Genomic DNA, 72,089 nt, shown 5'->3' on the forward strand with positions numbered 1-72,089 from the left:
AATATCAGATATGCAGCAGCCACAAAAAGATGATTTAATACCCACTGTTATTTTATGGGAAATATTATATACACATCAATCTTTCCAAAGGACACATGATAACCAGTTAACCAAACTGGAAATCAGTTGCATATCATGTATGGGAGTAACTAAAAAGCAGTGATAGGAAAGAGGAAAGATAATAATTGCTAGAAGAAGTTTCCTTTTCAGTTGTTCAGCTACTGCTCATTATAAGCCATTAGGATTTCTAATTAAGCATTGAAGATAGAAAATATGCCTGCAAATTTTTATCCCAATGATGTAATCAGGGAGTAAGACTTCACAGCAGTATGTATGACAAACTGGCACCATCCTGTGATCTTACCCGGCCACTGCTTCCATTTAGTCTAATGCAGGGATATTTTTAATGTTCATATTACATATAGTCTATAAGAAGAATATTAATATAATTAAATTTTATATGTAAACATCCAAAGCAAGCAGATTCTACCACAGGACAACCAAGTATAGAGCCCTTTTGTGACAAGAATTATAGATTACACATAGATGTGTTACACATAGATTATAATATTGTAGTTTGCAATAGTGCTATATATTTTTACTCAGTCAAATAGCCATTATTAATGGAAAGATTTTCCTAGTGGCACTATTAATCATAACTTGCATACAGTCCATTTATTTCTGTCCCCATGCTGGTTTTGTGCCTTTATTGGTCAATACTGATCATTATAATAGGAACCTAGCATGGGCTTCAATGATAACCAGTGCCTTATTTGGCCCTAACTAAGATTTTCTTTCCTTTTAAATGTTCATGTTTTATGTGGCTTAACTTTTACTTTTAACATTCCCTGAACACACTTTTGTATGTTTAGTTTCCTCTTTTTTAATTATGGTACCCTGGCAGCAACATCATTTTGCAATCATCTTGACATTTGTAATGTCAACTCTGCAGACTTGTGTTAACCTCATTTTGCCATCATCTTAATGTATTAACCTCTGTATAGACCTGCACAGAAATAATTTAGCATTCATCCTGGCATGTGCAATAATGTCTCATTAGACTTGAACTAACAGAATTTTCTCATCATAATTTGCCATCATAATAACCAGGTCTTCACAGATTTAATGTGACAATCTCTTGCCACTGTAACTAACACTTTCAACAATTGTCTTCCAGAGGGAGTTTAAGGGAAGACAGTGTAATTAAAAGAGAGGTCCTCAAACAATCCAGTACTCAAAGTGGTTTCAATTGCATATCTTAAATAATAATTAATCATGCCACTATGCAGCACTTATATATATTCCCTTTTTCCATAGATCTCAAAACACTGTACAAAAGTAGGTAAGCATTATTACCCCTATTTTCAAGTTGGGAGAACAAAGCCCAGGGTTCACATGGTGGGTCATTGCCAGTATTTGGAACAGAATCTGCATCTCCTGATTCCTAATGTGTTACTCTACCTATTGGACAGCACTGCCTCCACCGTACAATTAACTGTGTTAAAGATGGATGGACATGTACCGTATGTTAACCTGTCAATCATTCATATTTGACATAGAGTAGAATAAAGTGAAGAGTGAAGGGGCCTCAATCCGGATTGGGCATCTGAAACACTACCATAATTTAATAATAATCACAAAATACAGGCCCAATCTCTTTAAAGACAGACAGCTGGATTTAAGTTGACACCACCAGCTAGGACACTTAACATGCAAAATGACCCTACATGAGAACTGAATTTAAGGAGCATAAGCTCACAGCTTAGATGATGTTAATAATAATGGGACAAATCTGCCCCTGTTTCAGGGATCATAATGTGTCCCCTGTTGAAGGAACTGATGCGGGTTTGCCTCTGGAGATAGGATTTGGGGCAGTTCTGTCTGTTGTAGTGCAGAGGGTTTTGGGGGCTAGGCCAGAGGATCCATACTGGCTGGATCCTCTGGCTCTGTGCCTCATGTGAGGGGTGTGCAAAGGGCACACAGAGCTGTTTGAATAAATAGGCTGACCCAGCTGAAGAAGCTCCACAGCCTCCCTGTAGCCTCGGAAGGAGGCAGGGCAGGTAGAGAAATATTCTCCTGCATCTGCCCAGTGCCTAGCCCAGCTGCTGAGGCTGGCAAGGTGCTGACATAAGGATTTTGGCCTAAAAGCTTTTTTTTTTCTTCTTCTTCACTGCATGAAGCACAGACCAAATTGGGGTGCTGGAATATAAAAATCAGCGCTCTGTGCCAATATTGCAATTTCTACAGTGTATTTCTTTTTTAATATAAAAATATACAAGTTTGGGAAACTAAGGAAACATACTGTTCTGCTTTTGTGGTTCCATGCTCAGAATGGTTTTGTTAGTCTTGTAATAAAATGAAAAGATCCCTTATTTACTTTTGCTGCAATAAGGATATGGAAAAACTGTTGTTCTTCTGTTGCTAAAACACAGCTAAGTCTGTCATAACAAGAAGTGAAAAATAGAAAGAATATGAGCTAGCTAATATAAAACCAAAGCAAATGAGAGCTCACATGCTCCACATTAGTGCTTCAAAGATTCACATCCCAGTTTTCCTCTTTTCACTTTGGTGCCGTGATCCTAGAACTCTAACCAACTCTTCCCACACAGATCGATACGATAGATTTGCAAATATTAACAAGAACACTGAAAGGGCTTGTTTATGAGCCTGATAGTTGAATGGAGCAACAGACTTGGATTCCCAATATTTTTCATTCATCGTTGACAACTTTTTAATACAGATTGAATAGTTTTCTGAAGTTATAATCCAAACATCATATGTATTAGGCTTATACTATCATCATTTTGCCTTGTGATGACATTTATTGTCAAGCAAATGGGTCACTGGTGTTATAAGAAGTCACAAAGGGTTTTAAATCAGTTCCACTTTGTAGGCTACCTATTAATTATTTTTTGAGGCATTTATTAACCGGACAAGTGATACTGCTTGTATTACTTTACTTCAAGTCTGAATTATGTGCTTTTTTTTACTTTGAATATTATAGTAAATTACAATGTCTGAGAAGATCACTGCTCTGTGCTGATTACTACTACACAGTTGGTACTACGTAGAATATTGTTTCTTTATTTGGGGACCTGCCCTGTCATAGAAATTATTCCGTCTGGCCCTTGATTTTTTTCCACTCAAAACCATATTTTTCCACCAAAGTACAACTTCTTGATTAAAAAAAGCCTGCATTTCAAAGCAGCCCAGAGGCTCAGTGTCTGAAAGGGAAATCATAATTAAAGTAATTGTTTGCCAGGAAGTTAGATTTAGGGCTGGTCTACACTACCACTTAAGTCGATGTAACTTACAGCACTTGGGTTGTGAAAACGACACCTCCCTCAGTGGCGTAAGTTCCATCAACTTAAAGTGCTGTCCACACCATGCTATGTCAGCGGGAGAGCATCTCCCGCTGACATAGCTTCCGCCTCTCACGAAGGTAGAGTAATTATGCCGATTGGAGAATGCTCTACCGTCAGCATAGCACGTCTTCACCAGACGCACTACAGTGGTGCAGATGCATCCATGTAGCTCATTAGTGTAGACATGCCCTTTGTTACTGGTAAAGGCATGTTATCAAGTGAAAACTTTTTTAACATTTTAAAGGAGACGTTTTGCATAAAAAAGCAATTCCTTGATTTACGGCTCTAGTTTCCTCAACCTTCTTCCCTGCCAAATCCTCAAATTGCTGCTGCTGTCAGGCTGTCACTGGTGCTCTGCTTCAGATTATTTTCAACATCAGTTCATGACTTTTGGTTCCTGTGAGTTGCAAATTAATCCTTTGGAGTCTGTTTACATGTCCTGTACATCCAGGCTCTTCTGGGCATTCATGTAGCTATCAGAGCAGAAAATGCCAGTTGTTGTAAAGGTTGGATGTGTCTTAGTTTTGAAAACAAAGTTTCTTAAGGATTTATTATCTTCTTTGTCTATGTGTAACTTTGGATTGATAATCCAGAAATTTATTCATGCTTTTGTATTCATCATAACTTCAGACTCCAGTCTTCAGCTTAAACTAAATCAAACAATAAAATACCTATTGCATTTTTTCCAGAATAGATTCTAAAAAATAAACTCTGAAACAAAAGCAGAAAATGACCAAGTTCCTGTGAATGGATTTACAATGGAATTCATGACCTGTTAATGCTGTTCTGTGAGTTACGGTCCATATAATTTCCTGTTTGTGGCCTTTATGGGTCATATTTTGGTTGTGTATAACAGGAGACCGAGTGGCATTTGGCTTTTTATTTTTATGCATAGGAAGGTTACATGCAAACTCTGAGAATTCTTTAAAAAACAAATAGTTTCTACATAAAACCACAATTTCTGCTCAAATTGATGCAATCACAATTCAAAAACACTTATGAAAACACCTTTTGTAGGAGACCTTAAAGTACCCCAAATATAAGCTGAATATGAGATTAGACACCGATAAACCAGAATCTCTAATCATCCCCCAAATAGAGAGGAAAATTATGTAACCTACAAAACCTTCCAATCTGGTGTGTGTTTATTGCTGAAACAAAATCTATTCTACAGGGCATGTATTGTAGTTGAATGGAGAGCAGGACTGTATCCACTGTACTGCACTGCTGTGGATGTTACTTGGAAAGCTGTTAGACATCATTTATATCCATTACACTTGCCATCCTAGAAGCAGAGCCTTATATGTAGAGTTCATACGCTGCCCTATTATGGGAAACCAACTTGTTTTGAGGGAAGCATAGTTATTTGCTTCTGCGCAGGTCCTGGAATTTGAAACATCTCGGGGCCTCCACAGAACTCTGGCATTAGTTACTATGTCGGCTCACTGGAAGTCAGGATCGCTCATTTTCCCCCTTACAGGCTCCAGATCTTAGAAGCAGTTATTTTTACACCAAAACTAAAGAGTATACTGAAGAGGTGGTTTTTTGTTTTTTTTTAAGTTGGTGTGGCTTCTTGGGACATAATCATCATTATCCAGACACAAGCAAAACTCTGCAAAAATTATTGGAGCAGTAAAGTTGAAACATACTTTGCCAAGAAATATTTTGTTGTTTTGCCTTGAGATTTCATTTCTGCTCACATGCTTTGGTATGAGGAAGTGGAAGATTGTTGTAAGTATGAACAGACTGAAATACTTTTTCACTATACTCACTTTGACGTAATCTGATAATACTGCACAGCCTGCTAACAGCATGCATTTTTCAATGTTTACTTTCCAACTATGAAAAAGCAGACTAATGGGAAAAAAGGAGTAGTGTCTTGTCAGTTTAACCTTTTTGTCAAAAAAAAAAAAAAAATACAAACCCTTTATATTTAAAGACGTATTCCATAAATTCAGTACCGCTCTCATGGAAATAAAGAAAATACATTTCTTTCCAGAGTTTCACTACTTAATAAGCTTTTTTGAAGGAAACCGACCAGTATCAGAAAAAAAAGAAGCTTTTTCATTATTGTTTTAATAATCTGGCACCACATCAAAGAATTAATCAGTTGCTTTGAACTTTAATGGCATAAGCTGTTTCACTGCCCTAAATTAACATATGCAGTGTGAGATCCCCTCTCATTATTATTAAAGTAGCTGGTAACAACTAAATGAGGGGGTGGAGGTGCCAGCTTTACTCAAAGTGAGCAGCAGCTGAGCTCCACTCTGCTTTTTTCCAGTGGGAGCAGAGAACCAGCACATTTTCTGTTGGGTTTGTTTATTCCTTTAAAGGCTGTCCTTTCACTTGAACAAAAAGAGGAAATTAAAAAGGATGATGAGTAAAAGAATGAAAGGTGGTTTAAAGGGGGAAAAAACGGAATGTAAAAGAAATAAATGAAGTGCCATGGTTAGAAATCTGGTCAGACCTATTCTGCAGTTCTGACTCCTACTTTGTGGGATACCTTCTGAGCCCTGCACTCATCTCAGACCCACGCTTGAACCATTACCAGAGCGCTCCTGCTTTTGTCTTGCCAGTTTGAACTGATTCCAGAGAAATACATGCTGATGGGTTTTTTTCCATTGCATATGCTGAACCATACAGTTGTTTCTCACTTAAGTCTGATGAAGTTTCTCAAATATAGTGTTAGGCTTTTATCATGTTTGACAGGAAAGATAGCTTAAAACTCAATTCCATTTTTGACATTTATGACAAGTGAGGGTTTTTTGGTGTGCGCTGCTTTTGTTTAAGGCTAAGTCTGGTTCTGCTTCTTGTGCAATAAATAACATTCTTGGCTTTAAATAGATAGCTGTGTCTTTTGAGACGCTTGGACAAGGGTAGGTCCAGTATTACATTTAGTGCTGTAGGGAAAATCCTGCACTGGCAGGGGCTGGACTGGATTGTAAGGTCCTGAGGACAGAAACTTTGTTTCCTCTATTTATGTGTAAAGCACCTAAATGCATTCAGGGAACTCGATCAGAAATAAAATAATAATTACCTTTGCCAATGTCTGTACATCAGATATGGGGCAGATTGCTCCTCCATGAAACAACATATAGAATGGTATTCTTGGGGGGGTATCTCTGTGGGGAACCCCTTGTGGAGTTCACCCCCAATTATCCCATCAAGGTGGCAGGGCTGCATGGAGACAGCTGTGTGGAAGAGATAATACAACTCCACACAGTGTTATTTTTTCTGTTTAAGCTCTGTTGGGGAGGAACAGGGACAATGTACATCCCCTCCCCCCCCCCCCCCCGTATCCCATGCACTCCCCTCCCCAGGCTGCTGAGTTTCTATCAACTCCACAATACGGACCCACTGCTTAGCAGGAGAGGGAGATCTGTGTGGCTGGTCTCCTCTCTGTGGATATGGGGGTACAATTCCAGCCCGAAAATGCAGTAAATTAAAGAGACACAAATCTGGAGGTTGTGCCACTTTTGAGCAAATATGAATAAGAGATTGGAGTTTTTTTATCAGGTGGCGCATTCATGGCCGAGGCCATTTAAAAAGTCATATGCTTACTTGTGCCACATAGCTGCCCAGGTATCTTCTCTTCTATGTACAAGGATAAACTGGTAGCCTCAGACACACTGCTGTGTGATATCTGCTGAGAACTGGAGACATTTAAAGTACCATGTCTCTGTGGTCCTGTCACTTTGTATTTGCTCCTTTAACAGGGCTAGCCTTTTTTCTTAACTTTGTCTTCTTTTTAGGATTTTGTTGAGGCTCTTTTTTTGTTATATTCAAGTAAAAAGAAAGGACGTCCACAGTATATTACAGTTGTTACAAAGTGTGTCCAACATAATGTTCCTAAATTTGTTATCCTCTTCCATTGCTCTGAACAGATCATTCATGTCTTTGAATCCCTTCACTGGTGTCCCCTCTCTTTCTACATCAGGTAGCAAGCTTTTTGTCCTCACTCTCAGTGCTGTAACAAACTTGCACATAGCTTTGCTCTCTTCTTTCTATTTTCCCTCTCTCCTTTCTCTTTTTAAAAAGCTCCTCCCTTATCCCACCTTTCTTACTCTTCTATTTTCTCCTCTTTCCATTTGGAGCTCTCTCTCCCTTCTCCTGCACCAGATGGCTTCTTTCTTCCTCCTGAGATCCCTCCTTTAGGCACCCTTCTATGAAATCTTTCAAGAGTGACCTTTGCAAAGTCTCCAGTATTCCTTCCCCACCTTGAGCTTGTTACTGTCACCTTGGGTATTCTTTGTCTGGTTGTTTTGTCTGTGTTTGAACTATATTGAAACCTCCTTGGGACAGGGACTGTCTCTCCTTATATATCTGTACAGTGTTAAGCACTCTGTCAGTGATCTATAAATAATAACAAAGTGATGGAAAAAATCAGGTATAACAGACTTCATTTAAAAAAAATAAGCTTAGATTACTCTAACCTTCATCTTAGATTCCTCTGTCTCTCAGGGACATTAATATCAACCACTATATATCTTTCTATACCAGAACAGACCCAATTCTTTTCTCAGTTATACACATGCAATCACATTGAAAGCAGTGGGGCCAGTTTTTGTCTACAGTTACATCCATGAAACTTTCTTCGCTTCATGGATTTGGACAAGTATAACCGAACATAGAATTCATTACAATATTAGATTCAGTACAATATTTGATCTTGTACACGTGTAATAAGGAGCAAATCCTGCCCTTTCCTTTATGGTCACAAGGGGCTACCCTTGCAGAGGAATTAGTGTACAAAAGGGGATTTGGTGTGGTAGGCGGCAGGTCAGAGCAGGGTATATTGGGCTTGAGGAAAGAACAGAGGATCCCCTCTCTCTCTCATTCACTCACTCCTCTGCCCATTCTCCTCACCCATGCAGCTGTGCAGGCACTCCACAGCCTGTGGGGAAGGATGCCTCCCCAGTTGTCCTGTACATCTGCCGATCACCTGAGCCAGAAACTCAGATTTTGGGCCAGGCTCAGGATTTTGCCCTAAACGAATAATAGTTCCCCGATTCTTAAGATGCCCTGGTTTCTATGTAAATTGGAGAAAGGTAGGGGCTACTCTAATTTATAACAGCCTGTGGTTCCTTAAGGACCATTAGCCTGCTGAGGATTACTGTAGGTGAGTGGAGCTCAGGCAGCACAAAAGTGAATGAAACTGATGGGGCTGAAAATCTGGCCCATTATTTTTGGTGTCAAGATCTGATTACATTACTGATTGAGTCAAATATGTAGGATTATTTCATGAGGAAGAATTGTAAAGGTACAATATTTATAAAGGAGATTAACACTAGGCTAACAGCATTAATATCAAGAGTGAAATCGTTTGAGATTCGAAATTATCCAAAGAGACTACGCATTTATAAATGGTTGTCACTGGGAGCAGGATTAGGTTTGTACATTTGTTATCAATGATTACCAGATAAACAAACTCAGCTTGAATTCTACCAATAAATGAATTGCAAACCAAGGCTGACTGGTTGCGTTTTTTTTTTACAGTGCTTTTTCAATTAAATGGCACCCCAAAGCCTAATCATCATTTAGAAGGATAACCGCTGTGCTGTGTTTTAGTTAACCACTGAAAAAGACTTCTCAGTAAATTTAGCATAACTTCATATCATCATATTAAGAAGAATCCACTTGTGGTAATGCTGTATCAATGTTAGAGTAAGCAGAACAGTACCAAGAATTTTAAGCAACCTTACCTTACTGAAGAGTGTGCTTAGTGGAGAGGAAAAAGAAAAGGTTAGCAGACTGTGGTGTTTAATAACTGCTTGCCAGCTGGGCTATATTAGAGAACATATTCATTAACCTTCGAGGAAAAACACATGGAACAGAGGAGATGGGGAAATACTTATGGTTTTCATTCTGTCTTCAAGTATTAGTTTCAAGTCCTTTAAAGCCCAGTGTTCCAAGTTACTTGCCACATGTGTAACAAATAACAAAGTTCTTAACCACATGTTTGGAAGGAAAATGCTGGCGTTGGAGGAGTTAATCATAATCTCTCTTGAATCATAGAAGCATAGAATATCAGGGTTGGAAGGGACCTCAGGAGGTCATCTAGTCCAACCCCCTGCTCAAAGCAGGACCAATTCCCAACTAAATCATCCCAGCCAGGGCTTTGTCAAGCCGGGCCTTAAAAACCTCCAAGGAAAGAGATTCCACCACCTCCCTAGGTAAAGCATTCCAGTGCTTCACCACCCTCCTAGTGAAATAGTGTTTCCTAATATCCAACCTAGAACTCCCCCACTGCAACTTGAGACCATTGCTCCTTGTTCTGTCATCTGCCACCACTGAGAACAGCCGAGCTCCATCCTCTTTGGAACCCCCCCTCAGGTAGTTGAAAGCAGCTATCAAATCCCCCCTCATTCTTCTCTTCTGGTGACTAAACAATCCCAGTTCCCTCAGCCTCTCCTCATAAGTCATGTGCTCCAGACCCCTAATCATTTTTGTTGCCCTCCGCTGGACTCTTTCCAATATTTCCACATCCTTCTTGTAGTGTGGGGCCCAAAACTGGACACAGTACTCCAGATGAGGCCTCACCAATGTCGCATAAAGGGGAACGATCACATCCCTCGAGCTGCTTGCAATGCCCCTACTTATACAGCCCAAAATGCCATTAGCCTTCTTGGCAACAAGAGCACACTGTTGACTCATATCCAGCTTCTCGTCCACTGTGACACCTAGGTCCTTTTCTGCAGAACTGCTACCTAGCCATTCAGTCCCTAGTCTGTAGCAGTGCATAGGATTCTTCCGTCCTAAGTGCAGGACTCTGCACTTGTCCTTGTTGAACCTCATCAGGTTTCTTTTGGCCCAATCCTCCAATTTGTCTAGGTCCCTCTGTATGTGATCCCTACCCTCCAGCGTATCTACCACGCCTCCCAGTTTAGTGTCATCTGCAAACTTGCTGAGAGTGCAGTCCACGCCATCCTCCAGATCATTAATAAAGATATTAAACAAAACCGACCCCTGGGGCACTCCGCTTGAAACCGGCTGCCAGCTAGACATGGAGCCATTGATCACTACCCGTTGAGCCCGACGATCTAGCCAGCTTTCTATCCACCTTACAGTCCATTCATCCAGCCCATACTTCTTTAACTTGGCGGCAAGAATACTGTGGGAGACGGTATCAAAAGCTTTGCTAAAGTCAAGGAATAACACATCCACTGCTTTCCCCTCATCCACAGACCCAGTTATCTCCTCATAGAAGGCAATTAGGTTAGTCAGGCACGACTTCCCCTTGGTGAATCCATGCTGACTGTTCCTGATCACTTTCCTCTCCTCTAAGTGTTTCATAATTGATTCCTTGAGGACCTGCTCCATGATTTTTCCAGGGACTGAGGTGAGGCTGACTGGCCTGTAGTTCCCCGGATCCTCCTTCTTCCCTTTTTTAAAGATGGGCACTACATTAGCCTTTTTCCAGTCATCCGGGACCTCCCCCGATCGCCATGAGTTTTCAAAGATGATTTCCAATGGCTCCGCAATCACATCCGCCAACTCCTTTAGCACCCTCGGATGCAGCGCATCCGGCCCCATGGATTTGTGCTAATCCAGTTTTTCTAAATAGTCCCGAACCACTTCTTTCTCCACGGAGGGCTGGTCACCTCCTCCCCATACTCTGCTGCCCAGTCCAGCAGTCTGGGAGCTGACCTTGTTCGTGAAGACAGAGGCAAAAAAAGCATTGAGTACATTAGCTTTTTCCACATCCTCTGTCACTAGGTTGCCTTCCTCATTCAGTAAGGGGCCCACACTTTCCTTGACTTTCTTCTTGTTGCTAACATACCTGAAGAAACCCTTCTTGTTACTCTTAACATCTCTTGCTAGCTGCAACTCCAAGTGCGATTTGGCCTTCCTGATTTCACTCTTGCATGCCTGAGCGATATTTTTATACTGCTCCCTGGTCATTTGTCCAATCTTCCACTTCTTGTAAGCTTCTTTTTTGCGTTTAAGATCAGCAAGGATTTCACTGTTAAGCCAAGCTGGTTGCCTGCCATATTTACTATTCTTTCTACACATTGGGATGGTTTGTTCCTGCAACCTCAATAAGGATTCTTTTAAAATACAGCCAGATCTCCTGGACCCCTTTGCCCTTCATGTTATTCTCCCAGGGGATCCTGCCCATCTGTTCCCTGAGGGAGTCAAAGTCTGCTTTTCTGAAGTCCAGGGTCCGTATTCTGCTGCTCTCCTTTCTTCCTTGTGTCAGGATCCTGAACTCGACCATCTCATGGTCACTGCCTCCCAGGTTCCCATCCACTTTTGCTTCCCCTACTAATTCTTCCCTGTTTGTGAGCAGCAGGTCAAGAAAAGCTCTGCCCCTAGTTGGTTCCTCCAGCACTTGCACCAGGAAATTGTCCCCTACACTTTCCAAAAACTTCCTGGATTTTCTGTGCATCGCTGTATTGCTCTCCCAGCACATATCAGGGTGATTAAAGTCTCCCATGAGAACCAGGGCCTGCGATCTAGCAACTTCTGTTAGTTGCTGGAAGAACGCCTCGTCCATCTCATCCCCCTGGTCTGGTGGTCTATAGCAGACTCCGACCACGACATCACCCTTGTTGCTCACACTTCTCAACTTTATCCAGAGATTCTCAGGTTTTTCTGCAGTTTCATACCGGAGCTCTGAGCAGTCATACTCCTCTCTTACATACAATGCAACTCCCCCACCTTTTCTGCCCTGCCTGTCCTTCCTGAACAGTTTATATCCATCCATGACAATACTCCAGTCATGTGAGTTATCCCACCAAGTCTCTGTTATTCCAATCACATCATAGTTCCCTGACTGTGCCAGGACTTCCAGTTCTCCCTGCTTGTTTCCCAGGCTTCTTGCATTTGTGTATAGGCACTTAAGATAACTCATCGATCGTCCCTCTTTCTCAGTATGAGAAAGGAGTCCTCCCCTCTTGCGCTCTCCTGCTCTTGCTTCCTCCCAGGATCCCATTTCCCCACTTACCTCAGGGCTTTGGTCTCCTTCCCCCGGTGAACCTAGTTTAAAGCCCTCCTCACTAGGTTAGCCAGCCTGCTTGCGAAGATGCTCTTCCCTCTCTTCGTTAGGTGGAGCCCGTCTCTGCCTAGCACTCTTTCTTGGAACACCATCCCATGGTCGAAGAATCCAAAGCCTTCTCTCCGACACCACCCGCGTAGCCATTCGTTGACTTCCACGATTCGACGGTCTCTACCCAGGCCTTTTCCTTGCACAGGGACGATGGACGAGAACACCACTTGCGCCTCAAACTCCTTTATCCTTCTTCCCAGAGCCACGTAGTCTGCAGTGATCCGCTCAAGGTCATTCTTGGCAGTATCATTGGTTCCCACGTGGAGAAGCAGGAAGGGGTAGCGATCTGACGGCTTGATGAGTCTCGGCAGTCTCTCCGTCACATCGTGTATCCTAGCTCCTGGCAAGCAGCAGACCTCTCGGTTTTCCCGGTCGGGGCGGCAGATAGATGACTCAGTCCCCCTGAGGAGGGAGTCCCCGACCACCACCACCCTCCTCCTCCTCTTGGGAGTGGTGGTTGTGGAACCCTCATCCCTAGGACAGTGCATCTTTTGCCTTCCAATCGGTGGAGTCTCCTTCTGCTCCTTCCTTCAGATGTGTCATCTAGTCCACTCTCCGCATTAGTACCTGTAGAGAGAACATGGAAACGATTGCTCACCTGTATCTCCATTGCTGGTACATGGACGCTCCTCTTTCTCCTTCTGGAGGTCACATGCTGCCAAACTTCTTCACCATCCTTCTGTCCCTGCTGCGCCTGCTCTGAATCTTCAGAACATTGTGGCCATAGAAGCATCTCCTGACGTCTGTCCAGGAAATCTTCATTTTCCCTTATGCAACGCAGAGTCGATACTCGTTTCTCCAGACCTCGAACCTTCTCTTCCAATATGGAGAACAGCTTGCACTTTGTACAGACAAAGTCGCTTCTGTCCTGTGGAAGAAAGACAAACATGGCACAACCTGTGCAGGTTACAACAGCTGATCGCTCACCTTCCATATCACCTTCCTCTTAAGAGCTTCCTCAGCTGTTGCAGTAACTAGTCAGAGAAACCCACAGATGAAAGCCTCAGTGCACTCTCCCCAGGCGAACTCCCAGGCAAACTTCCTCTGTTAGCTTTGATAGAAGAGCCATTTTAATATATTGAATAACTTTTAGAGCATTATGATTACAAAATTTGGGATATTTTTCAGTCCCTTCTATTTCTGATTATTTGCTACAGAAGTAGTAAGTCTCTCTACAGCTCATATATATCACTTGTGTCCAGCCATTTCTGCCTGAGGGAAGAACATATTATTTCAAATAGTAATGCATGATGCTACATATGTGTATCTATTGTTGTAGGAAAAAATGGATATTATTTGATAAACAGTATATGTTTCTGAATCATATAATGCAAATGCACAAGAAGACAGAATTAAGGTTGGACATGCAAGCTTAACTTTGATTGCTTAAATGAACCTTTTTTAGTTTTTGCTTTTAAAGGGTCTCATCCTCAACTGATGTAAATCAGCCTAATTTCATTGACAGCAGAGGATATGGCTATATAACTTTCATGGCAGAACATGTTACAAAAAATATGCAAGCTGAACAGTTTTACTGTAAGGTTGTGGGGTGGGGGGGGTGGAGAGGGGTTGTGCTAGTTTGTGTTTGATTTTGATTTTTTTTTTTAAATCAAAATGGGGGGGGGGAGAAAAAAATAACTCCATGCTTATATATTTCAAAGCTCTGGTGTACATAAAAAGAGTCCACCTTGTTCTTGATACATGAAGTCTTGCCCACCCTGCTTTTGTTGAAAGGCTGTATGGATGACTGGAGAACTAATGGGACAATGAACCACATGAAACAAAAAGATTGCATGAGTGAGATGAGAAGGCAATTCAAAACTTTGTATGTTTGTCTGTCTTAGCTGTTTTACTCCAAGTTCTGACAAACAATTGGGAGAAAAGATCCCTTTACCAATAAGTAAAACACTGTACTCTTCCAACTGAGAGATGAGAAAGATCTCATTCCAATCCTCTAGCCCTCCAATAGTAATCTACAAAAAACAGCAAAGACAATACTTGATATTCTTAATATAAAAACCTAAAAAGAAGAGAGGGGGGGGGGGAAAAGAAAACCTTTGCCTTTAAATAAGCAGAGATGTTATGTCATCCCTCCCCCCAGATTGGTTTGTCAGGCTTTAGTTTACTAAATGTAAAAAATATTATTATTTGTGGGGGGAAAAACAATGACTGATTTCACATTTGACCTTGAATACACAGTAAACCACTCAGGTGCCTCACTGTCTGGTTGCATAGTTATGTGCCAAATTCTAAGATAGTTGTTTTGGTGTGTGTTTGGGAGTTTAAAGACATTATCCATGTAAGAGACTCTTCAGCTTTCAGACAGTTTAGGTAATTGAAAGAATTTAAGGGTTATTGGAATTTTGACATTTCGGCCTTTTATTCTGAAAGATACTTTGATTAAAATGTTGGAGATCTCCGTTAATGGAGGCGTTGCTGCTATTTCAGATATACAGAGTATGCAGTTTGAAGGAAAGCCAAATCACAATGAGAAGGAATAATGATGACCTTGGTTTATTTTTTACTCAGTACATTCAGGTTTTGATTGGATTCTGAACAAGGCAACAGTTTTCTTTCCCAGAAAGCACTGCCGTAATCCTAGGAGGCTTGTATTCTGTTATCAAAGCAGCTGGTTCATATTGGAGCATTTTCTTGTGAAAGTCGTGGGCTGCTGTGTGGGGGAAAAAAAAGAAAGATTCCTTATTGGACACAACCAAGTACCATCTTTTTATGAGAAAATTTCTGCACTGAGACCTATTACCCTTTTGAACCGGCTAGCACACTACTGATGATATATAGAAAAGCTTTGTAGAGAGCTACAGGATTCTGCCCTCCACACATACACTTTGATATTTCTCTTGATCGCGGTTGTTATCTCTTTCAATAAAAAAACGATTTATTTTCAAATGGTCCCCACTGAATTTCCTTTGTAAACAAAGTTCATTTCTGAAAGGTGGGGATGGGGGAGCATGGGATCAAAGAAATGAAGTCTCTGATTCTTTTATTAACAAAGACAATATTAGTGTCATGTAGTTGGAATGTTTTCTGTTTTATAGCCTAATTATTGAAGAATCTTAAGGAAAGCTGTAAATAAGCTGATTAAAAAAAAGTCAGGTAAAATTCTCTGCTGGTATAAATGGGTGAATCTCCAATTAGGTGAATAGACCCAGAAGTAGAATAGCAGAAGTGTTTCAGGTCAGGATGCAGGAGTATTGGCAAAGCTGTGGGGAGAAGCCTGCGCAACCCTTGTTTGCATAATGCAACACTGTTAGACCTTCCAAATTAACTAAGAGATTAGGAACACAAAATTAACTACTAGATTTAAAAAGAAAAATTAGTTTTCCTCTGAGTTACAATGATATCTGAAATATCACAGTTGTTCCTTTAGTTGGAATGGAAAGTGATATGACAGATGCCTCTCTCTAGTAACTGTGGGTAAGCATTGAGCTTTTAATAGCCCGGACACCTATAAAATCTCTCAGCAATGTTCTTCAAAATATATTTTTCTCTTAGAACTGTGTGAAATGCTGGGAACAAAATCCAATCTGTTTTCAGTTTCATTAAGAATGTAAATCTCAGCCCATGTTCACAGGAAGGTTCATCCACATTTTGACCACAGATTCAAACTCTTTCCTAGCCATGTGGCCTTCTTATCGACTCAAAACCTTCCCCAGAGTCTGAGACTCTGTCTTACCTGTTGTCTTCTGTAGAGGTTCTGAAAGCCTTTAATTTTCCATTCAGCTGAAAAGCCTGTTTCACACAATAAGACCTTTAGAGGATGAGAAGATAGGTTTGCACTTACCTATCAAGGTTTCCATTTATCCCATTAAGAACAATCTTTTTCTGAGCACATGTACAGTCTGCCCCTAAAGTTGAACAACACTAAGGGAGGAAAAGATTCATCAATTTAAAAGTGAAGCAGGGTCCTCCCTTTACCCCAAAAAGACTTATGTGAGAGTAAACCAACTAGCATTCCCATGGCACAGATGGATAGACTGGTTGAAAACTTCTGGGACCGCAGAAAATTTCAACAGGTAAGTCGCTCTTATGATTGGGTAATCAAATGGGTAAATTTGATGCTGTCAAATTTACCTGAGGGTTGATTAGAACTGCTCTATTAAAAATATTCAGCAGAAGAGGAGCTCATAGGGTGCAAACCTTCTTTGAATTGAAACTACTGCAATGAGTTCCCCAAAGCCTTGTGAACTCACACATTTAAAGTGTGCATAGCCATATTAATTCCACTTCCAGTTTTGTATGTTTCCTTTGTGGCACAGTTCTACAGCCAGATCATTCTCTCTGCTTTCTGTTGGTTTAGGCCAAGTTTGTTAGCAACCCAAAACATTATTAATGTGTTATATTGGATCTAGAAAAGAGCAACATTGATTTGTCTTTCATTCTGACACCATTTTATCCTCATTTTTATTCTCAAACCATGGTTTCCTTCCTCATTAAGTGCTGTTAAGCTATGGTTCCTATGCATAAGAGGTCAAAATAGCTACATCCTTCAGTGCTAGTGTTAATTTTGGACCAGGAGTGCTAGAACACATCCTTTTACAGTAGACTGTAGAGGAAAAATAATTTCTGAAACATTTTGCAAGGGTGATTCCCTCCTGGACCCCACATGAATAACGGGTAAAAATTGGAAGGTGTAAGGGACAATGGAATGAAAGTTAACATTGTGAAATGTGGCATGAATATTAGGAACTATTACTTATAATGAAACACATTAGACTGTGTCTTAATGGAAAAGTCCTATAAACCTTGCAGAACTTTACTGTAAGTGTTTTGGATCATATATTAATTTCATAGAAAGTGACATTCCTGCAATAGAATTCTATAGGATTGTTCAAGACGCCTACAGTAAGGATATCAATCTGAATTAAACTGTGATGTTCTTCAGTCATTTCTGCTACAGTTCAATGCAATACTATTAGTTTAATACCTACCAAATCCTATAAGACTTTCATATAAGGGGAGAATAGTCCTCCAGGTGTAGTAGTAGTAGTAACCCCATTTGCCAGACTGATTTAAAGCTGAAGTGGAGGACTTAGGCTAAGTAAGGAACATTCCTGCACTGGCAGAGGGATGATCTAATAGATTTTTCCATCACTAATTTCTGATGCTCTGAATAGCCATGCTTTGGTATTTTAAACAGGAAGTACAGGCAGTCCTCGGACTTACGACACAATTGGTTCCTAAAAATTGTGTCATAAGTCAAAATGTCGTAACTCGGAACCGCAATACACTCCATTGCAGGACCAAGTGTCATAAAGTCGAAACCCATTGTCGTAAGTCGAATCAGGGTGTCCATTCCGAAATGTTGTAAGTGCCGTTTGTTGTAAGTCGAACGTCGTAAAGTCGAGGACTGCCTGTACCCTTATATTTAGTTCAGTTATTTATCTCTCTCAGCTGCTGTTAAGAAATTACTGATTGAAAACATGCTATATCCTAAAAAGGCTTAAATAAGCATTAAACTTTTAGGATCCTCAGGACGAATTTAGGGTTCTAAATCAAGGGACAGGAGCGGCGTTAACTCAGCACTGAAGCTATGTGAATAAGGGATGCTTGGTTTTCTGGCAATTGCAACAAAATAGAAAAAATACTTTTGGGTAGAACGAGACATTTTGTTGTGACAAAATTGAAATGTTTTGATCACTTTTAAATGTTTTTGATTTTAAAGTAAAATTAAAGGAAATTTCAAAATGAAAAGTCATTTTGAAGGGAAACATTGAAACATTTTATTTTTTTAAATTATTTTGGATTTTTATTTTTTTATTTTTTATGCAATTCAGTAAAACCAACGCAAATTCACAAAATGGTTGAGTGGTGCCAAAACAGCATTTTTTGCCAAAATGAAGAGTTAATGTTAAGTGGTGCTGTCTGGCTATTACAGCCAGAGTTTGTGTTCAGTGGGCAATAGAGCTTTCTGGCCCCAGTTGGGAGTTCCCAGCGTTGTTCTGGCTGACTCAAAATGCTTCCAGGGACTGTGTGCCAGAGAAGAATCTGTTACAGCCCATTAAAAGGTGAAATTTGTGCTCTTGTCTGCAGTAGTTCTGCTCTGCTGGCCAGAGTGGAAGTGGGAGGTGGGAGCACATCCCTTCTCCCTTTGAGATGTCTCATGTGGCTCTTGGTTGTGAGGGATGAGGTATTAATTCAGAAACAGAGCCAAATGGCTTTCTAATATTTTGGCTAAGTTATTTTTGATCTCATAGCTACTGGGCCAACTGCAAATTTGAAAGAAAAATCTAATTTTCTATGCTTTTCAGGGGTTCATTACAAATTAATAAGCAAACTGAAAATCAGCTGAACTGCTCTCTAAGGCTAACTGTTTTAAATTTTTACTGAACTAAGAATTAGACTGTACAAGTATCAAATCAAGGTTACAATTGGAATTGTCAGTAAATCAATGAATAAACAATGATATTGAATTGTCACTAGATAATCATGTTATCAAATAGACACAGCCAATAATCAAATCATGAGATTAATGTTGCACATACAGTTCATACAAATACTAACCCCAGGAAAGTAAGGCAGTGGTCATTTTATCACTCAACCTTCAAAGAGGTATTTATACCCCTCCAAAATTCCATGTACCAAGTGACTGCACAGTTGGCTCTCTGCCCAGTCTAATTTCCCTACTTTTGATATAGAGCAGTCAGCAATTTTTGCTTCCTCTTTATAGAGTAGAATGGTTCCACTGACACTTTTTATAACCCAGGGGGACACAATGTGATTTAAGATGGGATTCTCTTAGAAGTTGGGTTAGGAAATGATTAATGGTGCCTTTCTAATATAAATTTATACACACATAGAGTCATTTAAACACTCATATGCGCTCTCTCATTCACACCTCAAAAATGTTGCAGAGAAATAATAATTGGAGGGGAATGTCCCCACACAGTAACAAAAAAGAGAAAAAGGTTGCTTCAGGGACAGAGAGGGAGGAAAAGTTCACTCTTCAGCTTGCATAATCTTCAGAGTCAGCTGGGTGTGAGAGTCAGGACTGGGGTTCAGGGGGCCAGGTGGTGGTGTCTCTGATTGGTACCTCATGCCAGTAGCTTTGTCTGGGCATTTGGCTGGTCAGAACCTCCTTTTTCCATAGGACCAGCCTTGGAAAGTAGCAGTCTCAGCTTTTCTTGGTTTGGTGGTGGCCCAAGGAGAACACATCATCTTCCTCATTTACCTTCACATTTCAGGTTGTGATTCTAGCTTGTTCTACCTATGGCACCTCCTTAGTGGTCTTCCAAGCAAACCAGGGCACCACATGTCTTGGACTCCTGTAGCATGGTGTAGTCCTTGTCAAGATTGGACAAGCTTAAACCTTGGTGAGTTTGAAAAGTCCCTTTCAATTGGAAGTTACTTTACAATATCTGTCATTACAACTGCAAGAAGTGTGTGTTCCAAAAAATATAAAAAAGCATGGGATAAACAGGAAATGACTCTACAGAAGTTGTCAGCTTCTTCCTTTGGGTAACAGTTGGAGGGTAGAAGTGGCTCCCACTTTGTTAGGCCTTGACATATTCCTTGATGTGACATATAGCCCAAAGAATTGTCATTGTCTCTCACCTACATGTACTGCTCACACATCCTTTCACCATTTCTTAAAATACACGTAGAGGCCTCTTTGCAACTCTCTATTGCCCTTTTACCAACAAGGAATTGGAAAACCAACTGTTTGGGGCTTAACTGGGTGAAGGGTTGCCTTGCTCTCAGCAATAAGGGATAGAGACAAAGCTGCCTTAGATCATGTTACTATAATCCCCATTTAAGCTAAAGAAAATTAAAGTTTATATCAGGCCCCATTCACGTGGGCCTATGCTCATCAAATGGTGCAAAACACCCTCCGTTTTTGAATGGCATAAACATTAAAACCATGGCTCCCCCATATGTGCTCTTTCAGAGCTAGCCCCAAAGTAAGACATGGGATGTGTGCATGTTTTGAATGCTCTACCCTTTTAAAAATCACATTCTTTGGAAACCCTATCTAGGCCTATTTAATTAAATTAACATTTAGTCTAAAATATTAATTATAGGTTAAAATCAATTCATTATTTCAAGCTATTATGAAAGGTAAGGTGCACTAAAGCTAGTACAGTATCAGTAAATATTGTTTGGCATTGCTTAAAAGATACAAGTAACCAAGCTATTTTGGGTGCTATTAGTAAATTGATTTCTCTGAAATCTGTAGTTCTTCTAAGAAATATGGAAATAATATCAGAGTAAGAGGAAACTTAATCTTAATAATATAAAAATGTATGTAACGCTTGAAAGACCTTGAATTTAATATTTGTATGAACATGTTGTGCTTTTTGTTATGTTTGCAATAAAAAAGGATGAGGTTAAAAATGCTACCAAATAGAAACATTCCCAAAATGGTCTAATATTTTTTCTACATTGCAACTAAAACTGTTGTTATTGTCCAATAAAGAGATGACGCCTTACTTATATAGCAGAAATACATTTGACTTTGCTGTTCTAATTCTTCATATGCTGGTAAATCCTGTTTGTTAGATCCTAATATTGGATTTGATTTGGTTTGTCTGTGATTTTTTTCTTTATCTTTTCTTACATAAAATAATTTCAGCACATTTCCTGTTCTGATTCTTTTAAAGAAGAAAGCAGAGAAGCAGCAAATGCAATAGGTACAATAGCTCTTTCAACTGTATAATTATTTTCCTTCCTGCCAAAATTTCCCTGCACCAAATAACTTTATTACTTTAACTTTTAACCACCCATGCATTTATAAAGCTCAGCAAAGAAGCAATTAGCTGCTTTTGGAAGTAATAAATTGGATATTCTGAAAATGTATTAATCTACAGTATATTAAATTCATATTCATAAATGATCTGGAAAAGGGGGTGAACAGTGAGGTGGCATAATTTGCAGATGATTTAAAAGTATTCAAGATAGTTAAGTCCAAAGCTGACTGTGAAGAGTTACAAAGGGTTCTCACTAAACCGTGTGACTGAGCAACAAAATGGCAGATGAAATTCAGTGTTGATAAATGCAAAGTAATGCACATTGGATAAAATAATCCTAATTATCATACAATATGATGGGGTCTAAATTAACTGTAACCACTCAAGAAAGGGATCATGGAGTCATTGTGGATAGTTCTCTGAAAACATCCACTCAATGTGCAGTGGCAGTCAAAAAAGCTAACAGAATTTTAGGAACCGTGCTTAATTTGTAATGAAAGAGGTGTCAGGGCTCAAGCAATTTTTTTATATTCATAACTGATGCAGCAAACCCAGATATGCCAGGGCTATGAACTGCCAAGCCTAGAGGTGTAGGAGCTCAGTCTTGGCACATATTAAGCACTGGTTAGGAGCCATTAGGAAAGGGATAAATAATAAGGCAGAAAATATCATAATGCCACCATATAAATCCATGGTACAGCCACATCTTGAATACTGCATGCAGTGCTTTTCACCACATCTCAGAAAGGATATATTAGAATCAGAAAAGATGCAGAGAAGTGCAACAAAAATGATTAGGGGTATGGAAAAAGCTTCCATACGAGAAGAGATTAAAAAGACTGAGTCTGTTCAGCTTAGAAAAGGGAGGCTATTATAGAGTTCTATACAATCATGAATGGTGTGGAGAAAGTGAACAGGGAAGTTTTATTTACCCCTTCACATAACACAAGAACCAGGGGTCACCGATGAACTTAATAAACAGCAGGCTTAAAACAAACAAAACTTTTTCACACACAACACACAGTCAACCTGTAGAACTCATTGCCAGATGTTGTTGTGAAGGCTAAACGTTTTTAAAAATTAGATAAGTTCATGGAAGATATCAGCCAAGATCAGGGATTGGCAACCTTTGGCACGCGGTTTGCCAGGGTAAGCCCCCTGGCGGGCCGGGCCAGTTTGTTTACGTGCCACGTCCACAGGTTTGGCTGATCGCAGCTCCCACTGGCCGCTGTTCGCTGCTCCAGGTCAATGGGGGGGCTGTGGGAAGCGGCACAGGCTGAGGAATGTGCTGGCCGCCACTTCCCGCAGCCCCCATTGGGCTGGAGCGGCGAACTGCGGCCAGTGGGAGCCGCGATCGGCCGAACTTGCGGACGCGGCAGGTAAGCAAACCGGCCCAGCCCACCAGAGGGCTTACCCAGGTGAACCACATGCCAAAGGTTGCCGATCCCTGGCCAAGATGGTTGGGGACCCATTGTCCAGGTGTCCCTAAATCTCCAACTGCCAGAAACTGGGACTGGATAACAGGGGATGGATCACTCATTAAATTGCCCTGCTCTGTTCATGCCTTCTGAAGTATCTGGCACTGGCCACTGTCAAAGACAGCATGCTTGGCTAGCTGGACCATGGGTCTGACCCAGTACAGCCATTCTTAGGTTCTTTAAGTGCTGGCTTCCCTATGGTGAGTGCTATCTTCCAGGGCTAGTCTTCGTTGTACTGTGGTACTAGTAGCTGCTTGCCATTAAATATTAATTAATTAGTCCAGGTTAAATTCCACTAGCTATGAGATTTGAAATTTTGATTTAGTCCCTTCTCATTCTGTTAGTAGTAACCACCCGTGACAGAGATTCTCTTGATGTGGGAAGTTTTATCAGTGTATATGGGGGAGAGGGTACAACAAGCTCTTAGCTTGAGATGTAATATTTCCAAGGCAAAATGAAAATCTTTCTTACTGTACAACAGCTTCTACTGCTTCCTTATACTGATCTACATTAATCCTAGTTTTCATAAAGTTATACTCCATTTTAGTTGTATGGAGTATATCTTTGTAGCCTCTTCCCTCCACCCCTTCTACCCCTTTCCCATATCCACAGCTCCACTATACACTCTTCTGTTTGTTTGTTTTTTTGCCATTCCTGGAACTTCTTTTCCTGAGGTCTGGATTTACACATTTGTTGTGGGGCCAGGACTGGGGGAAAACATGAGCCATGACAGCTCCCGGGAAGCCACAGTTTTTAACCTTTTACAACTATCCTGCTAAAATGTCATTCTCATGCAGAAACAGCACAGCACTCTGGCGGTTGCTTGGGGCTTCTTCTTGAGACCCAGGCAATAGGTCACTTTTGCATTTGCCTGTAATAGTGATTTGAGTTGGATTGTAGCTACGTATAAAAATGCTGTCAAATTCCCAGAAGCTTTTTCTGACTGTGAGCTGAGTAAAGGTTCTGGTGAGAGGGCATGTTTGGGATTCCACTGCTCCTTGCTTTTAGAATGCTATTGATAAGGCCACATTGATTTCCTAATCACCATTGTCTACAGCATGTGCTATTGAAGAAAAAGTCTGAAACAAACACATATATATCATCATTTTGCTCATCATGTTTGTTGCAGAGTTCATGGATCTGTGAGTTGTTTGAATATTAATTGTAAATTGCCAAGTGTAGTGCTGGTGGTGCTTAAAAAGGGGAAAATCCTGTCTCCAAAGAGTCCAAGAATGGACACTAACTTTGTAGTAATAATAATAATAATAATAAATACATAAAAATTAATAGCTAGATAAAGTAGCAATAGAACCAGGGTAGGAGGCAATCTGAGATGTATGAAGGTAGGTGATGGAGAAGAAAGCTGATTATATGTGGATGGGTCATTGTGACTTTTCACTGTAACTTCCTGCTAGCTCTGTACCCAAATATCAGGGACATTTCAAGAGTTGAATAATAAGATACATAGTAAGCCAAATCTTAATTAGCCAATTAGTGTGGTTCACACTCCTTCCCAAAAGAGTCATTTGCAGGCCACTAATTGTATTGGTTATGAACTTGCTTATATATCACTAGCTAATATGTTATATATATTATTCAATATATATATATATGATTGATTAAATATACTTAGGCCCTTACAATTTTACATGAGGTAAGTTCACCAACTCACCTTACTGCAACCTATAGCTCAAGTTCTATAAAGTATTGTTAGAAAAGAGAATGCTGTTGTACTCGCTCAGAGACTCAGCTGAGAAAGAAAACTAGAGAGTGGTAGGAGTCAGTGTTAATGAAGGGTTTTAAAATATGGCAATGACAGATTTTAGCGAATTTGGGAAGGTATCAGAGGAAAACAGTTATTTACAAGGGCAGGAATGTGGAGAGCTAGGGTAAAGGCAAAGGGATAAGTGAGGGAAGGGGATGAAAAGGAAATTAATGATTATTAAATTAGTGAAACTTGTCCAACTACATAAATTAGTGAGCTAGAAATAGTCTTTAAGAGTGACAATGAGGAAAAAAATAGTTAGGATATTTTTATTACAATATAATTTAAATGCATTCATAATTTTCCCAGCTAAAAGAATAAATGCCACATATGTATAAATTGTTATAATTATTAGCTATATATTATGACAAATGAAGATACAATTTGGGGGAAATTGCATATTCTAGTACTGTACATTTTAATTATGCTGAAATTTAAAATGTAATTGCAAATTAATTGTGATACTCCAGGCTAACTTCAGGCACAGAGAAATATTTTATAGGACCCTAATTATTATAATTAGACAAACAAGCGTTAGAATTTTAGTTGTTTTGCTGAGATTATCAGTAAATATTTCTTATGAGACATTTTTGGAATAAAACTGCTGAGCCCCACTTTGTGAGACTGGAACAGTTAGGATTCCCATTAATGTCTGTTGCTGGGATCTTCTAACATAACTCCAGATGCAGAAAGATTTAAGTTTGGAGAAGAATGCTAACAGAACACCTAGCATATATTCTTTTCCTGGGGACTGGTTTAAGCACAAGCAGAGCCCTCGCAGATACATACATTTGGGCTTCCCTCCTGCATAATTGTTTATTCACACAAACGCATCACCTCATGCTTATGATAACAATGGTAAGTTTTTTTTATATTTTTACAAAATGTATAAATAAAACAGCAAAACTATACTATCCTGCAGTCAGTATCCACTGACTAAGGCCCTGGATACAATATAAAGCCAGTTGAAACAGAGAAGGGAGCAGTAGGCAGCATGAAGCAGTTAGGTGAGGTGTGGGGAAGTTGGAGTGGATGAGGGAAGTAATTGATTGGAAATTTTCTTTTGGGACAGAAGTAACTTCAAGAAGGAAGGGACTTCAACAAAGAAAGTCCTTTGTTGGGGCAGTAGTAGTTGTTATCTGGGTATATGGTGTATGGGACGGGGTTGGTATTTCAGAGGATGCAGCTGGAAGAGAGTTCCTGGAAGAAGCTCCCAGCCAAGAAAAGTAGCAGCAGATAAAGGGCTAATCTCCTACCTCAAATATTCTCCTCCATGCTACCAATTCCCCTCCAATTGCATGTTGGCTGGCATATGGGTTTGTAGTTCAGGAGCAGGGCCTGGGAACACACACGAACTCAGCATGTTCATGAGGAATGAGCATGCACAGAATATCTGCCTCCCTGTGAGAGGCCCACATTCCCTGTCTCCCTTCCTCACCTATAGGTGCAGGTTCTCCTGAGGTGAAAAACAACCAAAATCACATAGCATATTATAGCTACGTGAAGCATATGAGTTAGATACTGAAAGGAAATCAACTCAAAAATATTTTGAAAATAATTGACTGATTACAGAAATAGATTACTATGAGATCATTGTCAGTGAAGAAAACCAAAAGACTTTCCTATATTATTCCTCTCTCAAGGAGAGGGAACGCATTGATGATCCTGGTCTTTGCTTACAAATTCAACATTAATATTCATTCTTTCTTTCTGATCCTACATATTATACCTGGGGTCAGTAGAGCTCTGTATAAGACAAAGCATGTTTTCTGTGTGTATAAAGAGTATGTGTGATGGTTTGGTGGGGTTTAACAACTTTATTGGCAAGAGTTTGAGCTGGCCATAGTATGCATGGTGACGGACTGAATCCAAACAAAAACAATAACTTAAATCAAATACAGGTCTGGATCCCAATACAGCATCCTTAACCTGTCTGAAGTTATGAACACTCAATTGTCTTAGTGTATATGCCTACAAAGGCATGAAAAGGAGAATAAGACACTCTCCCTCCATTTACACCCTGCATTGTCTACCCTATCCTTGGTTTAGGAGTATAGGAGTTAGCTGACACTGTGCGCCTGCTTCTCCCCATTGTGGATCAGGTGGAAGGGGAGTACCCCTATGTGCAGTGACCAGCACATGAGCTGGCATGGGAGGTATTGTAATTTGCTGCTGATACAGATTTGAGTAAATTAGTACCCCCAAAGGCTCCCACAGTGAGGGGAAATGAGCGATGTAATTGGCGGTCTCAGATGCACAATTCCTTTCCTGAATTGCTCCTGGAGCAACACTTCTGCTACATAAACAGGGTTTGGGTCAAAGTCACAATCTACCCATAGCCATGAAGTAATGAAGCTTATATTGTTGCTGAAATGTGAATCAGGTACTCAGTCTAACAAAGCATCAAATACCCAAAACAAGCAAGATTTTTTCAACAAAGAAAAGTTGTGTTTTTTATGTTAGCCATACTCATAAGAGCACTCTGAGTGCAGGTCCTGTTACTCACTGTATAGATGACAGTGCCCCTTCTACTTTGTCCAATCATCTTTTCCTGTGTAGGAACTCACTGTGGTTTGGTATCCATATCACTTTAATAATGACTCAGTTAATTTTAAGGTTTCCCCATTCAATACTAAAACATTTATTTTTGAAGTCTCAGTGACAAGTTTTCCTCTTCAGTGGCAGACTACAATATACAACAAAAAGCTGACATCCCCCTTGACTAAATTGGCCTTCAACATTGGTTCTCCACTTTTAAGGTAACTCCCTTCTCTTCATGTGCCATGCCTGTTTCTGTAATTTTCACTCCATGCATCTGAAGAAGTGGGTTTTTTACCCACGAAAGCTTGTGCCCAAATAAATCTGTTAGTCTTTAAGGTGCCACCAGACTCCTCATTGTTTTTGTGGATACAGACTAACACAGCTACCCCTTTAATAACAAAAAGCTGGGAAGGTAAGAATAGGGCTAGTACTTATATATCAAGGAAAGGCCCTTCTAGCAACTATCCTACTATTTATGGTGTATGCATCACCTTGTCCCTCTCTTGACCCTGTCTTTGTAACCAGGTTATTATTGAACTAGCAATGTGGGCTGCTGCTGCTTATATAGAATCCCTCTTTTATTTTTTTAGATAGCCTTCCAATCATGGCTAAGAACTGATACAACAGTTACATTACCTGACCTAACCCTGTCCCACCAGCAAATAACGCTAAACCCTTTTACTGTCTTATCATCATTATGTTCCCATTATGCCTCTGGTGTTTAGGGCAGCGATGAAGCTCCTCCACTCCTGTCTGTTTCTGGCAAGTCTTTCAATGGTTCCCCAGCTTTGCCCCAGGATTTTCAGGTTTTACTGTCTAGGAGGATCTTATTCCTCCACTTTGGAAAAAAATATTCTGAACCTCCAGTCGTCAACTAACAAAAAACGACTTAGTGTACGTTTTATTTTACCCAGTATCTGTATTATCACCCCTTGTTCTTTGTCAATGGATATTGTTACCTATAGTACTTTACTGTTTATATTTTAGAAACATAGGTTCTCATGATTTATAACCAAGAAAAATGCTCCCTGTGATAGTGAGGGAAAGCCTGACTGCTGCTCATCCTATTCCTCCCATCCAATTTTAGGGCTGCATACATTGCAATATTTTTGAGTTGTGAGTCAATTTTATTTCTCAGTAAATCCTCTTCCCCAAATCTTTCTCCTATATTTATTTAATCTGATCCTAGTCCCTATAAGACCCCTGTCTCTTTTCCAGATGCACTCTTAATTTCTCTTGATTCCTTTCCAATCTTTCTTGATGCTTTCCTTTGATACTGAAGAAATTGTTCTGTCACTTCCTCTGACATAGCTAGCACCGTATCACACCTTTTCCTGGTGCAAGAGTTGCATACAACAGCTTGGGAAACAGGGTCTCAGAAAAGATGGGTGGTCTGATGGGCATTGTGGCCTAAACATGGACCTGGGAAACAGCAACTCCGGGATTCAAATGCAAGTTCTCACAACAAGTTGCTGTGGCATTAAGCAAATCACTTAACCTCTCTGTCTCAGTTTCTTGTTTTGTACAATAGCAATAATGGGTGTTGAGGATAAATATATAATGATTGAAAAATACTTTGCAGACGATAATGATATTTATATTTAGAAATCGCTGTAGAAAGGCAGGCAGAAAGTGTTATAGTTGTACTGGATGAGAAACATTTCTTCTTTTACGAATAAAAGTGATAAGGGGAAATTTCATATGTCCCATTTTTTTCCTACTAGTACAGTTCACATTCTCCACTGACCAAAAATAGTGTTTTAATTATGTTAGAATGAACAAAGCAGTAACTTTTCTATATAATAATGTGACGTGGAAAGTTCGGAAATTCACTACTACATTTATAGTTAATGTAAGACTTATTTCATAATATTTTAACATTTAATGTAATATTAATGAATTTTTAAAATATTTCCCCTGAAATTATACACTAAAACTTGACTAATTGCTTACACTGCTGTAATTTCCTAATTTATACATTCCCAAAAGTGACTAAATGTTCCCTCCACTTAAAGATTTATTTTTACTGCAGTAATAGCTTCTAGAACATATTTGTCATTATTCTATAAATGAGCTACATACTTACAGAGGGGTGGCCTGGTGGATAAGGCATAGGCCTGGGCCTCAAGAGACCTCTAGTCAGTTCCCAAATCTGACACAGACTCCCTTTGTGACTTTGAGCAAGTCAGGCTTACATTTAAGAATGTGCATAACTCTTTCCAGGAGTGGGGTCTTGTGTCTTTCTGTTTCAATTCCCCATTTGTAAAATGAGAATAATAGTACTTTCTTACCTCAAAGAGGTACTGTGAGGCTAAATCGATTCATGTTTATGATGTGCTCAGATACTATAGTGATAGAGGCCATATAAGTACAATTGGGTAGATAAGGAGATACATTAACTGTTTTGTAAAGAATCTATGTTGTACGTCTTCTGTAAAAGTTATATGCATCTAGTTTCTCTTGTTTTTCAGACTGTGGAAGAGATTTTTTTTTATATATATTATTGGGAAACGTACGTATTTATAAGGACTCAGGTCATTTTATTCAATGCTAGATGAATAGCTAATTACAAACCAAGGGAGACTCAAAATCCTGTTGTTACAAAGCTGGAGATGCAGCAAGTAGGGGTATACAAAATGCAAGCATTTACTGTCTCTGGGGACAGAGAAAACTACTGTATCAACACAATTAGTCATGTTTGCTTTTTGGAGAACATGCTTAGAATATTATTTAATTAAAAAAAGATACGTTTTGATTTTTCTAATTAAATCACAGAAGAGCTGTGTAGTCAGAAGTGAGATTTTGGGTATTGTAGAGAAATTATTCCTGGAGTGTGTTGTTTTATTTGTGTCTCTCCCTGCCCCCAGCCTGTATGTCACAGGTTACGTGTTGTCTACCTGGGCTAGATTCTAGCACTATTGCTCTGTGAGCAGCCATATTAATTTCAGTGAGATACTTCATGAAGTAGCGTGCTATTCAATGTGGGTAAGGCTGCCAGAATATGGCCTTTTATTTTCAAGGGTCACCAAGCATTAAAAAAAAAACCCATTATTGTTCCTCAGTGATGATCATTTATAGCTCATTTCCTAAAATGTACCTTCCCATGGCTAATAAGGTTTTGGAAGCATCAGAACCTTTCCAGTTTGACTTTGAGACCAAGCTGACATAGCAGCATTCATCCTAAAAAAAATCTGCACACCACAGGAGGTTGTCTTTTTCTTTCAGTGTTGGATAAGCACAATAGTAGTGCTTCAACCTCTGGGTGGCTACCTGCCTGATTCAGCAGCTCGTTAGAAGGCCACCGAAAATAGTTTCAATTTCAGCAAATTAAAACAGCTTTGACCTAAATTACCTGAGGCACAGCCTCCTGACGGCCAGATGGATGAACGTTCCTGGTTGGCAGAAACGACAGCTACAATGTTTCCCATTAAAATGTCAGCAGTTACTACAGTTTTTCCCTATAGGTAAGAAATAAGTATGGTATCAGTCCAATACCACTGTGTGACAACTGTTGGAAAATGGTGACTTTATCAACATAGTCCCCTGTGACATGAGACATTACTAGAGCTGGTCAAAAACAGGAATCCTGAATGTGAACCCCTTGGAATTTTTGGCAGGGACTGATTTGAATCTCTGGATCTGAAATTTTACCTGAACTTTGGTTCAGAGTCAGATCTGTAACGAAAGGGATCTATTTTCCAGCTGTGCTAAAATGTTCCAAGAACAATTGTTCTCATAATATTTTGGCCTAAACTGGTGATTTCTCTCAAAAACAACTGATCTACTAAGATTTGCACTTTTGAGAATCAAAATTTCATGTCATGTTATTCTGGTGCATTGAATCAGAATCATAGCCTAATTTTGTCTTACAGTTGAACCCTGATTCCTGTCTAGGCATTATACTTATCCAGAGGTATGGATCCAAATATTACCTCCATGGCTCATCTCTACTGTTTATGTGTCAAAGGGGGTTCATCTTAATTAAATTACTGTGTGAGGTCCAGAGATAGGCTGATAGAGATTTTTTTTACAGTTGCAAGCTATTAAAAATTAGGGGACATCTTAAAATAAGGATTTCAATCATTTTAATAATGTGAAAATAATCACAACAGTTAACTATTGCTTTAGGGACCTATGTTATGTCTCTTTGGACTAAATCTTGGTTTCATTGAAATTAATGAGGTTTTTGTCACTGAATTCCATGATATCAGGATTTGGTCATTTATGTGTATGAACAGACAGAAGAAGGAACATTACCTGAACATTATCTCTGTGGGTTTATTTATAACTGACATCTAGTGCGTACTTTTCTGTACTAACACCACCATAGCACGGGCAGAGAAGTGGCATCCAAATGATGAACTGGGCAGTGATCTGCAGGGCATGACATTGGAGACCCTACAGATCACTTCCAAAATGCAGAGAAACCTACAGTTTCCCTGGCCCCAGATGCATGTTCATGTTTCCCTGGTCCCTTAGCACTGGCAGCATGGCTGCTCTGGTTGCTGTACTGACCATGGCTAGTGGCATGAAACCTCACTCTGACACCAGTGACAGAGGTTATAGAGGAGTTCATTAACATTAGTTCACTTTTTGTTATGCAACTTAAATAGTTGAACATTCTGAATACTGCTATCTCTTCACCACCTAGGCATCTGAGCATCCTCAAGACATTATACCAACTCCCCCACCCACCGGTCTTCCAGCTCAATCACAAAGAGCTCCACACCTTTGGTTTTAAAGTGGAGAGTGTCTTGGCTGTGCAGTGAGGGGATGGGATGGGAAAGCTACCACTTACTTGCCTTTCCTCTTTCAGCAGCCCCTCCATCCCATTTCTGCTGGATATCTGTGCTTGTGCTCCCCTCTGTGCATTGAAAAAGCGGTTATAAAATATGTTTAAATTCATCCCAAATATATTAAAGTAAAATCAATTCAATAAGCAAGGAAGTACAAGACATTCAAAAGGGAGTGGGGAATCATTCTAGTTCATCACTAAATACTATTAAATCTTAGCTCTGTTACCCAAGGTAGAAATTTCTACAAATTCACTGGCAAACTGGGACCAATCCATAAGGGCCATGTAACTTAATAGCTACTCTTCCAAATTCCATTTTGACCTTTCTGCTATAAAAAGCAATTCCTTAGAGTTTCCAAAGGTACACTTCATTGATCTTTGGTTAAGAGTTACAGAACAGAACAGCAAAAAATAGACCTTATTACATTCAGTTTTTTCTTTCTTTTCAAAGCCATTATATACCCCTTTAACCTTTTTAGAAAAAAGTGCAGATACCATTGAGCAAGTTTCCAGTGTAAATTTCTGTTGTTCAGTATTCCTAACAATTAAGCCTTAATCCATAAGGACTGCATAAACCCATGCTATTTCTTTTCATCATAGACTTTTCCCCCCTGGATGGTTTGTCTCAGATTTCCCGTCATCCTACCTTCCTACCCTTCCCCCCCCCCCTTTCTTTAGTCCTTTGCTAAGTGTAGGAACAACATATGACCATATCACAATAGAAGAGAATTCTCTGTATACTTCTGTAGGCTTATTTGAAACAAAAACCTGTAAATCACAAGAATTCTACCATGATGTGATGTTTTTAGTTTTCTGCACCTCTCGGCTGCCTCTTTAATCTTTCCCTCTGTTTGGTGATTTGAAACCTGAAGGATTGTTTGGTGGTTCTCCTTTTCTTTCCCTCCTTCTTCCTCCCTCCCCCCCAACAGTGTTTGAATAGGCACTTATCACTAACTAACCAATCATTGTAAACGTGAATACGAAAAACAAGTGTTACCCATTAATAATTAGAGCAAACTGTGGGGGGGAGGGGGGAAGAGACACATACAAGTTATCTTCCAGGATCATCTCATATCCTATCCCCACATGATAGGAAATACAAAAGACAAATGCTGTGTATTGCTGTACTCAAACACACATCACTTTATTTGTGCCTCTGAGGGAAATTAGCTGTGAAAACGTATAGGCTGGTATTAAAGATAGAAGCTGGGTATTCATCACTGTCAGGATATCCATTACTATTATGGTTTCTATTTTCTGTCCCTAAAGGCAAGATGTGAGCTTTTATTTTGTAAAAAAAAATGATGTCACTCGAAAGCAACAGTTGGTAGGTCATTTGCTTGTCGTTCTTGTTAAACTCAGTTCTATGATGCTATGGTCACGCAAGATTGACATTGCAGCCATCCAAACAGTGGCATCTTAGTCAGCTGCAAGTAACACAGGATCTTTGATATCAGTAAACTTCCTCAGCTGGTGTAGACGGGTGTAGGTCCTTTGCTTTCAGTGGAGCTATGCTAGTTTACACCAGTCAAGTGTCAGGCCCAATAACTGATCTCTTTTTTGGAAACTTGTATAACTTTTCCCTTTATGGACAACAGTGTAGCACTAGATTTCTGCTAGCTGAATGCATGCATTATATATATAGAGACAATTTTTAACATATTATAGTAGTTTAAAACTATGTGAATACATGGGCTTTGCTGCAGTACGAAACTCATTAACATTCCAAAGCCCACAAGGACATTTACTGTGAATTGCAACAGTGTTTTCATCTGTAATAGCTTTCAAGTCTTTCATGTAGTATTTGAATTCTAATCTGATTTATTATCGTATACAGTAACAATAATGAAGACTGGAAAAGCTCTGTTGTGGGCAATCCACCAGAAAACAGATTGCAGCCTAAATAAAGCAATTAATTAAATTAAAAAGAAAAATTAAAAGCATGACATTGAATTTATAAAATTCATATTGTGGAGGGAAAGAATATATTGCAAATGACAATAGTTACATTTTATTTCACAAAGTGCATTTTCTGCATTCATATACAAAACAGATGTTGCAGGCTAGAGTTTTAATGCAGGGGAAATGACCTAGTCCTTTATATTATGTGTGAAACCAACTTCATGCTCAATAGTACTTTGTGGTAGGAAATCACTTTTGTGGACAAAAAGAACAGTGGTTTTCATTGGGCATGACAGTCTTGTTAGATGTAAACCCAGATGAAAATACAGGACAGGAATTACATCCCATTATAGAAGTTCCAAAGAAACATATCTCTCTAAGTTTTCAAGTTAGATAGATGAATTTTGGAGTAAAAAGTATACTGCTGCTTTTCGGTGGTAATTGAATTTTATACATTTTATACAGGATGTCCAGATTCAACAAAACTGAAGATGTATTATAAAAAGTATAGTACACAGGGATATGTCTTCAGGCAAGGGATCTGGCAAAAACTAGCAACTAACATAAACAACATCAGATAAGCTAGCTATTCTTTACACTAAGATGGATATGTTCCAGTTCCTGGGTGCCTTTATTCAATAGTGATATCAGCAGGAGATTACAAATGCAGGGTCTAATATAACAAGACTGATATAAAAATGGCGGAGTAAAGAAGCAGTTGTTTATCTACATATAACAATTTTTGGCCAAGGAGAAAAGGGATTCAAAACTGCAAACACACTCTTCAAGAATATGAAAAAGTTAACTTCCCCAGTGGAGTGCGGTGTGTTGGAGAATGATAGAGTGTACTTTGTTTGAAGTGACTGCTTGACATAAAAATAAACCTGTTGAAAGAATAAATGGAGTCAGCACCAATCTTTATAAACCGTGTGGTGCTTGTGAATGTTTTTAAGACAAATATTTGGAATAGAACATACTAAACAAAAACTCCAAGTACTTAAGATCCAGTGTATCCCTATCAAACCTGTTCAGTGAAAAAACCTCTTAAACGAATAAATCTATGCCTCATGTATAAACATAACTCATTCCCACACACACAGTCACATTCTTGCAATCCCTTGAGTGCCACTGGACACAGGGCTCCATTGTGTCTATATGGTACAGCCTTTTGTAGAGTGTAGGTCGGAGACTCTCCAACAGGAGCTCTTGGAGCACTGCGCTTGAAGTTAGGCAGGAGCAAGGCCTCTGCACGCCCCCTTGAAGACGATGAAATCTCCTGTCTCTTATGCAGGGCTGCGTTTACTGTGCAGAAGCTGGTGCTGGAAGCAGTACTAACAAAGTATGTGATTAAGCACCTTATGCCCAGCCTTTCTATATTGTGTGAAAGTGTGGCAAGGTTCCATATGCCCGCCCTTTCTCCTTGCTCAATGGCACGGGACTATAGACAATATTCTCCATAACATGAAACTAATGATGAGTTACGATATGAGCTCCAAATGGGTATACTTCTTCAAAATACTATTCATTATACTACTTAGACATTAAGGTAAATATCTGTAACAGGAAAAGACTATTAAATACATATTTTGATATGTTTATTAAGAGATGTTTACTTAAGAAATTATTCGTAAAGGGACACAACCATCTTGTAAAGAATGTTTCCATCTCAATATTTTGTATCTTCTAGGTCTGATCCTATTTTAAACTCAGGCCACTTTACACTACTCTTTTAGTGCAAAAGAGACGTACTACATTTACTCTTGTTTTAAGGCTCCCTTATAGTGCCAGAAGGGTGTAAAATGGCCTTAGTGAACATGAAAATCAGGCCCTCTATTTTTAAGTGTAACCTTTAAGATTACTAGAAAAGAAAGAACATGAAGAAAAATATGTCTCTCTCTCTCTCTCACTATTTTTTTCCAGTTTGTTTACTTTATGAATTAGACAGTACTTTATGTATAGTCACTTGCACTGCTTTGTTGATGGTCATTTGTATCAATCTTATTCACTAGCATGATGACATTACCTGTATGTACTGCTCTAGGGTCATGCACTTGTTCTTCATTTGGCTCTGAAAAAGGGATGATTGCCAGTCATAGTTAGAGCTGGTTGAACATTTTCTGATGAAAAGAGAGTTCTTTTGGAAAATGTCATTCATTGAACCTGAAATGTTTTGCAGAAACATCTTTGGTTCAACAAACTTTTAGTGAATCAATGCAAGGTTCTATTGTAAACCTGCCATCTCGCTGGGCTGCTGGGGAGCCTGCTTTTCTGATGTCCGCAGCTCCCTGGCAGCCCCGCTGTGCCAGGGCTTCCAGGTTCCCTGCCAAGGACCTGCAATCAGGCCCCGGAAACCCCACCCTTGCTGGGTTCAGCTCCAGACTCCACTACAGGGAGCCTGGAACGTCCTGAGAACCCCAGCTCTAGGTGGGACTCTCAGGGCTTCCAACCCCCTGTTGTGGAGCTAGGAACATGGAAGTCCTGGGCTCTTAGGGTCTGTGGCTCCAGAACAGCTCCACTCTGCAGACTCCACCAGACTGGGGACCCTGGGAGCCCCACTAGCTACTGACTGAAATCAACATTCTTCTCAGTTTCATCACTAACGATAACAAGAACACCAATTTTACTCAGCAGCTGTTGGGTCCCAGGGAGCAGATTTTGTTTTGGAAACACCATGTGTGTCAGTGTTTCTGAAAGTAGTATTTTTTCAGGATATCCAGTTTCTAGGATTTTTTTTAAAAAATGGATTTGTTCTGATTCAGAACAAAATCAAATGTCAAAAACACAAAATTTCCCACAAACGGGAACATTTCCCACAAATTTTCGGCCAGCTCCAATAATCGTAGCAGCGGAGCTGAAACTGAAGAGGTAACAGACAAGCGTGTAGTTAGAGGGGAGAAAAGAGGGGCTCATCGTATGTTTGGTTAGGTGACGTTGCTCTCTAACTTACCCCAAAATATCCTTATCATTCCAGCTGAGAAGAGAAATCTCTATAACTTTGAGAAGTATTTTATATAGTATGTCTGGCTTTTTAAAAGGCACTTTATCAGAAAATTGATTTTTCTTTTAAAATTAGTAACTAAAAAGCGTCTCTTAAAACTAAGAATTCACTTTCCTCAAAGAAATTTTAGTCAGCAAATATCACTTGACCTTTAATCCCCCCCACCACTTTTTTCAATGCTATATCTATTTTTGTTTGTTTGTTTGTTTTTAAATTGGAATCAATTTTGTACTTATGAAAGTGTGGTACTAATAGACATGGCATGAGCATGTCACAATATGCACGATACATATTCTTTAAGCTTTCACACACAGTAGTATCTGTATGCCTTTAATCCAAATTTGAATTGTGCCAAACTATATTGTAGTTTTATGATGTGTTAAAATAGGTACAAGGATGAGATATAAAGTAATTTCCCAGTCCCCCGTGACCTAGATTACTATCTGATTTTTATAGGTGAAAGATGAGTTCAGTAACCAAGTAATCTAGCCCCAAATAACCATTATATTCGTGTGGCCCTTTCTCTGTTGGGTTTATATTAGAATGGCTTCTTCCTTAAAAGGTTTTTGTGTGCTGGAAGAAGAGAATAAGCTGCAGTAATTTTTCCATATCAGTTTCCTGTCAAAAGGGGTGACTGGGCAAGTGACCTTTTTTTAGGTGAAAGACTGAAGTCTCCATACTTTGTAACCATGCACTTTTTATTGTTAATAAACCAGCTGTATCCTATAGGAGAGATAATAGAACTGATGGCTAGATAGTCATGGACAGCAATGCGGTAGTGTACAAAAATTTCCACAGAAAAATGTTCTTCTGTACATGCCTAGAAATGTGTTGATTTTTATTTTAATACTTTAGATATGCTAATTCTCCACACCCCAGTAATACAAAAGGCAGTGTTCCATGTTGAGTTGTGTATAACTTATTAAATAAAACTTCTAATAAGGTTGAATTCAACTCACGTTTGCAGAAAGTTTTCTAAAATGTTGATTGATGCTGCGCTGAATTTTGAGCATGCCATGTTATATATATTTTAGTGGAAACCATTCAGAACTGGGGTTTTGCATCAACTGAAACCAGGTTATGCGGAGTTTCACTTTAGCTTTTTGTTTTTTTCTTGGAATCCAAAATTTAAGAGGAAAGTGAACATATGTGAACTAAAAAAAAACCCCAAAAACCAAACTCAAACACATGAGCACTTAGGACCTCAAAGCATTAAACTGCATACAATATAGCTCAAGTTGCACATGTATAACAATACATCTCAGCGATTCTTAAGACAGTAGATAAATATGTACATGTCTTGTTTCTTAAAAATTATACAGAATTGTGAAAATCTATGGAATTAGTGCTAGTAGACATTTTACAAGTAACATTAGCATAAGCAATAGCACTGATTTAGTGACAGACATGGCATTAATACTAGATTTACACAGCCACTATAAGCTAACTTTAATTTTGTATTGGTGAGATCAGTAGATATAAATTGTTTATAAAATTTATTTATTTATTAGCTTTCATGTAAACCCCCTTTTTAATAATTTTTCACAAAGCAGGGACCCGCTTATGATTATGCTGCTCACTTACATTTCAACCTTTACACTTTACCTGAACTCTTTTCAACACTTAAGTGAAAAGAGAAAATTGTGCTACCTCATGTTTTCTGCTGAAAACGGATTATGAAAGTAGAATTTGAACTTTATGTAATTAACATAAAAATGCAACTATGCTAACTAACATGATTGAAAGTCTAATTTACACCGAGAGAAGGCAGGAGAATCATAGCTAAGTCTTGACTCTTCCTTTTCCTCAATCTTTCACATACTCTCCTAGTGGAGCACCATGGGTGTGTGTGTTAGATTCAGTCTTATTTAATACATTCATTAACAATTTAGCTGAGAGTATGAACCACTTAAAAATAGAGTGCATGACACTAAATCGAGAAGGGTTTAAACACTAGTGGAGAGAGAAGTAGAAAGAAACCTAGAAAAATATGGGAAGACAATAACAAAAATGAGATTCAGCTTGGGAAATGCAAAGATGATATATCTAGTGGAAAAATAAACCAATGGGTTTATATGGGATGGATGGGGGGGGAAATCTGCAAAACAGTAATGGTGCATCTTGAAGTGGTTGTTGTTAAAACAACATCTTTTGTAATACACAGTGAAATGCAGAGCCATCCCTTGGGTAGGGCGAATCGGGGCGACCGCTCTGGGCCCCACGCTTTGGGGGCAGAGGCGTCTCTATGGTTTTTGCCGCCTCAAGCACGGCAGTCAGGCGGCTTTCGGCGGCACGCCAGCGGGCGGTCCGCTGGTCACGCGGATTCGGCGGCGTGCTTGCGGGAGGTCCGCCGATGCCGTGCCTTCAGCGTCCCCGCTGCCGAATTACCGCCGAAGCCGCGGGACTGGCGGACCTCCCGCAGGCATGCCGCCGAAGGCAGCCTGACCACTGCCCTCACAGCGACCGGCAGGCCGGCCCCCGCGGCTTGCCGCCACAGGCACGCACTTGCTGCGCTGGTGCCTGGAGCCACCCCTGTTTGGGGGACCCCGCGCTTCGACATCACGGTGTCAGATGCAATACTTTGCACGCACCCATCAGAGTGCATGTGTGTGTTGCTTGGGGCGTTCGGGGATCCCGGGGACTGATCAGGGCTGGGGGATCCCGGGGGACCGGTGGTGATCCGTGGGGGGATCCTAATGGTGGTTCTCGGCTTCACACCGCAGCGCTGCAGGCGGCGGTGATTGTTCCTGCGTGGGCCCAGTGCCAGTTGCCCTGGAGAGGGGGGGCGGCAGGATCAGAGTCAGGAAGCGGCAGTGGGGAGGTAGGAGTGACTGCGGGGCTGGGGGAGGAGGGGGTGGCGCAGCCAGACGGGGCGTCCCCCAGCCCCATCTTGCAGGGGTCAGTGCTGCCCTCCTGGGGTCCCCGGCCCAGGGTCGCAGGAAGGCCCCGGCTTCTGGAGACTGTAAGAGGCCTCTTTGTGGCTGGTTATTTCTATGTGGGGCAGAGGGTTAGTCCGGCCCATCAGGCCCTGGTCCATGACCTCCCCACAGGGGTGCAGAGCAGCTTGGACACTGGCCTCCAGCTAGAGAGTCCATGCACAGCTCAGTCCTGGAGCGGGGCTGCCTTACGATGAGTTTTTTTTTAATTGTATGAACTTCATTATAATTATACACAAGAACTACAATATAATATAACTACATTATAATTATACAGCTGGGTGCTATCAATATTTAGCCTGCAGCTTCCCTTGAAGTTCACTGCAGCCAGATTTCACCTGTATAAAAAATGTTAAGAGGGACCCATACAGGCTGATTTGTTCCAGGCCCCGCACCCCCCTAGGAATGGCCTTGGTGAAATGCTAATGGTATCTTCTATAACAAGCTAAGTACCTTTTTGCATATGTAGACTTTTTAATAACTTTAAAAGTTAGAGTGGGCAACATATGGCTGAAGGCAAAAATGGGGGGGAAGGCTAATACAGTCTTAGTTTGAGTATGCAGACATATGACACAGTGGAGAATGGAAGGAATATTCATCACTATTTATATGGCTACAGATCAGGGCTATAATCATTTATAACTTTATCCCATCTTATGCGGCTAGATGTCAAATAAGAGGCAGAATAATTTTGTCAGCTGTCAAGTTTGTCTACCTTGATTTCTATTCTAGACATCTCTATTTGTGTGTGTATGAATTGTCTGTATCAGTTTGTGGTGGTTGTTTTTGATTTATGTTAAAGAAAAGATGTAACACTAGAAATTGGTGTCAGTGGATACCTGCCATGTTGCCTTCATAACGCTGGCTAACATCAGGTGAATGGGGCCAGGACTCGTCTCTTACCAGAACTGCTATGCAGCATGCCTTTATTACACCCTAATTTAGTTTTCATCTGTTTTCTGTTCCTCCTTCCACCCCCCAATCTCTGCCCTTCATCAATTCTTCCTTGCTGTTTTTTCTTACTTCTCATTCTACTTTCTTACTACTCCCTCCCCAATCACACCTTCTTTTCCCCTTCTTGTTTCCTCTCTGTTTACATTTTTGTTTTCTGCACATTTTTCCCTCCTCTAAATTTTAGGATTGAGCCCAGTTGCAAAGCCTTTCATTCTTTCTGATATCCTCTCAACGGTGATGTTGGAAATTCTCTGTCCTGAACCTATACTTGCAAGCCTGTTTCTGCAATATCCTCCATGGTCAGTTTGTTTCTCAAGGTATGTCCTGGGTAGGATAGAAATCTTAACTCTGACTTCATTTGCTTCACATAGAGGGTGTTAAATGTATCTCATAATGTTCATTTAATGTTTTGTAAAAGTTATTTTACCTTTTATAAATTGCTTAAGAAACTAAACAAAATCCTTCAATAGAAACATCTGAGATATTCATGTAATCTGCAAAGGACTGACATGAGAGAATAATTCCTCTTTCTCTTCCTTTGTAAAATGCCCAGAGGTATTAGTCCAACTGATGGACTAAATTTATCTTGTAAATCAAAGTATTTTTAAAAATTAAACACAGAGCTTGTTTGGGATCACAAAGCTACTTTTATAGTGCTCTAAAAATGGATTTTTCTCCACTGCCAATGCAAACATCATTTGATTGAAACCAAATATGGTAAAAATGAATTCACTTTTAGACAGAAATATTGTATGCTGAGGTCTAACCTAAATATATTTGATGGTAGTTATTTTTATTATTTGTGACATTTAATAGACATAATAGGAACATTACATAAGGTAGAAGAGTGGGAGCAAGGCCCTGACCCGCAGTGTCAGAGTCTAAAGCCCTACTCCATCTGTATGGCTAGCCCCTTATACCTGCGTGGAGCCCCACTGACGTCAACACCTGCTTGCAAATCCAGGGCAAAAATGAGAATGTACAGATGGGAGACTGAATGAATACTTTTTTGCATTATATATGAGGCCCTACCGAATTCACGGTCCATTTTGGTCAATTTCATGACCAGAGGGTTTTTAAAATTTGTCAATTTCATTATTTCAGATGTTTACATCTGAAGTTTCATGTTGTTGTAACTGTGGGGTCCCGACCCAAAAGGGGATCATGGGGGGAGGGTCCCAAAGCTGTTGTGTGGGCAGGGTGAGGGTCACAGGATTGCTAGTCTTGCTTCTGTGCTGGCTTCAGAACGGAATTTCCTGCAGCTGGACGAAGCTCCCAGATCTCCCCAATGCTGCTGGGAGTGCCCCAGATGGAGGCTCCTAGCTGCTAATCATGGCCAGTGATGGATTAACGCATGGGCTCATGGGGCCCGTGCCCAGGGACTCTGGCCAATTTGAAAAAATGAGTGCCCTGAGCCCTGGCAGGGGCCATGGAGGTGTGTGTGTGGCAGCAGCCCTGAGCCTGTCCCCCCTGAGCCCAGCTGAACTAGCAGATTTTGGGGAGATCAGATTTCATGGAAAAGGGCTTATTTCACAGTCCATGACATGTTTTTTATGGACGTGAAATTGGTAGGGCCTTGATTATATAGCTAACTTCTGGAACTCACTGCCACTGGATATCAATGAGGAAAATAGCTTAATAGTATTAAAACACTATTTCTATAGTGAGATAGATCCTTAACTTGAGCAAACTGACAAAACTCCATTGAAGTGAATGGGACCACAGTTTACATCAGCTATGCCTCTGGTTCAGCATATTCAGTTATACCTGCTAAGCTAACACAAGGTCTATCAAGCCATCATGCTTCAGGATTTAAAGTGATCTCCAGATAGTCAGAAAGGAGAGTTCTGTCACGGGAACATTGTATTACTGACCCGGTACATTATAGGTGGCTTTCTCTTTCCCATTGCCTTTTGTATGCCATTGTCCATTTCCAGCAGCAATAGTGGAAAAAGTTAAATAGCTGTTATTCTTATTCTTATTTTATTTTAAGGCAGAGGGCTTCTCTCTCTTTTTCCGAAAACTAGATTAATCTCCATTATAAATCATTTACCAATTACTGTCTCAATACAAAAAGTAAAGGCAGAATCCCATTTGTCAGCCAGTATTTCCTATTTGTATGGTACATGAACATTTATTACATTTGTTAAACAAGTGACTTATTTTCCACTGAGGCAGTATATTAGACAAGATAGAATAGTCTGTTTTGGTTTAGGAAATGCTGTGTTCCTATTTCTTCTTAAGATATTGATGTAAAAATGTAACTTCTTAAGGATATGCTTTTAGATCAAAGCACAAAGCTTTCGCAGCTTATTTTACATTATCCAGTAGCGTAAATGGGGGAATAGTACAACTGAAGAACTTAGCTTTTTTATGTTCTTTGAAAGATCTACAGAGAAATGGCATCTGATCACATTTCAGCAGTCTTAGTAGGGCCAAAATCCCTACCTATCTTGAAACTCCAGTGTTTCAGACTAGTATTTTATTTTATTTTAATGTGTTTTTAAACTAAGAGATCACCTCAGAGGCATTGTTTCTCTATAATGAGGAACATATTTCATCTCTTACTTTAATAAGTTAGTAGATTAATAGGAAAATGAATTCAGTGCATGAGCAAAGCTTTGATTTCATTGATTGAAATTACAGATGTGAATGTTGTCATCATATTCATTGATATAATATTTTGTAATAACTGGTCCTATATGAATTTCTAATGTTTGTACTGGATCATTTCAACAGAATAAAATTTAACATATTGCTGTTATTCTGGTAAATTACAGGGTGTCTTGTTTTAAAGAGAGAATATAATGGAGAGTGAATTGAAAGGCCAAAACATTGTGATGTGTGAAAAGAGGATATAATTGTTTTACATAACACTGGAATTTTTAAAAAGTAAAAAAATATTGAGGCTACAGCTATATATATATTCTTTTTGAGCTGGATTTGACAGTAGAACAGGTATTAAAATATTCATAGATGTGCACAGGCCCCGTAATTAGGATTCATGGGGCATTATTTTTGTGACAATTCAGATTCAGCATTTAGTGTTTGTGCTAGGTCAGAAGGTGGTGAATTTTTTTTCTTTGACATAGGTGGAAAGGGACACCAACAGAAGCTGGTCTAATAAAAATTATTACCTCACCCACCTTATCTCTCTAATAGGTGGAAAGGGAAAGAGAAGTCACCCTTTCTACAATCTCCCCTTTTGCGAGAGGTGCTCCTGTTTCTGTTCCAAATGATGGCCACAAAGACCAAATTTAAATCTGGCAAGGGAGGGACCATCACTGCAGCTATCAGTCCAGAAATTGTTTTCTACAGTGGGAAAATGAGTTGAATAAGCCTAGAAATTGAACTATTCTTGCACTCATAGCTGATCATAGCTAATGTCAGGGTTGATGCAAATTGGCATGGCAGTGGGGGGAAGCTTGCACTGCTGCCTTACCTGCTTTGTGTTATTAGTTTTGTATCTTTCACGAGAGAAGGAATTTTAACCAAGACACACAAGTTATTCAGTTCCCAAAATGTGCTATGGGATCTCTATAATTTACAAAGACATAAGATATCAGTAAAAAGGACCTTGTTTTGGCAGCTTAATAAAACCTCTTTAATTATAATATCACCCACAGATCAAACTGCAGTGCCCATAGTAGGCAGGAGATCAAGTCAGCATGGTTAAAACTAGGATTTCCTGAATTAGTGAAAAATTAGCAGTACTGAAACTATAGCATGCTAATAAAAGAATATTGGGTGAAATCTTGGTCCCACTGAAGTCAGTGGCAGAACTCCCATTGAGTTTAATAGGGTCATAGTTTCACCCATACTCCATTTTGTTAAAAATACATCTTTGGGCTCAGCCTGATGCTATAAAATGTCGTAAATAGTACCAAGGGACTCAGAGAATCAGCTGTTGTGCTTATATATGCAGCTGTAGCTTTTTGGTGAAGTTAAAAAAACAATTGTCCTCCTCTTGGCATGTGAAGAGCAAGCACATTGTTCTTGTTTTACTTCCCATAAGTGTGCACTGGCCCAAGTTGTTGAAGGTGTAGAGGTGGCTGTCGTTATCTGGAAAATGTTCCATGTAGATGAGGCAGTATAAAATATGGCATCTTTTTGGATTCAGGAGATGGGCTGAGCATTGAATTTTAATTTCATTTAGTTTGAGTGAAACAGTTTTCGCTAGCATAGCAACATTGACAGCATTTGTGTTACCCCAGGAAAGAAAATCTGTGTTTATATTCAGTTTTCTGTGTCATTTGGTCACAACCTGAACTTTAAGTGTGTGTGTGATCAAAATGAATCATTTTCCTGTTTCCATGTGGAACGAGGGAGGAAATAAAACCCACAAGCATCAATCTTAAGCCATAATGGTCTGTGTTGATTTAAGTGTTTTATTGCTATTTATAAATTAGTCAGAAAATGTGCAGCAGTAAAGAACTTAAAGTAAAGGGCAACATATTATTCAAGTGCTAAGTGAATTATTTAGATTATATCTTAGATAAAGCTAGACCTCCCAATAAACTGTCAATATTGTACTAAGGTCATGATTCACTAAGATATTAATGACCTTTGTTTATGTTGCTAGACATTTGAATTTCTTGTAGTGTCCCTGTGTTTCTGAATATATTTTGGCAGATGAAACAGTATGTTCATGTCACTTGGAATAAGACATCGTGGGGAAAAAAATCTTTAATTATTGATACTGTTTTTTGATATTGTACCTTGTTTGGATCATCTGGACTTCTTGATAAATGATTTAGTTAATAGTTTTTAATCCACAGGAGGTCATAAGAAGGGCAAAGAAACCTTTAAGCATTGTGTTAATCTGAGCTGGCATTGTCTTCTGTTCCCTGCAGTAATGATGGTCAGCAGATATTCCTTTTATTCTAAATAAAGTAAATCATGCTAGTTAATAAAATTTTCATACATAGACAGCTGGGTCAAACGGGAATTCCCTGCAGAGAAAAGATTGAATTTCCCTATGGTATTTCTTTTTATAAAGACAAGTAATGGGGGGATCAGACACTTTTATTAATGACATGAAGCTTTACTAGCTGGTATGCTGTGTTTTAGTGTTTTAACCTGAGGATATTATAACTTATTTTCTTTGTGTGCATTATCAAATGAAGCATCTTAATTCCTGCTGAAGAGAAAGATTCAGAAAACTAGAATACAGATTTTTTATGACTGGGCAATGATTTTAAAAAGGATCTTCTCTTATTCTGACAAATCTTATAATGCATCTGAGCATGTACCATGTTTCTATTTTGTGTATGAAAGACGTATGTTCTGACAGAGTGAAAGTGACCCCTCTATTGAGGGTTTCAGTGGGATTTCAATTGTGTTTAGGCCTTACTTGCGCTGGCTCTCTGCACAGGGATGAACTCACCCATAAGGCCTGAAATTCAAAAATATCTATGTAACAATGTGTGTATTTTAATCACAGTTGCATGCATAATTACTCTGTTTGTATTCACAGTATATATTCAGGTGGGAAGTTAGCCTCCTAACTTATTGGCTATTTGCACATGCAAGTGCTCAGTTTACACAAGCATGGTATCCAATTGCATTTGTGTGCTCTTTTTTAAATTGGGCTCACAAACTTCACCTAAAAAAGCAACGCTGGAGCTGTGGTCATGTTCCCCCATTCTTGCCAATGAACAACTAAACATCAAATTAAACACTAAAAGATCCTCTTCATGCAAAGCTGTAGTGTGTGTAGGTGGGTGTATAGTATATGATGATACAGTGTTCTATGATACAAGATTCCATTCATGTTAATTTAGCATACTGTTTGAGAAGGTTATACAAAAAAAGATTTGATTTTGTACAGGCTGCCCTTGTTCTACACTATATTCATTAATTTGTAATGTAACAAATCTTGGTATCTGAGAGGTTAATAAGTTATTTTTAGCAAACTGTACTCCTCATGCATGATAGAAATTTAATTATGAATTGAGCTGATTTCAGCATGGCGTGGCTATACAACAATGTTTTCTTGCAATCAAATATTCCTTTTTCCCCATGCTAAATTTAAGAGGGGGAAAAAAAGTAGAAAATAAATGTAAAATTACAGGTTGCCAGCAGATGTATATGGCATCTTAAATACTATTTTGATTGTACTTTAAATTGTTTTTACTGTTGAGTCTGGTGTTATGTTTATAGGTACTATACAGATGACTTTCAAATACTACTTATGTTCCTGAAGACTAGTTTAAAAATTAGACCTATTTCTAGTAACAGGGCATATAGATAGAAGATATACATGTGCCAATCCGAGTGAATAAGGGCTTGATCCAACCCTTGGAAGCCTTTCTTTTGACTTTGGGCATTAGATTATGAGATAAAATGCATTTTTGTAAGGAAAAAATTTACAGTGGAAAATCTAATGCAAACTTACCTATGGAGCTACTACTATACCTCCATGAGATACATATTCCACCTTCTTCTTAGCATATGTGCAATGTGCCTCAGGTGGCACGTGACCAGGATTCATCACCAAATTTGGTCCGCTGGTTGGATCATTAGCTTCCTCGGGCCGGGTACTGACGGAGAGTGTGATGTGATCTCTGATCCATGCCCCCCCCCACCATATTCCACCAAACAACGTTTGTTAGTATATGCTTAAAATAGTTCAAGCACAGTTGTCACTAACACACAATCATTACAATTGAATGAATTTGTCAGTTAATAATCATATGAACAAACAGTATTTGTACTGCGGTAGCTCCTAGGATCCCTGGTCGTGGACCAGGACATTATTGTGCTTGGCCCTTGTCATAGGTTTCACCCCCACTCTGAACTTTAGGGTATAGATGTGGGGACCTGCATGAGAACCCCTAAGCTTAATTACCAGCTTAGATCAGTATGCTGCCACCACCCAAATCATTCAAAACAGCTGTTTATGAGTCATTTGGGAAACTCTGTCTTCCCCCCCAAAATATCTGCCTCCCAAGTACTATAACCTTTCCCTGGGTAGCCTCGAGAGACTTCTCCACCAAGTTCCTGGTGAACACCGATCCAAACCCTTGGATCTTAAAACAAGGAGAAATTAACCATCCCCCCTCCTTTCCCCTACCAATTCCTGGTGAGTCCAGATCCAACCCCCTTGGATCTTAAAACAATGAAAAATCAATCAGGTTCTTAAAAAGAAGGCTTTTAATTAAAGAAAGAAAGGTGAAAGGAAAACCTCTGGGGGAGCGCATACAAGCTTCTATCACAGACAACAGATTGAAAACACAGAGGATGTTCCCCTGGGCAAAACCTTAGTTACACAAAAGAAATCCCAATTTGATTATCCCTCTAATGCACAAGACAAGTCACAAAAGAAAATAAACATAAACCTATTTATTTCTTCTCTAATACTCACTACTCTTATAAGAGACTGATTCCTGGATCTTTTTTCTCTCCAGCACAAAACTTAACGAACACTGAGACAAAGGAAAACTTCCCTCCTTCCTCTTGAAAAATCTTGTCCCCCCATTGGTTTCTCTGGTCAGGTGTCAGCTAGGCTATGTGAACTTCTTAACCCTTTACAGGTAAAAGAGGCATTAACCCTTAACTGTCTGTTTATGACAGCCCTATATGAACACAGAACAAAACTCAGTCCCTGCCCCAAAATTGTACTACTCATAATACCTCAGACTTCTCACCTACCCCACAAACTCCCTGCCAAATTATAAATATCCACAATGCACTCACCCATTTATTCCAAATCAAACCCAAGTGCACATTGACGGTCACTTCTGCATTAAGATATACATTCTCTATGGACATATATGAATTGGTAAAGTGCTGGTTGCACATGAGAAAGCATGAAGTCTGAGTTAAGTTTAGAGTCATTGGATGAAGGGGGCTGATGTTGAAGGACTGGGAACTTTGTGGACTAGCCAGGGTGGGCCCAATGTCTCTACGCTGAGACACTAGAATTTGAAGGGTTACCTCTGTGTTGCTCCCTCTGCTCTCCAGTACGTTTGTAGGAGCAGGATTTTATAATTGTACTATGAGAATTAATGTATGATTTGATTTTATCCTGTCAGCCACCCTTTTTGAATAGCAGAAAGGAATGACAGACCAGAACAATCCTTATGACTGATTATGGTCACCCTTTTGTTTTAGGATAAGTTATAATGTCTACTATGGTTTCCTATATGTATTACAAATTAGGCACTCTAGTTAAATATACATTTCTTTGTTTTAAGGTTTAGAAAGTAAGAGACAGGATCTTGTATTGTGTCTATGTTAAGGAGATTAGAGGAATGTTGAAGGCCTGGACCCCAATGTAAATTGTTTTGATTTGAAGATTTAGGAAGTCTTAATTTACAATGCCTTTTCTTGCTCAACATAAAAACTGCTGTATACCTTTAACTGTAAAAGACTGTTTGTGTGAATGAGGAATGTATGCATCAGGAAAAGATAAGGTGTGAAGCCCATTGTTATAGCCAGATGGTCAAGGAAGAAGGAGTGAAGAACCATCAGTGTGCATCCATAATGAAGGAAGGGCAGATTGACGACCCTGAGGTGAAGGCTAGCACCCCTAAGGACAGGACAATTGATTAAATCTAAACCAGGACAGGATGACTCTCTCGGAGGTGTATTGGAATGTTTACACCAATTAAGAAGTAACGGGTCAGAAACTGACACAGCAAAATCCATAGACTTCAACAGAGAAAAAAGACTATAAGAACAGGGTGCTTTGCCATGGGCCTTTGGGTTCGTCTTGCCACACTCCATGAGCATCGGATCGCGATTGACAGAGCCCGGCTCCCCTCTGTGACCAATCTGGCTGGCCACTAGATTGATCCAGACTCTGGACTGGTAACTATAAACATCAACTGTCAGGACTGTGTGTGTGTGTGTGTGTGTGTGTGACTAAAAAGCATATGCTAACTGCTGTATTCTCAATAAATGCGGCATTTTTGCCTTCTCCTCTATAAAAGATCCCGTGTGCTTTGCATAGCATAACACATTGAGGCAGCTGTGTGAGGGAGTGCCCTTGTTGTCCAGCTATACCGAAAGAAGGAAAGGAGACACTTGATATGGATTTAATCAGGCCTCAACTTTATTATTACATGTCTTGGACTTCTAGGCAGATAAAAGTGTATAGTGCAGGTAACCCCTGTTTATTCTGTAATTACCTGGGGGCTTCTACCAGCTACCCCTCTTTTCCACCTAAGTCCCTCCAGCAAATCTATTGCTGGGACCCTACCATGCCCGGGAGCCTTTTACCAGCTCCCCCTCTTTTTCCATCCAGGTCCCTCCATCAAATCCATTGCTGGGACATTACCATCACCCCGCTCGTAGGAGGGGTAAGGTGGGCTATAAGAAAGGGGGGTTGGCTCCCTGCCATTCCAACCATAGGAGCCCCAAACCCCACAACATTCCATTCCTTTAACCAGCACCTCCTTTTTAAGTCCTTTACCAGGCCATTTATCTGGTCACTGGATGCATTCCACCACTAGGCTTGGCTGCCTCCCCCCCCCCCCCAAATCTAAATGGGGCCCCAGACATCTACCAATGGCCTTTTGTATAGCAGGCCAAGAAACATGTTACCCCCTCCCCCCCAAGTTGGTTGTGGAGAACAAATAGTTATAATGACTGAGGAAAATAACTATGTTTGTGTTAAAATGTGTTTGTGTTTGTTGTGTTAAAAATGTGGAAAGAGAAGGACTTAAGTCCAGTTTTAAGTGCAGTTCTGAATGTAGCCGTAGCAGGGAGCTTCTAGGGTGTTTCCATAATATAGATTTATAAATATAGGTCTTGTATATTTATAAAATATAAGCATGTGTAGTGTTTCAGTATCATGTGGTTCAGATAAATTCATGCTGGGCAAATAATGTACTAGAATTTGGCCTATTTTTCTGCTTAGTCATTCTTATAACCCTGTTTACAAAACAGTTGGATAGCCATATCATGTCCTGAAAGTGCCAGAACATTTTCAGAGGAATCAAGTACATTCAACTAGTACAATTGATTAACTGTTAAATATCTCCTGTGTTGCAGCTTAAAGTGTGTATAGCACAGTCGAAAACATTCTCTTGGAAACTCATAATCATAACCACTTATCCTCTAGTATCTCTAGACTTAATTTTGAAACTAAATCTGCTAAACCTAGCCATTTCTGTTCATTTTAGGAGCTTGACACATGTCGAACCTATGGTAGGCTGTTTCCAAGAATAAAAATGTCTGGGAGGAGATCAAAACAAGCCTTGTTATCTGTGATGCTATACGTATATAATGGGTTACTTGTCCATGAGCTAGCAAAACCACACAGTGTTTTGGAGATTAAAGTGAGAGGGAAATGATTCAGGATGAACTGTCCAGGGTTAGCATTTTTTAAGTGTTTGACCTGTCTGGCCCACTGTTACCACTAGATTTTAAAAGTAGGGTATGATATGGAAGTCAGAAAGTCAGGACTACCTATCATGTTTGGGGTATTTTTTGCCCACCTGTCAGATGTACTACGCGAGGCCATATTCTACAGCAGTACTTCTCAAAGCCGGTCTGCCGCTTGTTCATGGAAAGCCCCTGGCGGGCTGGGCCCGTTTGTTTACCTGCTGCGTCCGCAGGTTCGGCCGATCGCGGCTCCCACTGGCCGTGGTTCTCCGCTCCAGGCCAATGGGGGCTGCGGGAAGTGGCGGCCAGCACATCCCTCGGCCCGTGCCACTTCCAGCAGCCCCCATTGGCCTGGAGCGGAGAACCACGGCCAGTGGGAGCCGCGATCGGCCGAACCTGCAGATGCGGCAGGTAAACAAACGGGCCCAGCCCGCCAGGGGCTTTCCATGAACAAGCAGCAGCCCGACTTTGAGAAGCACTGTTCTACAGTAAAGATCTTCCAATAAAAGGATGTTTTAGAATGTGTTTAGGGAATAATTGCTTTTTTTCAAAACGGGAAACTGAACTCCTACTGAATCCCTCATTGTTATCAATGATGGTACTTAGTATGTAATTGAATAATAAACATGTAATATGCAAGTAAACAAGGCTATTTTCCTTGTAAAAGAAATTACTATCATACATTTTAAAATGCAAGTCAAGAAAAAAGCTGGATGGGAAAATGGTTTTGTTCTGGTTTTGGCAATTATTTTCAAGTCAACATTAATGTAAACTAGGGTCAGTGAATATTTCTTCTTGACAAATGTTTAAAAATTTTAAATTGCCATTCTGTTTCCTTAAGCTTTTCATTCTTTTGATGTTAAAATAGCCTTCATATACTCTGGAAGCTAACTAACAGTATATTTCCTTGGGATGGAGACAAGCATCTTTTCTGTAGAGGATTTTCAATGTGATAATGTTGCTCACCTTGGCAGGAGCACACCTGGATACCTCATTCTTCTCCTATCTTCTGTCTTATGTGTGTTTCAGAATCCATGAATTATTCATATTCTTTTAGATTATTTCTCTGGCTTCTCTTTGTGAGACTCACAATATAGTGTTTCTAGGGAAATACAGTTTTAGGGATTTTACAGTTCTCTTCTCTGGAAATTTTCCTGTGGTGTAGTTTAACCCTTTCAAGGGTTAAGAAAATGTACTTTATTATTATTATTAAGAAATTTTACTTAAAATTTTTGTATTGTACCACTTCTCAGCTACCTTTTAAAATCTCTCCATGGGTGCAATTTTAGTTTTTCTATGTGATATGATCCATGTATTAAAACTTTCCAAAGGATAATCCTTACTCCAAGGCTATATATATTACTGTAATTGCAGTAAGTACAATTCAGTTGGCCTAGTGTCCAGTGACTGAAATCAGTCTTAAATCCCCTGCTGTCTTGTGCATCATGTGTCCCTAAGATGTCATGTTTATCTCTGTTGTAATGAATCCCACATGTATATTTTAAAAGCTTGTACACAGTTTTAGGCAGTAAATGAAATTACATATAATAACTTACCTTAAATATACAAGTGTGTACATAGGGAAAAAATAATTTGTTTTGAAAAGGTAAAGGATTAAATACAGATTGTTGATAATGCACAGTATCAAGGTTTATTTGGATTTTTATTGTTCTGATGTAGAACATAACAAATTCTTCTTATATTAACTTATGTCCTTAGCAAGTGTCTTTCACTTTATAATGTGTCTTTCACCTTATAATGTGTGCATAACCATGATGTAAAATACTACTTAAGTTAAATGGTAAGTATTTGGTTACCTCAACTGCAAACTATTTAACTGAAAGAAAAAACCTGGGAAGAGAGAGAATTCAGATGGTGGGTTGCATTGTCCTCCAGACCTGGTCAAAAAATTTCTGATGGAACAGTTGTCCATCAGGAAATGCTGATTCAAGAAAGTCAAAACACTTCACAGGATGTATCAATTTTTGTCTACATTTCTGACGAAAACATTGAAGTGCTTCATTTAGACAAAGTCGAAGTAACAATTTTCTGGAATTTTCTTTTCAGGAAAGCTGGAAATTTTGACTTTTCATTCTGATTTGGAATGAAAGGAAATTTCAAAATATCTGAATTTTCCTGGGAACAGAAATTTTGAGTTTCAACCAGCTATAATATACTCTTTTCTTTAAGATAAGAAGAATAAATGGGATACATTTGTTTATACAAAAGTGTTTTGTGTTCTGCTCCAACCCATCAAAGACTAATCAAATTACCTCAGTTAGAGCCATATGCATCAGGGAGCTGGTACAGCTCCCTGATTTTGGGAGCCTTTCTGCACTATCTCTAGCCCCAACAATCATTAGTGTGTCTATGTGGTTGCTTTAAGTTATGCCAGTAGTATAGGGTCCTCAACAGACCCACAGCAGTGGAAGACAGGTGTCATAGACCGCTCCCTCATCTGATGCGCCTCATGCATGGTAGAGAGCAACTTGGTGAAGAAATTCCTGCTGGACATTTGTGGCTATAATCTAGTCCATTTACTCCACCAAGCAGTGCAATGGGGCTCAATCTTTTATGAAAATCTGACCCTCAAAACACCCAAAAGTGCTTAAAAGACTGACTAGAATAAAATCAGTGCAAAAGCCTGCAACCTGTCAAATTACTGAGGATAAGTTGAATAATTTACATTGGAAACAAAAATACTTTAGTCATTTGACTGTACCAAGTATTAATACATATACAATATTCTCACATTCAAAGGAACAATATACAAATTTAAATGCCATTACTAGAATCTGAGACCGGGTAGGTGGCAAATGTAGAAAAAATGTAAATTGTGAAAAAAGATTTGCAGTGAGAGATGCTACCCAATTTAGAGATACTTTTCTTTTATTACATATTATTATTACATAGATTTGTTATTATTTAGTAACTCTCATTCAGTTTTTCTAACTTTAAAGAATTGGTGACACAGTGGATTATTAATACTAATTGGCATTTAACATTAAAAACTATTTTACAACTGCGGCACCTTTCTTAATAGTAAAGCAGATGACTGCTTCTAAGGTAAAAATATCCATTTTATGTCTCAGGGAAGAAAAAGGAAACTATAGCAGTTTGGCAACATCAAAGTGTTTTTAGATATTGACTTGATTTCATAGTTAATTCCCCTTCTTATCACTCTTATACTTACTTCAGCTAACTCAAAGATGTCAAATTACTGAGGATAAGTTGAATAATTTACATTGGAAACAAAAATACTTTAGTCATTTGACTGTACCAGGTATTAATACATATACAATATTCTCACATTCAAATGCAAAATCAAGCTGTCAGTGGCATTATGTTGATTTGTGACACTCACTGGAGGACATTGTGTTCATAAAGCAATGAATCGATTACACCCATATAAAGTTGTATAGAATGCAAGTTTTGTTTCCATTTATGACAGATACAATGATTTTTAATAGTTTTTTTTTTATAAAACATAGAAATGTAGGGACTAGAAGGGACCTTGATAGGTCATCTGGTCCAGTCCCCAGCACTGCAGCAGGACTAATATTATCTAAACCATCCCTGACAGATGTTTGTCTCACCTCTTCTTAGAAATCTCTAATGATGGAGATTCCACAGCCACCCTAGGTAGTTTGTTTCAGTGCTTAACTATCCTTACAGTTAGGAAGCTGTTTCTAATGTCTAGTCTAAATTCCCCTTGCTGCAATTTAAGCCCATTACTTCCTGTCCTGTCCTCAGTAGATAAGGAACCCAATTTATCACCCTCCTCTTTATAACAATCTTTGACATACTTGATAACTATTTTCATGTCCCCCCCTCAGTCTTCTCTTCTCCAGACTAAACAAACCAATGACTGATAGATCATGTTTTCTAGATCATTAATCATTTTTGTTGTTCTCCTCTGGACTTTTTCCAGTTTGTTCACATCTTTCCTGAAGTCCGGTGTCCAGAGCTCCAGTTGAGGCCTTATTACTGCTGAGTAGAGTGGATTAAGTACTTCTCATGTCTTGCTTATAGCATGTCTGCTAATACATCCCAGAATAATGTTCACATCTTTTGCAACAGTATTACATTGTTGACTCATATTTAGTTTGTGATCCACTATAGCCCCTAGATCCTTTTCTGCAGTTCTCCTTCCTAGGCAGTCACTTCCCATTTTGTATTTGTGCAATTGATTATTCTTTCCTAAATTCAGTACTTTGCATTTGTCTATGTTGAATTTCATCCTATTTTTTTCAGACCTTTTCTCCTATTTTTCAAGATAATTTTGAATTCTAATCCTCTCCTCCAAAGCATTTGCAACCTCTTCCAGCTTGGTTTCATCTGCAAACTTTGCAAGTGTACTTTCCATATCATTATCCAAATCATTTATGAAGATATTGAATAGAACATGTGTCTAAACACTGCAAAGAGATTATGGAATATCATCAGTTCCACTAGAACACCTGTCGAAACACAGCTCATTGTATCCAAAGTGTGTAAAGAATTTCAAACTATTACTGACTATGAAGGAATAAATTGTAACAAATAAAAATGATTCAAAGGATCTTGATGCAGAAATATATAAGGCAATGCAACAATGCTAGAATTAGAAGAGAACTGGAGATTAATTAAGCAAACAAGATAGGACAATAGAGAAAAATATGTTTAGCAATTTATGTTGCCATAAAAAGAAACTTTTATAAACTTCTCTATAAATGGCATATGTTGGCAGTGAAGTGAAAAAAATGATTTAAAATCTTTTCAAAATGCACTGGAAGAAGTGCAGCAAGAGATTAGTCCCAGGGCTACTTCTGGATAGAAATATTGACAAAAATCCAAATATTTAATTTGGATGTGGAAACTATGGGACCAAATATTGGTTTTAACTGGAACTCATAATGAAGGGAAAATTTAATAAGTGGAATACTAAATAAACATATCCATCGGCATTTAGGGATGGAGTAGAGGTTGAGCTAGAATAAGAAGTACACCAAACCTTTACCCAGAACTCAAATTTGAGCTTCGACAAGTAATTCCAATATTTTTCAAGTTTGTTTCTGTCGGTGCTTCCTGGTTCAGGCTAAGACCAGAAACAAATGTTCCACTAATCTTTCTAGAGAGCCTTTACTCTCAAGATTTACAGCAGAGGTTTGTAGGCTCGGGCGGTATGGGTAAAGGTCAGATAAACAATCCAACTTTTGGATACTGAACCCAACCGCCAGACTTTTTGAGGGTTCCCAGTCACTAGTCTCATGGAGGCTAAGTGGAACTAAACAGTCACCTGAACTTTTCATACTTGGTAACTAGAAGCAGAGATCACCCTTTAATGGAAAAGCTTACTAGACGTTAGGCTGAAGCCTGACAGATTCTTTAATATAGCTACTTTTGAAAAAAAAAATCTACAGTGAAATAAATCATTCCAGATAATAAAATCAGAAAAATACAAATGGTTTATTTAAACTAAAATCCCATGATACTATATTTAATATCTAGATAGGTACATTTCACGCTCCACTTACAAAAAATGGAGAGATGGGGAAGGAAAAAAAAGGGGGAAATCAATCCATTTACTTGTACACCTGTAATCTACAGCATAACCACTGTAATTTTGTGGCCATTCACTCTTGACCATATCTTGCCTTTAAAATATAGCTTATCACAGACATAAGCCAATGCCTATTAAAGTCAATGGGACTCTTTCCATTGATTTGACCTGGCACTGTATCAGGCCTCAAGTGTTCCAATGTAATCGGGGGTGGGAAGGAAGTGTGCAATGTTCAGATACAAATCTGAATCAAGTTTCTTACAGTTTTGGGGTTTGGAACCTGAATTTCAGCTCAGGCCCAACTTTAGTTATGGATATTTTTTTTTAATCACAATTTCAAGCTCTGTACTGTAGATTTCCATCCTCTAAATTTGAAACGTTGATGCTGAATAGAAAGGGCAGCCAAGAAGAGAAATTATAAATAATTATCTCAAAGTAAATTTTACAGTTGGAATGACTGACAGCTCAGTAAACTGAACAGAGCATTACATTTTATTGTTCTTTGGAAGAGCTTGTTATACTAATTTTATTGATACATTTATTCCACCCCCAAATTCAGAGCTCAATAATGACATTATTACATCCTCCTTGTTTCCTGCTGATCTGTTCTCTTTATTTTTTAAAAGTAAAGCAGATGACTGCTTCTAAGGTAAAAATATCCATTTTATGTCTCAGGGAAGAAAAAGGAAACTATAGCAGTTTGGCAACATCAAAGTGTTTTTAGATATTGACTTGATTTCATAGTTAATTCCCCTTCTTATCACTTTTCATTCTGGCTTCCATACACTATGCATTTGCAACCATCACACAATAAAGCTTTGTTTATATTGTACCAGTAATATCAATGCCTTTGTTTCTGTTTTAACTGATTTTTGAGTTAGAGTATTTAAATGTTATATTTTTAAAATACATATTAATAATACATCATATTTTTAATTTTTTTCTTTTGTAATTGAAAGAAATGTTAAGCACCTTTTGAGTAACTGGGAACAAATTAAAATGAGATTATATGAAAAGGAATATTTAGACAACATATCAGGAAAAACTTGACAAAGAAATATTGCGGAAAAGACTCCCAAGGGAAGAGAATCCCATCACTTGTAGTATGTAATTTGACTGGACCAAAAAGAACAAGATGTAAGGGATGATCCTGCATTGGTATGGTGAGGATTAGATGACCCACTGTAATAGGACCTTTTCATCATTGTTCTCTATAAGACAAATCTTGCAGTCCCTATGCAAGCAAATCTCCACAATATCAATGGGAATTTTTCCTGGGTCGAGATGTAGGATCAAGCACTGGGATCTATGATAAGTTCTGTATGGTAAATGTTCACATCATGTGCTCATTTGGGAAGTAACACTTTTGCATCTTTTGTACTTTATCTACCTAATATTCAAGATGTAAAAATATTAATTTCAGTTTAAGCTGCACAGTTCAAACTTGAAGAGAGTCAGAAAATGTACCTTTCTAAACATTTATTTTTCTAACTTTGATATTGGATTTAGTGCCTCGTAAGGAAACTGCACTCTTAGATTAATACTCCATAGGGAACTCAGCAGACTGAGTGCATATTTGAATAATCAATGAAACATTTCAGAAGCTTATTGAAAAAGGATATAAAAGAATTGGAAAATGGCTGGCCAGTCTGCTAGTTAAATGCCCATGCTTTAAAACACACTGTTGTTGCTCTGGCATGTTCTAAATCTTGAGCAGGATCAGAGTGGAAAATGGAAAGATAATCCAAACTCTATTTTTAAGTGAGCCTCTCCAGTCTCTTCCTGCCTCTGTGTGTCAGGAACATTTTGGTGAACACTACTGAAAATGACACACACATTCTGTATGCATACACACAGTCAGAGGGCTTCCTTTAAAATGATTAAGATAGCACAAAAGGAAAATGCTCTTAAAAGGGAAATAGTTTGGCTCATTGGCATTTCCCCACTTAAAAATGTACAATAATTAAATACGACAGTACTTACCAGCTTACGTAGCAATGCTGTCAGCTAGAAGAGGGTGGGAGCATCCCCGTGGCAATGGAGAAATGATGATTTGAGGGGGAATGAAAGGGAGCTGATATTTGAAATCCCCAAACCAGAGCAATGTATCATAGCACAGCCAATGAGGAAAATGAGGGTGAAAATAACCTCGTATAGTCACATATCTACTTTTAAAATATAAGAATCTGTTTTTCTTTTTTAAGTTAGGGCTTGTTCTAAATGTGGGACAAGTCCCAGGTGCACTGCAGCATTACCAATAAAACTAAGCCATATCTTTAATCTGCCTTTCTCTTGAATCCCTGCAATATGCACACCAGACGGAGAAGCCAAGAAAATGTGTTCCCATATCCCCTCCCCCAATAAGTAGGTAGCATCTGTTGCTTTTCGTTTTGCAGTATGTAGTCAGCTCCGAAAGGTAAATCTGCCTTATAGTGGTTTATCCCTATTTCTTTCTGCCTCTCTTTCAAAGTTTAAAGGGTTGATAAGTGTTCTCCTTATCAATAAAAGTAGCCTTACTGTCATAGTGTTGTAGCACTGAGGCTGACTAAACCAATCAAATGTTCTCCTGGATATGATCTGTCTCAACTTTAGTGAGAGAGGGTCCTGTGGCACCTTTAAGACTAACAGAAGGTTAACTTAAAGGTTAGAGGCCACAGGACCCTCTGTTGCTTTTTACAGATTCAGACTAACACAGCTACCCCTCTGAAACTTTAGTGAGAATAATTATGAGATATTCAAATCATTGTGGCAACAGCAGTGTTAATGACACATAGTTAGAAAGTTTCTGAATTCTACAATCAAAATGTACAAAAAAGTCTAACTTCACATATTTAACAAAAGTTTTAATTGAGATAGAAAAACTTTATAGAAAACTTCAGGAAAGCCTGACAGCTACTTTTCTTCCTCTTCCCTGAATCACCATTGCTCAATATTGGATTCTTCAACTGAGAGAGACGATGACACTATTCTAACTTCAGTCCAAAGATTTGTTGTCGTGTAATTTTTGTTGAAATAAGCTGTTTTGATGAAATGTAGTGGTTTCGACCAAATTTTCAACAGGAAGGGGTGTGTGTGAGAGAGAGAGAGAGAGAGAGAGAGAGAAGAGTGTCAGACTCCTGATTCGAAAACCTGACTTTTTGACTCAGAAAATGGTGGTTTCACCATAATTCCATTCTATAAAAGAGGTTTTGTTTATTCCAATACAGACTGAAAACACATTTTAAAATGTTGGAAGTTGCAGTGCAATGGAAGTGTCATCCTCTGGCCAAGTGTATAAATAAGGAATCAAAATTACATAGGGGAGTCGTATCTCCTCCCTCACCCCCACCATTTGAGGTCAACAATGAAAGATAGTACAGTAAATCTACTAGCGTTGGTTAACAATCTGTGTAATGTACACCCTAGATTGGAGCAGACAGTGAGCTGTCAATGCTTTAAGATTGTTTGGTAGTCTTGAGGAAAAGAAGATCCTTTGGATGTTAATGTCCCTAAGTGCCTGGTATATTTACTTTAGTGAGTATTATCCAGAAGCAGTTTTCTTGATAGTTGCAGTAGTCCAGCCATCGATCCACTTAAAAGGGCATCATTTAATATTCTGAGACGTCTACAAGGAAGATTGCTTCTAGTTAAAATGACATGAATGTGCATTTTAATTTCCATTTACTAGTTGATGTCTGTATAAATCAGGGTAAGAATAGAGCAACATTTTTGTGCAAGTTGTACTGTATACACAAAATGAAAGGAAAAAGGCAGTGGATATACTGAATTTAAAGAAGTGCTTAAGGGATTTCTATACGTTGGGAGATATATGATTATTCAGTTAATTAGACTAATATGAGTATTCTGAGTTTGTGCTAATCCAGATAGTCAAACATTTTTTTTTTTTTAGCTAAGTGCTCAACTGATGAGCTAGTCCTCTTCCCAATGATTTTTGTTTGAAATCAATGTTACCTATAGTTACATTTAGACAGTAATGCAGCTCTGGCTATACATAGTTTGATGACATTTTTAATTTCTGAATAATTTATATCCTCAAATACAAAGTTGTGTTGTGGTAATTTCACTCACCACTTATTTCAACAAAGATGACATGAAAGGTTCCTGAGCCATAACATTTTGGTGTTATCTTATTATATTAATCCTGATTGGTTGACTGTTCATTCAAACACTGTGAAGTTTTGGGTCAGTTTAAACTTACTATAGTCAATGCTTAACATTACATTGAAATACTTCAGTGACATAAACTAGTGATAGATGAACCTGTGGCTGTTTTCAGTGTTGAGTCCTCAGCTGTGAAAAGTCAATGTTAAGGCTCCCTTTGACATCAGGGGCCTTTAGATCAAGCCTCAAGTTTTAGCTGTTTAGTCTCATCTGTTTCTCAAACTGCCTGGGATTATTTGGGGGAATATCTAACCCTCTCTCACTTTTTGTGTGCGTGCAAATGCTACATATTTAATAATGTACATGTGATCCAAGACACATGATTGGTTGCATTATATACTAGTAACAATATAAACTATAATATATAGATGTAGAGGGCTTGCTCTATTAGAAAATATCTGCAGCTTTTTAAACCAGGAAAACAACTGCGAAAGATCCTGATTTCCAACTGCATGAAAGTATAACCATCCCAGTGGAAAGTCTGACCCACTATAAATGGCTCAAAGGAAAAATAACTGGGGAGCTACACAGTTGCTCCGGGAGGAAAGCTTATGCCCCTGACCCTTCACCATTCCACAGTAACTTGGTTTGTCTGCAATTGCTATGGCAGTCCTATCTACATCAGTTACAACAGGTGGATGTAGACAGATGGGGGAGTACGAGTAAACAATTAAACAAATTGGTCAGCGTCATAGGTCTCTGCATACTAGTAGCCTAACACTTGCCAATTTTTTTGTAGTCACCATGGCAAAAGAGAGTTTTGAGGAGGGATTTGAAGGTGGATAACAAGGTAGTTTTGTGGATATTTACAGGGGATTCCTTCCAAGCATGTGGGGCAGCATGGGAGAAAGCACATAGGTGTTTGTTTGAAAATTTAACAAGTGGGCACTGAAGGCTGACATCCTAGGCTGTTTAGAGGTGAGCACCAACAGCTCAGTGATGAATGAGAGATGATAGGGAGGGTGAGGATTGAATATGAAGGGTCTTCAGAATGAATACAAACAGCTTATGTTTGATGCAATAGAAAACGGGGAGCCAGTAGCGGGATTCAAAGATTTCTACCCCACCTATGTGAAAATATTTTGTGGTTTTAGCACCATTACTGATGGTAAAGGCATAAAATGTCTAAGGAGAGTTTTTTCAAAACCTGTGCTCCTACCTTCTTTAGGTGTTTTTGAGAAAATCACCTTATGAGATTAGTGATTAGTGATTTAGGGTGTCCAGCTTGAGTTACCTTAAGGATGACTGATTTTCATAAGAGTTACCTTAAGGATGACTGATTTTCATAAGTGATGTGCACCCATCCTCTGAATATCAGGCCCCTTTATGGTGTCACAGGTTGGACACCTATACACTGAGGCAACCAAAATCCCTTTTGAAATGTATTCCAAAGTATCCAGAACTACCAAAATGTTTGCACTTTGTTGGCGCTCTCACCAGAAAGTCTAAGACGGAAGTATCCTCTCAAACTTTAGAATTTGGTTGAGAACACAGTAGCAGGATCTTTCACTGACAAATTCCTTGTTGAATTTATTCTGTCTTGTCAGCCCCTAGAATTTGACACCCTTTCATATACAATAAATTAAAATGAAACAAATGTGAAGTATTTCAGAATGAGGCAACGTAGTAACCTTTATTTCATAGTTTGGTATCGTTTTCTCCTGAACACGCCATCTGTGAAGTATTTGTTTTGAATTTTTTTAAACAATATTTTATTGAACTTTCAGCTACTTGTGATTCTGATTAATCCAGCTGCACTTAAATCCCAATCCTATATTCATAAGCATTTACAAGATAAGGAACTAAATGAGGGAAGAATAACCTGAGATTATTTACAGCCCATGAAGGAAATAATGAAAAATGGAAGAAAAAAATACAAAAATATTTATTTTTAACTTTGAGTATAGTTTTGATGTGGAAACTTGTAGTTGAACAGATGGATGAAGCAATATGTCAGCATCACAATAGAATTCAGTTGGAAATCTTTACATTTTATGACCTATTAGTAGTGAAGATTTATGAGTCCATATACAGCTAGAGTTTCATCTTAGCAACAAAAGGAATCTAAGATTGCCTTTCCTACCTTTAGACATCCCTGTAATTTTAGGTCAATGAAAAAAGTAGGTGGGGGGGAAGGCCTGAAAGTTTTCTGTAGATTATGAGCAATTTATCAAGTCATTTTACAGCTACATCTACTACTGGTTACTCAGATGTTCCAAGAACATTTTACTGACCCTAAGTGATATAAAATGGAAAAATACAAAGATTTTATATTTTAATAAATAAATGCAATACCGTCTAAGGCACTAGTCCTTCAATGGCTTACAATGTGTAAGTTACACATCTGTTACACTTTGAATACAATGAGACCATGCACATGATTAAAGTTTAAGAAAATGCATAGGTCTTTGCAGAAAAAAGGACCTATATGTATAACTGGAATAATACTGATCTACAATCTGACTTTAGAAAAGAAAGAATCTAATTACTTTAGATTCCAAAACAAATAAAATATGTGTTCGCTGTTCTTAATGTGCTCTTTTTAATGTGGAGCCTTCTGCCTCTTCTATGGCGAAGCTGCATTTTGTTTTCATTAATTCCCAGACAGCCTTCCAATTATTTTTTTCATCAACATTTGTATTGGCTGGAGCAGGGATCTCCAGGAAGTATTATGCTGAGAGGTATAAGTGTTGAAACAAAGTGATCTATTAGTGATATTAAAACTCAAAGTGACTATAAAATTGCAATTGCCTTCTGTAAGTTGTTTTATCTTTGTATCTTAATTGTACTGTATATGTGAGAGAGCCTCCTCAGCAGGCAGATTTAGTGAGACATTACTACTTTCTGCATTCTAAAGACTCCACACAGATATGAAGGAGGACTAAAGTGAGGATTTTTGTTTTTTTTTTAATAGAGAATATCATTAGAAATGGCAAAGGGGAAAGAGCATTATTTGGTTACTGCTGTATGCATTACTTCTCTATACTTTATAATGACCACACCACTGGCCAAGGGAAAGGGAAGAGTGCTCTATGGATTGGGTGGGGAATAGAAGTCAGAAGCTGCTGTAAAAGGGTGAATGGGTTAGCAGGACGGCGCTGACACATCCCCTGGGACTGGAAGGGGAGAAGGGTTGAAAAGGGGCAAGCCCAGGCAGGATAAACCCTTTTCCATGGAGCAGGTGAGGCAGCACCCAGCCTGCCTCCCCTTCAGATCGCAAAATACCAGATTTGGTCAGGATCTGCTGTCGGCATTGCTCTAGCGGCTCCTTTCTAGGGGGGGGGCTGAGAATGAATTTTTCCCACACCACCAGACTGGGCTAGGTGGAGTGTGGGGGGGGGGGAGAGGGAGGATTCGCCTTCCCCACAGTGGATTCAGGAAAGGCTTTGTTAACATGAGGTGTGAAGGAAGTTAGGCTATAAGTCACAACTCATGTAAGTGTGGGGTGGATGTCTAGTGCAGGTACTCCATAGGGAAGAGATTCAGTGACCAGATAAATGCCTTGGTAAAGGACTTAAAAAGGAGGTGTTGGTTAAAGGAGTGGAATGGGTGGGGGGTTTCTGCAACTCCTATGACTGAAACAGCAGGCAGCCAATCTCCCTTTCCTATAGCCCACCTTAACCCTCCTATGGGTGGGGGTGGGGGTGGCAAGGCCTCAGCAACGGGTTGGCTGAGGGACCTAGATGGAAAAAGTGGGGAGGGGCTGACAGAAGCCCCCTGGGTAGTTATTGAATGAACATGGGGTTACCTGCACTGTGCACTTTTATCTGCTGTGTAGTCCAAGACATCTTATAATATGGTTTTAATCAAGCTGCAACTTTATCAAGTGTCTCCTGTCCTTCTTTCAGTATAGCCAGACAAAGATTTGCTTTTTCAAAAGTTTTATGGGGATTAAATTGTAGATGACTTTCCAGGCATTGTGGGATTGTTTAAATTACTTATGCTGTACTACAGAAACTAATAATTTGGGTGTAACATAGATCTGCAAGTGATTAGCCCCTCAGAAGTTAAGTACTTGTGTAGGTGAGGTCAAATATTTGATGAATAAAAATTAATTGAAACAAATAATTGGGATAACTATAGAATGATATCCATAAGTTATTTAAACCTGAACTGCATTTTCAGTATATATTCAAGGGATCTAGGGCCTGAACCAAGGCCAATTGAAGTCAATGAAAGAACACACATTGATTCATAGATTCTTAAGGTTAGAAGGGACCATTACAATCAGTCTGACTTGTTGCATGACACAGGCTATGCCATTTCACCCAGAATTCCTGCATCAAAACCATAACTTCTAGTTGAGCCACAGCATATCTTTTAGAAAGGCATCCAATTTCGATTTAAAGACTTCTACTGATGGAGAACCGCTACATCCCTAGGTAAGTTGTTCCAGTAGTTTATTACTCTCACTTTAAAAAATACATCTTATTTCTAGTCTGAATTTGTCCAGCTTGAGAATCTTGCTATTGGATATTGTTATGTCTTTGATAGCTAAATTAAAGAGATGTCTGCTATCATGAATCTCTTCCCCACGTAAGTACTTAGACTGTGATCAAATTATCTCTTAACCATCTCTTGGACAAACTAAATAGATTGACTGGTTTTAGGATCTCAATGTAAAGCATGTTTTCCAGACTAAATCATTCTTTGATTTCAGCGAGCTTTGGATTGGAGCCCTGTAGTGTGTCGATTTAATTTCCTAGGCCCTGATCCCACAGATTTCTCTGTTTAGGCAGACCGCTGCGCCTGTATGGAGCTGAAGTCAGTAGGGCTCTGTGTGGGTGCATGAAACCTGGAGCAGCTTGCTGGATTGAGGCTTCTTTGATGAATAATCTTAAAAAAGGTTCAGCTAAGCACTTGAAATATTAATGCTTATCTGGATTTCTTGGGCCTGCAAAATTAGGCTGACACTCTTATGAGAATAGTCTCTCAAGATAACTGGTAGTACTTGTATCTAGAAATACTACAAGAACAGCCTTTTTTGCACTATTTCACCATTTCAGATCCCAATTTCAGATGGATCTATAACAAGGAAGCTGCTTCAAAAACATTTTCATTTGAGCTTTGGGTGAAGGCTCAGATCAATTCATATTTTAACTTGCTGCTTTAGATGAACTAGCAAGCAAAGCCATGAAATCCTAAACGGAGTAACGCCCCTCTCTTCCTGCTACTTTGGGTCTCAATTTACATATATGCAGGGTTTTGTGATTCTCTGAATAAAAAATTGCATGTGGCCATTTAATTTATTGCACTGAATTTCAAAATCCAGTGATGAGCAAGAGATTTGTGGTAAGATACTGCATTTTACTTAAGGAGTGTGCTCCAGGATGGATGCTACTGATGATATTAAACCAAGGATACATTTGTAATATAAACCTAGGAATCAATATCTCAGTGTAATCATTTTAAGCAGGAATATCTTACTGGTATTCTATTTAAATAAAACTAACCAAACCAAAAAAAACCCTACTAATCAATCCATCTAAATATTTTTCTCAAGATTCTGAGTTCAAATATCTAATACCCCATTTGAATTTTCCTAGATTTGATAAGTTTCTCTGCCCTGATCCCATGTAAAGAAACAACATAGAACATATTGTGTCGTTGTTGTATGGCCATTCCATACCAAGAGGTATATTTAATTTCAAGAATTAAGTGGAAATGCCCTTTAACACTTGAGATGTGGGCTATTTTAAACAACACTCATTGGTATGTGTTGTTCCACTTAGAAAATGACCCATTAGACTTGCATGCAAAATGGCATTAGGATCTTGTATGGCTTAATAGCAAAGTTGAGTTCTGAACTTGTTAGTTGTCTTATAATCACATAGGCTGGAAACTTAGGGACAGTGTGAATATGAATAATATACTACACAAACCAACCAACTAACCTGTAACAGAGTTTGAGTTTTGTTCTTTTTAGGCAAATGGTACTGAGGGTTTCTTTGGCAGATTTTGTGCTCTTTTTCCCAAACACACAGTTTCTGAAGAGAAATGCAAGAGGCAGAGAAATTAGGGCTAGCTTCTACTCATATGGAGTATGATGATAAAACCTTATTGACTGCAATGATCAGGGTCTCGGTGAATATGAAGTCTATGGAATTCACTCTTATTTCATCCATTCCTCACATATTTAAATTTTTGAAGATAATTAATGGACATTGAATAAGGAGTCATTATTTTGCCTAAAGCTCCAGATCGGAAGTATGCAAGTATTTTAAAAAGCCTGTTGTCTTGTACCAGAAAAATAACTATACCCATTGTGTGAAAAGAAAAAGAAAAAAAAATGAATGGGAGGGGGGAAATGCTTTAATCACAGTTGCTTTACTCAAAATAAAATTAGTACTAATGCAGCTTAGCATTCTGTCTTATTCTTAAACCTTTCCCTCACTTTGATTCAGATCCAGTGTCTGTATTGATTTTTCTTTGTGTAAATATAGCTGAACTGATGGCTACTTTGTAGTACACATTTCAAATGATATGGCAGTTTGTTTTATCATGTTGAACATGCTTGATGCTTCTTTCTGTGAGAAGACTCCAAACTTTATTTCTTCAGATAATGTTTGGCTCCCAACAGACATTCTGATGCAAACTGTAATACACATTTGATTTGGGCAGAGGGGGGAAGACATGTAATCGAGCATCATAACTTTTATATTTGAAAACCTCATGTTGACTGGTCTGTGTCAAATGACTATTAGGATGTCTGAGGTACAGCAGTTCAATTTACACTAATCTTTGTGGTCAGTTTAATTTAATTAAACCTTATCAGTTATATGTATATTATGAAGGGGGTTAATTTTTACTGCAGTCCGCAGCTATACCTCTCTTTGAGTGGTGATCACATTAGTTCTCACAAACTAAGCATACTGGACCCAATCAGTTCCTAGATGAGAGAACGTCTTAAAAAACCCAGAAGCCATAGGCAGTAGTATTATTGATTCAGTAATTTATGACTCGATAGTGAACCGCTCCAGCATGGATCAGCACTGTGCTATTGGAAATGTGCTTCTGACTGGGTTTAGTCATTGATACTATGGGTATTTTTATTTTTATTATGGAAAAGGAGGCGATAGGACTTTTAACTCCGATGTCCTGGACAAAATTCCAATTTCTGGTTAATTGTGTTCTGAAAAGAGTTGTGGGGCAAGCTCAGGAACACAGAATGAACAAGGGTGGCAGAAGAGAGAGGAAGCAACAGAATCAGGAAATGGGAAGAGAAAAATAACCTTTTTTTAAAAAAAGAGAAATTTGAGTTTTTTGTTTCCAAAGAATTACAAGATGGGGGGAAGAGTATAAAAATCAATGAAAACATCATGGCAAGGAGGAAAGAGATCAGAGATATAGTGAAATAAAGATAGGACAGAGAAGAAGGGGAAAGGAAAAGAAGGGAATGAAAGCAAAAAAACAACAACACACACACAAAAAAGCAGCGTACCCACAGTTAGTGGTTATAAGGTTAGTACATTTTATTTATTTGTATTTACCTGGCCACAATCTACAGCTTCTTTTCTAGGGAAGAATGAATGTGGAAACACTTTCAAACATAACTCTTGGGGTTTTTTTAAACAATGTTTTTCATTTATGAAATTTTAAAATAATCTGAAACAGTAGGTATGTGCACTTTTAAAAGATTAGCCAGATAACTGTTTCTTTTGCAAATTGTGTTACCCTGTTTCCTTGGACAACTGCACAAAATACAATTGCAAAGGGCATCATTTTACAGCTCAAAAAACAATTGGGAAATCTGATAATGTATTACCAAATGAGGGCTCAAATGCCATTTGAAATCTCATAATTGATTCTATGTATAAGAACATTGGACCAGTTTTTTAAAGGCATTTAGGAACCTAAAGATGCTGCAGATAGCCATGTAGTGGGATTTTCAAAAGTGCCTGGTGATTAGCTCCCATTGATTTCAATAGGAGTTAGGCACTGAGGTATTTTTGAAAAATACCACTAGACGCCTATCTATGTCTTAAGGAACTCAAATATACGTATTTGAAAATTTGTCCCTTTATTCTTAACAGATAATCAGATTTCAGTAATCATAACTCTTGAAGACAGAAGTACAAACTCTTTTCCAGTCTTTAACTGAAACCTGAAACCTTTGAAATGTGTGGCATTAAAAGTAAACTATTTTAAATCCAATCAGTGCTCAAGGAAGGATGCCCAGCAATGTTCTAATTAAAAATGAAATTCTTAGTGAATGAAGGTAACTGTAACAGTGCCGGACTCACCACAGCGGCGCCTCCTGTTAGTTGGTTAGGGAATTAACTCTTTCAGCAGCATGCCTTCACTAGTGGTGTCTTGCCCTCCGTTACTGTCTCGGTCTCCACCTCCTCACCGTCAGACCCCCGTCACTCCCAGACCATGGCATCCACTTCTGGACACTGCCCTCCAGCTGTGCGCGCTCCACTGGCTCTCCCCCCCCTTCTGGGGGACCGGCAGCTTCTGGTTCTGTCACTCGCATCAGTGGCTCACTACAGTCGTCAGTCTAGCCCCTTCCTCCAAGGGCAAACTTCACTCTGGCTTTGCCCCTCTCATCACTGGCAAGTGGGGGGGGGGGGAGGGGAGGAAGAGAGGAGGCCCAGGCCCACCCGCTATTCTGGGCTGTGACCCAGGGACCCTCTAGCGGCAGCCACTTACTGTCCTCCTCCAACACTCCTCTACTGCCTGCTTCCCTGGGCCATTTCCCCATAGCCCCAGCACCTTCTCTGACCTTGTGTGTCAGGGCCCCAGTCTGGCAGTCATCAGCCTAGAGCTCTGCTGACCCTGCCCAGCCCTGCTCTGTCTTAGGTACTTTTTATTTTTATTTTTTCTTTTCTTCTCTCTCTTTCTCAGAAAGAGTTCTTCTCCCTTTGCCCTCCAGGGAGAGACTGTGCTCCTCTGGGCTCTTCAGCCTTCTTATAGGACCCAGCCTGGCCCTGATTGGCTGCTTTCAAGCCTCCACTTGATTGGCTTCCAATAAGCCCTTCGCAGCCTCTCTGGCTTGCTTTAACCCCTTCCATGACAGAGTGGGGCAGCTGCCCCCCTACAGTATCAAAAACTGAGAAGAATCTTCATTTATATGGGTCACATATGAGTGGAGCTCTGCTAAAGGCTGTTAGCTCTGCATTTGATTGTGCAAGCTAAAATGGAAAAAAAAATATAAATGGAAAAACTGAAGCTGAACATGCTGTAATTCTTGCCATATAACTTGCATAGTTGTATTTTCAAAGCATTGTACAAACATTAATTTAATTTAGAGCAAAAATACTGTACAGGTTATAATAAAACAATGACTGCCATTTCTAAGATAAAAAGAAATAATTGCCTTTAGTGGGCAATAATATCTTTACTCTGTGGCTTCCTAATGTATTTGTCTACAGATGTGTTTCTTTTTTGTGGTTTAATAGCTGCAAAGGTATCTTGGAAAGTCTGGGTATTCTATAGGAGTGGGATTGTTCGGAGATACAGATTTAGTAGCATTTCTTCTACATCATTCAGCACAACAGTCTATGACAGTTAGACCAGCTTCAGTACAATATACTTCTCTATCTCATTATATATATATATAAATTCTTATGTTCAAAGATTAACTGCACCATGTGCACTCTTCAGAGTTGGCTTTAGCATGGGTTAGTGGATTCCATTTCACCCACAGAAATCATGAAATGAAGGGTGCAAAACATGCAAACATGTACTTCAAACCTGAGTGGTGCTAGGACCCTGTACGCAAGGTCAAAATGCCTGGAGCAGGGGGCTGGGCCCAGCTCTGCAGATCAATATCCACAGCTGCTGAATGAGTGGAGGGTCTCCAACCTCCCCTCCAGGGTCTCCTCTCCACCCTGGGCTGGGATTAGGGTTGCGGTGCGAGGGCAGAGGACACTATTGCAGGTAGTCAGTGCCCCCTCAGCAGTTTAGTATAGTGCTCCCATTGAATTGGGAGGCTGCATCCATCTCTGGCACTCTTCCAGGGCAGAATGCTCCTTTTCTTTCTCAGCCAATGTGCCAGTCACCAAACCAATATGATAGCTGTCTCTATACATCCTTGAGAAACCTAACCCGAAATTGTTTAACTACACTTCATTAAAGTGGAGTTATATTGTAATTTAGCGAATATCTGGGGTGATAGAATGTTAGCAAATCTTTGACTCCTTAGCTAAAGTATTTTCATCACTTCCTCTCTCCTTCTAAAATTCCATGTATGAATTGAGCTTGTAAGTTTTCTTTGATTTCGTTCATATACAGTTGCTATATTCAAGGAGCTTACCGTGTGAATCACATTAAAAGCTTGTCAATAAAATAACGTAGCATATCTTTATACAGCAGTGAAACTACAGAAATGGTAAAAAAAAAAAAAATTAATATAGGTATATATAATATCCATGTGGCTGAATGAGTGCAGTGTTGGTTGTCTACCTCAGTAAGATGTTTTACTGTTCTACTGAATAGACATATTAGAGTGTATGGACACCTTTTTGGTATGCTCAGTTATTTTGAGTTTTAAATTTAGAAGCACATCAACATACACAAATAGAATGACTCCTAATTGACGCATGGAGCACAATTTTGGGGATGTGAAAGATTCCTTTAGGGTCTAAAATATGATAACATTAGCAATCTTTTTTTCCTTTTGGTTTTAAGGCAGAGAGTGGAAGTGAAAAAAAGTGAAACAATTATGTTAACTTGTACTTCTGAGGTGAGTGCTGCTAGGTTGATCTCTGGAAGAAACTACAACCCCTGTGTCACTGAGCGTCCAGACTCACTCTGGCATTTGGATTCTGGCTCAGTGGTCTAAAGAGGGGACGACAGGTCTATGGCAGCCTCCGCTCCTCCATAACTTTGCCTAGGCGTATACACTGAAGGGCTTGGCAAGATGGTCACAGGGACCCGAGAGAAGCATAAAAGCCCTGGGGTAGCTACCAAGATTTCCAAGCAGCCCTGCATAGGGGTGGCCTGCTTGCCTCACGTGATGGTGGCCCTAGGTCAAACAAGCCTCGCCTCATTGTTTACATCCTACCTCAACTGGTTTTATAAACAGAATTGCTTGCTGGAATATTCAGAGTTTGACCCCAGGATACAACTTTGACTTGAATTCGGATTTGAGAAAAATGGTGGTGTTGAGTAACAAACTTGAATGTTTTAGAATTGATATTTCAACTCTTTTGGAAACTTGGCTTCATATACAGGCTTCATGAGGGAGAAGGACTACACCATTTACGGGCATGGCAAACCTGAAGAAGAAAGAAAGTATGGTGTAGATTTTGCTATCAGAAATGAACTTATGTCATTGTGTGAAGCTCCGATTGCAGTGTCCTTACGTATGACACTTCAAGTTAGTTTACAGAAGGGATTCATCAACCTCATCAGTATCTATGCTCCAACTCTTCAGGCTAGTGATGAGGAGAAGGATAGTTTTTACCAACAACTAGAAGAGTTGATTGGCAGGATTCCATGGAAGGAACCCATCCTAGTACTTGGAGACGTCAATGAAAGAGTTGGGTCCAATGCTGAGATGTGACCTGGGATTCTGGGTGGGCATGACATTGGATGTATGAATAACAATGGTCAGAGTTCT

This window comes from Emys orbicularis, chromosome 1 (genome assembly GCF_028017835.1).
Source record: "Emys orbicularis isolate rEmyOrb1 chromosome 1, rEmyOrb1.hap1, whole genome shotgun sequence".
NCBI classification, from domain to species: domain Eukaryota; kingdom Metazoa; phylum Chordata; order Testudines; family Emydidae; genus Emys; species Emys orbicularis.